Consider the following 64095-nt stretch of genomic DNA (forward strand, 5'->3'; position numbering starts at 1 on the left):
AGAGTCACTTACTGCAGTGAAAGACACTTTTATATGTGAATCATTAAAATTAAGTCAGTTATATGTTAAGTTCCTTGAGTCATTCAATTTACAGATAATGTCCTATTAAAGCAATTTTTCTTGTATTTTTTTTAGTTTCTGGACAACAATAACAATACTTATAAATGTATTCATTTTAATAAATGCAACCCTCAAAGACAAGTCCACTTGAGTAACAGCTTCCAAAGAAAAGTATTATTAAAAAAAAACTCAAAACATTGTCATTGTCTTGATCGTTACTGTGATGATGATGGACTTGTTGATTTACGTTACATAGAACTGTAAGCTCTGTATCATGCTTATAAGGCTACGACTGAGACTCACATTTTCGCTAATCATTAGAAATGCATTATTAAAACATTGTAAGCAATAAGATGATAAAAATAAAATTTGACTTAAATAATGAGCAGGCCCCTTTAAATAATTTTTAGCAAAATCAAGGTGAAGAAATGGCAATCAGAACTTAGTCATTTGAATTTTTTTTTTCATCATTTTGACTTGAAATCTAAAACTGTTGCCCTTTCCTAAAGAGGTACTATAATGTATCTACTTTATTGTATACATGTATATCATTCTGTAATGATTCTGTTAGGATTCACAAGATTTTGAATATATATACAGGGTCATATATATCAAAATATAAGATAAGTTTTACTTTAATTTCGGTTTAACCTTTTTTACGATATAAAACTGAATTTCTTGCACAGGCCACGCTATGAAACAAATTAATGAATGACAGTATGATTGCATGCTTTTTGCTTAACATCTGCGTTTCTGTTTGATTTTATTGTTGTTTTTGTAAGTTGTAAAAGTATTTATAATACGACTGCATTTTTATCTTCTTGTATGTATTATAGTTTGTAGTAATGTTCTTTGTTTTCAATCAATGCACGTTTAGTATTTTAGAAACGTTCGATTTGCTGCCATTTCGTTTTTAATAAAAAAAGATATCCATCTTTCTATGATGAAATGAAGTAATAATAACCACTTTTATATGTTTTCAATACATTATCTCTTAATTATCTTGCACTTCATTCTAATGTATCTTGAAGTATTTAAAGAAATATTTCGATTTACATACTACACAGCTTATTATTACGCAGTATACAATATCATTTGTTTACCTAGGTTATGTATCATGAGTTTGTGGTCAAATTATTCGGAAACTGTAAACAACCCTTGTCGTAGTAGAAAAATGTACTTTAAAGGGGTATTTTCGTTCGGTTACTGTATTTCATTTACAGCTTAAACTACGCCTTGGTTTTTTTAACTGCATAAAATCAAAAGTTGTTATCCGATTTCATCTAAAATTTCATAAACACTAAATACATCTAAAAAAAAATTAGACAACATTGAGATGTTGACCATCTCAAAAGGCCAATTTAAATAATGGACAATAGGAAGAAAAACATTTCAGAGAGGTTTGGTTTGACTTTGACTTTTTGCTTAAAACTTTTTCAACTGGCATTTAACTTTTCTACCAATCTCATTATCCCTTACATACAAGCATTTTGTTCATGTATATGTCAAGATTGAGCAAATGAAAAATAATCTATTGTCTAAAACTAATAATAAAGGGATCTGCTATTACCTTCACATTGACTTGGTTCAATGTCGCTGAACACTATTTACCTATAAGCTCTGTTTAAATAAAGAAAAAAAAACAAATGTTGAAAGTATATATGCTCTCACGATATAATTTTGTATGATACGATATGATCCTGACGCTTGACCTACAAATTTCATTCAAGGTTTTTGCATACCCTTTGATCAAAGGCACCATATGGGTGAAGTATGAACAAGATTTGAACAAAGGAAGACGATATACGCTCCGACAAGGATTTTTTATTTAATTCTGCCATGACCTTCAATTTGACCGTGAAAATTGTTTCAAAGTTAATACATCCTTTACTCAAAAGCTCTGTTTATGTGAAGTTTGAGCCAAATATTGCTAAATGGAGAGTTTCAATGCTCTGAAAAATATTTTGTGTGGTCAGATATGACCTTGACTCTTGACCTACAAACTTCATTCAGGGTCACTACACGTCCCTTAAGCATAGAAACTCTGTGAATGAAGTATGATTGGACCAAGGGAGAGAAGAAATGACCGGAACAAGGATTTTTCATATAATAATGACTTTAACCTTTGATCAAGAAACGTGGTTTAATGTCACTGCACATCCTTTACCCAAAGCACTCAGTGGGTGAAGTATGAGCCTGATCGGGCCAAGGGGAGAAAAGATATGCTCCGGACAAACGGTCGGACAGACGGACGGATGAACAGGAGGACGGATAGACGGAAGGACGAATGGTTAGACTGATCTATATTCTAGCTTTCTGATAAATAAATTACTATTTACAAGCACCATTTGGGATTTAAAGGAAAGCATTACATAAATTTAAGAAACATTCTACGAAAAACTGATTTAAATTATTAATGAACTTATCTTTCATACAACCATCAGTTCTCTATTTTTCTTATTTTTTAAAATAAAGTTCGATTCCTAATGATACTTGTGCAAGACATACCATTTACTAAAAAATAAGCATCTGGTAATCATTTATTATAAACATTATCAAAAATAAATTTTACAAAACAGATCACAAATCCATTAAAAACAAAACTACCTTTGATGTGTATGGCGTCACTAGCGAGTGCATTCATGCCTTTTCAACTGCCGAATAATATTTTTATTAATGATATTGATATAATAATTTCTAATAGCCAAATATAAGTATTTTCCCCTTCCTTCAGGTGTGGAAGGTATATACCGCATATTTTTTTTCTACCAACATGGAATCATTATTTGTTATTCCTTGACTCGAAGTTCTCGAAAATGATTATGGTCGACACATGATGTCATCGTTTTAAATTTTTTAAAAAAGTGCCATGTACTAAGTAAAGTATGATGGTACATTTAAAGGTTGCCAATATTTGTCAAATTGTCAAAGAAAGAAGCAAACAAAGACGTTTGAGTCGTCATTTTTGTTACTAAAAACTCTGCTGCGATGTCATTCCTTGGTTCCAGCAGTCTAACATGTTACCTGTGACCGTCCGATATTAGTGAGCTTCTAATATCAGACCATTACTAGTGGTTACAGTAATGATATCTTTAAACGTCATGTGAATGTTTTAGGTAAATCAACAATGAAATTCAATGGCAGTGTTTTAAGAACGATATATGCCTAAAACAGCTCTATATGAAAAAAATTAAGGCAATTGTTTGAGGCACATATCCATTACCGAGGCACGCATTTAACACTGATATTATTACATTTGAGATGAATCAACTGATTTTCAAGTTTCTAAAAAAAAAAAAATAACTATCTATCCTAAAGTTCGAGTAAGCCATCCCCAAAAAGTTCTGTTTCAAGGACCTATTGATCAATTCTGTTTGATAACCTACAACCTTTCAAAAAGAATGGAATGCACAATCGGTTCAAGTTAGTTCAGTATTTTAAATTAAGAAGTCAATTTGTGGCACACTTCATGTATATGAATATTCCTTAGAAGCAGAGCTTTGTATTAAGATAAAAGAAAATATTCAAATTTTAAAACTTGAATAAATATTGGGAATTTTTGCTATAAATTTTATTATTGATTCCTTTATAATTATGATCAATTATTAAAAATTTATGCTTATATATGTTAATTGTCAAAAGGGAACATCATAATTAAAGTTTTAATGTAAATGTGATAAATAATCTAGCCTCCTTCAAGTAGAATATCCTTCTGTCGGGTTAACTATATATTGTATAATTTACCCTTCATCATCCGTATGACAATGATTAACTTCAGAGTTAAATATTAAAAAGTTTCCTATTTAGTTGTCAAAGTCAAATAATACTGAATCATGTGAGTCGTGCGTATTATTTTACAACTCTAAAACAAATAAGGTTAATTAGTTATTAATCAATGCCCGAAGAGTACCTAGTATTATTCATATGTTTGTCACAAAATACTGATTTTCGACGTCTGACGTTTTGTCTACTGGCCGATACTGAAAAACTATACACATATTCCAAAACGTAAACACCATTACAAGGTCAAAATTCAGGGTTCTTCTGTTAAATGTCTCCTTTAGTTGATTATAATGCACCATCCAACAACTTTATTGTAGTCATCTATTTTCCCTGTAAAGTGTTCATTTATATCTTTTATCAAATGACATGTTTGTTTAAGAACTCATCATACATGTACATGATGTGTGTATTAAAAAAACTGCTGAAAACATTTTAGAACTAAACAGTCGAGTGAATGCAGGGTAAACGCCTGAAATTTGATTTTTTTGTTTTAACTGCACTTCTAACAAAATCCATCCACTGCATTTATAAACAAACTATCCTTATGTCTCTGGTTTATCATTATCTAAACGTTTCAAAAAGGTATATCCTGAGAAAGTTTATCAAGTGCAAGCAGGTCATAGTTTGTATTGATTTGTAGACTGATTAATGATACCTAAATCTGAGACTTAAATGAGTACGGCTTGATCTAGCTTTGACAAAAGACGTTAAACAGACACAATTCTATGAGGTAAAATATAATCAGTGTATAAACAATGCTGCATTAAGTTGCACCCACTTTAGAAAAAAAGATGAACTTCAGTCACCGCATGTTGCAATTGTTACAATTGTTTACAGGATCTATACGCAATTTTTAAGTGCAAATTGCAATTAGGAAGATAATTTGAATGTAATCTTACATGTATCTGTGCGTTATATTCTTATGCTTGTTCCGTTGATGGGCTCTGTTTTAAGTACTCGTTAAATCCGGTGTAATGAAGAATAATGACCCCCGTAGAATAATGACCGGGGGTCATTTTTCTACGTAGAATAATGACCCCCCTAGCTGAAGAATAATTGGATTTTTCTGAAGAAAAAAGACCCAGGGGTTATTTTTCTTCATGTTAAACATGAAGAAAAATGACCCACATAAAAAAATGCCCCCCCCCACCCCACCCCGTAAACATGAATAGAAATTGGTTACCCCGTATCCAAGAAATGACTCTGAAATTACTTAATTTTTTACTCTGTTCAACTTTTTTGAAGTTATAAACACCGAACTTGTAAATAATTCGCTGTATACAGTTTTTCATATCCGTAGCAAGCACAGGCAAAACACTCTTACATTGCCACAAATTGATTGTTAACAGTTACGTTACTTCTCTCGTCGACATACGGCGAGAAATGACGCATATAAAGAAAAATTCATACACAATGAGGATATTGTGTGATAATTAATGAACAATAATCATGAAAGAATAATTGTTGTAATGATATAAGTAATATTCATTGGTGATTGAATTGTCAATGGAAGAATGATACATGTATATATCTTTATGGAAAAAGACTAAGGGCAGGTAACGTTCGTAGGAATATGAATACTTCTTATTTACATTTCTTGGGGAAAGTGATTTTTAAAAAAAATCATTCTTTGTTAGTTTTGTTTTCTTCTACGTAATACATGAACATCAATATTCTAAACATTTGTTGAAATGTTGTTTTGTGATCATGAATAGACTTTATTCTTTTGGGGCAAATTTGTGAAGAGCACCTGACTATAGTAAAGCTAAATAGATAATAAACACTGATCGATTATAATAAGGAAAGATTGTTTCTAAAAGCGTTCATAAGAGGTTAGGACCCATGTTAGGGGTTTATATCCCGCTTGATTTTGATCACATGATCGTTATTGTATCCAAAATTACCAATGCTCATACAAACTATTGAAACATTATTCATCTTGATATTAACTAAACTAAAGTATGCCGAGGATAAAGTAAAATATATTTTTTGTACGAGTACTCTCAGTACTTTGACGATTTTCCTTATTGGCCGTTAACCTCTACTGGCCTAATGGCTGCTGTCAGTGCCTACTAACTTCAGCTTGATTATAATGCCTAACAGTGGAGTAAACTTTTCATAATTTTGGTTTGATAATTAATTCTGGGTGATGAACTTGTATACCCAGAGGTTTATTGTATTGTGGAAATCCTCAATGCAAGTAGAATTCATGCACAATATGAAAAATATAGTAGATGCGACGGCGAAGCGCGAAGATGCGAAGATGAATATGCTAAGTTGCGAAGGCAAAAAAGTGATACCCCGGTACTACTATTGCTTCTTCACCTTTGCAACTTCGCGCTTTCGCCTTTTTAGCTCACCGAGATTAAGTCAATGGGAGCATATGCTATACCCCCGGCGTCGGCGTCCGGAGCTGGTTAAAGTTTTACATGTAGTTGCAGCTCCTGTATCTAAGCTATTACTTGTCCTCTCTTCACCAAAATTACATGAATGATGCATCTGGACCTACTGAATCTGGTTCCTAACTTTCAGATGCTGGAGGAGGTTTAGGTTTTTGGAGCAGGTTAAAGTTTTTTTTTATGCAGGTGTCCTTTAATAACAATATCTAAGTTACTGCTGGTCCGTACCTTACCAAACTTGCATGGATGGTGTGTTTTATGATACTGATGCACCAGACAGGCTTGAGTGCTGAATCTGAGCTATAGGTTTCGGATCATGGAGGAGGTTAAGGTTTTTGGAGCTGGTTAAAGTTTTTGTTGCAGGTGCCCTCTAATGATTATATCTTAGTTACTACTGGTCCTAACTTCATTAAACTTGTATGGATGGTGCGTCTTATATTATCAAAACCGATTTGGTTTGACTTTTCCTATAGCGTCACGATCATTTCTGTCAGGTACGTCATGCATAAATTATACACGCCGCCGGTGTGAAAACTATATGATTGGTTAACTCCTATTTTTAGGCCGAGTTATCAGTATACGCTTATGCAATGCCAGAGCTGAAGGATTTCTCAGAACAGTTTATTTCCCCCCAATATTATTCATTCAAAATCGACTATCCCGTATGTTTGTATGTTTAAATTCTGTGCTAAACTCTCTCTCTCTCTCTCTCTCTCTCTCTCTCTCTCTCTCTCTCTCTCTCTCTCTCTCTCTCTGTGTGTAAACGGGCGTTAAACCATAGCCTCAAGCTACGGTCCAGAGTACGGAGTTATAAAAAATATAATATTTAAAAGTTGCATGTGCTAAGCGTTCATTTCATGTAAATACCGTAAATGTATAATGCACATGTATTACCTACTAACTTGCCAGTCAAAGTGATAGGTATGAATTCCTCGATTTCTACACCTTTCGATCGGCAATCGAATTGAACGATGGTGTGAAAGAATGAGACGGAAGTGGAGAGTGCAAGGAGGTTTGTACATGTGCGTCTTCATTAGGCAAGTGTCCGATTCGTTTCTCTTCTGTTGCCCTATCACTTTCGGTGTAAATATATATACTAAAATATCCACAAACCATTTACTGCAGATTTCTTTATTTTACCTGTCTCTGAACCCCCGATCACCCGCTCCATACATGAACACTGGTTTGTTTACATACATAAAAAATACAGTTCTTGATCCGCTTTCCGAGTACGGTTAAAGGTTGTTTAATAGGAGAAAGTTTGGGGCGGGTAAAGCTACAATTATTAACAGTAGTAAACTAAATGAAGAATTATTTAAATGGATTATTTGCACAAAATGTGGTATGGTATGATGTAAATATTTTTAAATAATAGTGTTATTTTTACACGCGGCAAATTGCCGTAAAGTTTTTTGTACATGTAAGTATTGTATGCACTGTAGCTTTATATTTACTTACCCAAAATTTATACACAGAGCTACAGCTATATATGTTATGTACCGTATGTATTGTTTTATCACAAGTGTACACTTTCGAAAAATAGCCCAATTTCGACAGTCACGAGTACCCATGTGAATTTTTCATTCTCTGATATGTTGTTGTTCTGTCCGTGCATAATTTAGTCTTAGTTAACCAGCAGCCAATCAGCGGTAAGCTGAATCCACCAATAAAAAAAACTGTGGTTAAGGTGCGGGTATTGTTTATGTATGACGTAGCTGAAAAAGTTGAACGCGACGCGATCGGAAAAGTCAAACCAAATCGGTTTTAGTAATAATACTGATGCACCTGACAGGCTTGAATGCTGAAGCCTGAATCTTGATGAGGTTTAGTTTTTTGGAACAGGTCACATGTTTTATGGATGATAGCTTGCATAGTTGATTTAACTATATTATAAATGAAACGTAAAGGATGCAGAGCCTGATCTCCATTATTAAGGATGCTAGAGAAATCTCCTACCTCACTCAAACCTGCTTGATAGAAAGATGAGGTTGCTGTTAATGATATAACATGATTCCTACGATAAAATATTGTATGATATGAAACATTATTGTTAAATAGGATATAATATAATACCGTATGTTATATTGAAAAAAGTTAAATGATACGATAAAATATTGTATCATTTTTTTAATTTTATGATATGATTTTGTATCGTGATATTGTTATGTATAGTATTGATTTTTATGATACAATATTATAAACTATTGTATCATACGATATTGTATAACATGATATTGGTTAATATGATATATTATCATATCACATGAAATTGTATTTTATGATATTTTAATATATATTATTGTATCATATGATACAATGTGTATGATATTATTGTATTATATAGTATTTTACTTTATCCCATGATATTGTATCATTTCATATGATACAATGTTGTATCAAATTATATTGTAATACTTAATACAATATCATATTGTGTATCAAATATGATACAGTATCATACAATACAATATCATACTATAATATTTACATTTACTTTCTTTCCCTCTATTAAATTGCATTGGTTGATTTGAGTGATATTTACGCACAACACAGAAGACCAAATCACCAATCTGGTGCGTATGAATACATTAAGTATTCCTTCAGTATTTCTCGAAGAACAGGAACTTACTCTTCTCGCGACTTCAAACCGGATAACGACCTGTTATTATACTTACGCTGATAAATATTTCATTGATGTAAATATATTTTGACAGTTAAATGAATTCAATTGATTAATTTCTTAGCTTACCAAGAGCAAATTCATTAAATTACAGAAAGAAAAATAAAATTGTGTTATTAGAATTTAAAGATTTTTGTCAGCATATTACGGCTGTTCCAGTGGCGCATAACTCGTTGAATAAGACAGAGCTTTTTAAAAACAAATCATATTTGCGGGAAGGAAATACATGTTTAAAAAAAAACGTAAATGTAAGCATTTAATCATTTTTTTTTTGAAAGATGAGGTCTTACAACTGCAACGATGAGTGCAAACAAATTTTCATGACGCGTTAGCGCGCGTTATACAATTTGTATGCACACACTGTTGCAGTTATGAGACCACATCTTTCAAAAAATAATGATTCAATGCTTAATTATACAATATAATATCATTTGTTTCAGTGTTATGATGTATTATTGCAATATGATATTGTTTCATATAATACTATATTGTATTATGTTTTATGATATTCTATTATTTGATCAAATACAATTATTATGTATAACACAACACAGTGTCATATACGTTACAATATCATATCTCACAATTTTTTACGGTATTTTATGGTTTTGTATGATATATATTGTAAGTATGATAGGATGCAATTTTAATTTTATATTATTGTATTGATTAACATATGAACATATGATTAGCATACAATTTTTTAACAGATGATATACGATATTGTGTCAAAACAGAATCCATGAATATCCAAGATCATAAAGGATGGTTTTCATATAATATGATAAATGTGGTCTCATAAAGGCGATGCCTCATAAAGAGGATGCCTCGTCTCGGTGAGCTTTGTAATCTGTGATGACCTATGTTTTATAATTGCGGAGCTCTCCATCGTTTAAAGGGTTCCGAGGCATATTTTGGATTTTTTTTTATATAAAATTAATAAAATTAAATTATCCAGGGGGATAGGGTCCGGACTCCCTCTCCCGTTTTACTGCGTAAAATTATTAATATTGAATTTTCCGGGGGGCGGACCCCCTCTCCCCCTCTAGATCCATGCATGAGCAAGGAGTGTCGCATAATGAAATTAGAATGTTACTGTGTTTGGTCCACATTTAACAGACGGCTGGTAAGTGACAGGAGTCTGGAAGTGCATATGTACACATTATGGCGGACATTAAATTTTGTGTGGAGTAGATAATGATTAGGCATAGCCAGCACTGGTGAACATATATGTTACATGTACGCAGTAATTAAATTTATTTATACACATTCATAGTAAGCGCGATGGTCTAGAGCATGCGTACCAATAATAGCATTGATTAATCGGAAAACCTTGGCGAGTACGGTGCCTGTATTAAGTTCTATGTAATCGACCGAGACTTGCTGAATGCAATCAAAAAAGGCGAAGGCGAAAGTGCGAAGATGCGAAGGCCGGAGTGCAAAGTTGGGAAGGAGCGATAGTAATATCGCTCCTTCGCCTTCGCACCCTCGCACTTTAGGCATCACATCTTCGCGCTTCGTCGTCGCATCTTCGCATTTTTGCTCCTTCGCCTTCGCACTATCGCCCTTGCAACTTAGGTCGAAGTGGCCCTATCGGAACACCATAGATATATGTAAATGTAATTGTTAAGATGACAACCATACCTCGATGCAATACCTCAATATCTTGTTATAACGGAAGGATTTTTATTTTGTAAGATATACCCCTTCTTTCACTTTAAGTTTATTTGAATATGAATTATATATTCTGTTACTTTCTGTAAACTGCAGCAGTAAAAATTACAATAGTGTAAAGACTATTTCACAAATAATAAAAAAATATACTGAAAAACTTTAATCAACAAGGGGGTCATTATTCTACAGGGGTCACTTTTCTTCATGTGGAGTGTGTCATTTTTATGAAAATGACACTTATTCTTCAGGCAAAGGGGTCATTTTTCTACGTAGAATAATGATCCCCGGTCATTATTCTACGGGGGTCATTATTCTTCATTACACCGGCACCAATTCAAATTCAACAATTAGATTGAAACTAAGATTAAACTTAAAATGATTTATAGAAAATCCAAGTGATCGACGTCAAACAGGCGCAACTTTAACAGACTAAACATTGATCATGCTGTTTCGGTTGCTTTTTTATGTTTTGGTTTTAAATTTCCATTTTCACATCAATCCACATTATACCTTCAAGGAAAAAAATGAAGATATCTTAAGTGTAAAAGTAAATAATCCATTTATCCATAAATCTCCAATTTTAACTGCAACAAATTTAAGATTTATTGATAGTTGGATTATTTACATTTACACGACTAGAATACTTTAACTATTACTTCTAAATAAAAGTACCCTAGTCATCCATATACGGTAAAAAATCAAAAGGTTTGTATTCAAATAAAAACCAGGAAGAAAAATAACAAACGTGATTAGAGTCACTTAAACATTTACATGTATTTTTAAAAAAATACCATGGTCATCCTATACGTTTAAAAAAGGTTGTAAATCAAATAAATAACCGGGAAGAAGAATTAACTAACGTGATTGTAATCATTTAACCGCAATGCATGAGACATTTCATTGTATTTAGAATACCCTAAAAGGCTAGGAAACTTCAGCTGACGAATAAAATGTCACGTTTTCTCGTATAAGAATTATCAGAAAAAATAGAAACTACAAACTTAGTTAGTGGTTAAAAAAAGAAAACAAGGGACTTTTTTCTCCTTCTTTTCGAGTGTAGGAAGTATATGCCGCATTCGTTTTATTAGTCTACCAACATGGAATCATAATTCGTTATTCATTCTCTTGAAGTTCTTGAAACTGGTGAATATGGTCAGCACACGATCGAGATCATCGTTTTATAGATTAAAAAAACACAAGTACACGTACCACGTACAGTATGATTGCCAGATTGTCAAAACAAAACAAAATCAAATAAGGGCGTTTGCCTCGTAATTCTTATTACTGAAGAAATTAACACTGATATCATTGCATTTGAGATGAATCAACCATGTTAAAGATTCTAAAAATAATCTTTCATTGTCATTTAGTTCGCATAAACCAACCCCAAAAATGTCCGTTTAATCAGTATTCCTTTCATGAGCTTCGGAGACTTGTTCATGCACAAACAGTTACAGTTTCCAAAGAAAAGATAGATAATCCGTCGACTCTATTGAGTATTAGAATGGAATGCATGCAGAATGAATAAACAGGACCGATGCCAATGCAGCAACAACGCTAACTAGATAACCGACATGGTTTTCAGGGACTGTATATCAACAATAATTGAGTATTATAAGTACAGATCGAGTAAACTTGCCCTCTAGCTTTATAATGAGACTGAACTGCAAATGAATTTGGAGATAAATGTATGTTAAACATGTTCGATAGATGATGAAGAGAATTGATTTAAAAACACTCGATCCTCATAAATCTTGACAAGCAAAAAAAAAAAAAACACATAGTCTTTTAAACACCATCACCAGTCTCGTAAATTCATGTGGTGCACTTCGTTTACATGTAAAAATGGCGACTCTCGATCTCGATGTAAATTCAACATACTTGATTTTCCGAGGTCAGTAGCGTGTCTCGGAGAAAGTCTGAGGCAAATAAAGAGGCGATATCAGTAGTAAATTGCATGAAGAATTTAATGGTACTAATTGTTTTCACAGAATTTGCGTATAAATAAGGTAAATTAGTCGAAAACTAGCGCACGTTTTTCTGCGCAATAAATATACAATTTTTTCAATGGGTGGCCCTGTAGCTCTCCGGTCTGTTCTGCAGCTAGAAAATGTGGGGAGTGGGTGGGGGTTAAAGAACCGGAGGAATCTCGGAATAACTATAAATAAGCTTCGTGGGCAGAAAATTGTAAACTTTTTGTAATAAGACCTGCATATGCCTTTAATAGTCAATATTCTATAATATTAGTTATAACTTGGCAGTGAATTTCACAAGTTAGCATTAGAACATTATGAATAAAATAACAATGTACGACTTTATCTCTGATGACTGTAATTGGACAGAATTGGCTCATGGGACATGAATTTAAGAATTTAGGTAGAGGATTTTATTGACATCATACTTCATAACCATGCATTTTTTTCACACATGCATTTTATATGTATTGGAGTAGAGATGGGTTTTTTTTAATTCCACTTGTAATTGATTTTCGCTATATGGCTAAACCCCCACCCTAGGACTTTAAACCCTGTCCTTAGGGTCATAAATTTAACAATTTCCTGGGCATCATAACTATGCCTTTAGGTGGGTTTTTTTTCAAATAGATATGGGAGTAAAGAAGGAGAATTTTGAAAATTTGGACTTTTTTTAAATTTACATATTTGGCCCCGTCTGAGGGCCCAAGGGAGTAAAGCTATGAACCTAACAACTACAATATAGATAAATAACTATAATTGCTTCACACCAAAAATTGTAACAATTAATTCGTCCTGTAGAATTCATGAAGTTAAAAATGTAAAATAGTATAGCACGATCGAAGGACGACGCACGGCGCACGACGACGGACGTACACCAATTGCAATAGGTCACCTGTGTGACTCGGGTGACCAAAAATGTAGATAATCCATTGATAAGCTTTTTATTCTTCGTGTCCACCCACCAAATCTCTATCCATTTTCAAGCGCCAACTGATGCACTTGATAACATTGATCTGCTGTTTAAAAAACTGGTTCGAAATTTGATAGATATTGATTCACTTTGTTTTCTTCATATAACCAAATAGATATTTATTTATTTATATCTACCAAAAAAAAAAAGATTTCAATATATATTTCTGTAGAAATTATGAAAAGGTACATTGTTTCAAATCAAAATGTAACCTGTCAGCGAATTGTATTTATCTAAGTGTTGTTTTTATAGCGGATATATTATACTAAGGCGGATTCCACCTTATATTTAGGTGGATTCCATCTTATTTTAGGGCGGAATCTTGCGTATTCCACCTCATATTAAGGCGGATTTCAATTTATCAAAAGGTGGATTCCACCTAAGATTAAGGCGGATTCCCGTTTGTTTTAAGGCGGATTTTTATTACCCGGAATACGCTTAATCTCATTTGAATATTTCGAGCCATATACCGCCCGGACTCCACCCGGACTCCACCCTGAATCTGTGATATTAGTTATACATTCAGAGGAATGAAAGACGGAATCCGCTTTTCAAATTTTGCCTACATTCCGCCTTAAGTCAGGGTGGAATTTTTCGTACGGGGGTCATTCCTCTCAATTAATACTGAAGCAATTACCATTTGGTGTGTATAAGTTACCTTTTTCTTTAACATCTTTTTTGAACAAGAATTTTTCGGTCCAATTTAACTCCCTTCCAATTTAGTCAAACATACTTTGTAATAATAAATAAAAAGAACTGCTGGTGGGAGTGAAGCGTCGGTGTCCATAAACCATAAATTCCAAAACACCTACTTTCATGTCTGGAAGGTAATATAAACTGACTGGTAACAGAAATGAGTAAATGGATTGATATTCAAGAGACGGAGAACCAATGTAAGATGTTTTTCTTGCTAAATTTTTCAATTTGATTTTACAAAATAATAATCAATATTTACGAAATTAAAGGATTTCGATTCGCGTTTATACAGCAATTAAATGAAAATTCCTTCTCTAAAAATAGATTTTAAAAACCTCCGTACTATGATTTTGAAAAGTGAGTCATCACTACAGCAAATATATATGCGAAAAATTGTGCATGTAATTCTTCTAGAGCTTATTGCGATTTTAGGTTCTGATTCGTAAATAACAGCCCAAAATTTCATTAGAAGCAAAACATAATATACGTGTGCTGATCAAGACGTATAAATTAGTCATTATTTTAGAAAGCATTACGTATATATAATTTACATGTAAATAAATCAGCTTTGTCAAAAATTAAAACAACGGATGTTTACTGCTAGAACATTACAACTATACGACATGTGTTTAGCTATTGATGTACATGTAAAATAGATGTAACTCGCTTATATTTATTTCCCTGTGTCAGCAATTTAATCATCATTTTGCACGTAATCCTTTATCAAATTTTAGAAAACCACAGAAACTGAAAGCACCATATCACTACATGCAAAATAAATTGACCATATTTTTGGAAATTGGTATCAACCTCGTGATTTTCGTTATCGCTGGTTACTTTCAAAAAAAGGTTGCGAACCCCTGGCTTACGTTTATCTCTCGCATGCCAGTCCTTTATTTATTTTGTGATTGTAAGAGTTTTCAAATAAACACTAACCACAGTACTTATATATGTTAGTCTTCCGTGGTGACTAGTACATACATGTACGTCCTTAATTAATTTTAAATTGTTCTCCAATTATTTATCAATATTAAATATAAAGAAGTCGATAAACTTTATGTATCTCTTGTGAGACGTACTATAATACACTCCCCCTCTTTTGAAATGTGTCACTGGTTCATCTAAGTGTACAGTATCTCATGATGATGAATGAATTATATCAGGTCAGCTCTACTCGACTACTATAAAACAATGGATTTCCTGTCTATGAATGAGACTTAAGAAGGCTTTTGACGACTATACACGTGCATTATATAGGCGGAACACCTGCAACATGTGAGTATATGTTCCTGACATTGTCATTCACAAAACACGGAGTTTGAAATCTTTTTTTGGGTGGGTGGGGGTGGGGATGGGGAGGGGGTGGGCAGATCGACCTACTCTAGTCGAAAATTTCACAATACAAAACCAAATTATTACTTTTAGTTACTAATTTTATAGCTGTTTGAGTTTCGTATTAAAAATGAGCGACAATTTGAATTACATTTCGAGCTTTCTTTTTTTTTGGACAAATATTTTTTATCATCAATTAAACGATACGTATGTACGTTCCTTCATCAGATTTTTGGTCAGACGGCATGCATGATTTTTTAAAATCATTATTAACAGTGATTTGTGTTCATTCTCATTATCCGTACATTTCTTTTACTTTGTAATTCGGTGCGATCCATTCTCACAAAGTGAGGGTTCACGTAAGTTCATTGACCAGTGACCGTGACCCAAGACCCCTCAAGTTGTAAGGATAAAAATCCTCATTGATAATAAATCATGCGAGAATCGAGAATGTTTTTCAAGGAGGGGGGGGGGGGGGGGTCCGACTGTAATTTGAGTTTGCCGGAGGTGGAGGTAGAATCAGGAGAAACCATCATATACTCTGGACATGAGGACCAGGATCATGCACACACTCAAGGGGTTGCCCTTATGTTGTCACCAGAAGCAACAAAAGCGATGATAGCATGGGAACCAGTGTCGCCAAGACTCATGTCAGCCAGGTTCAACTCAAAGGGAAGGAAGATCACAATCATTCAGTGTTATGCCCCAATAAATGCAGCAGAGGAGCAGGAGAAGGACGAATTTTATGCTGCACTACAGTCAATGATAGACCGTGCACCTCGCAGAGATATAAAAGTTGTGATGGGAGATATGAATGCCAAAGTTGGAGAGGACAACACCAACAAAGAACTTATCATGGGAAAGCACGGCATTGGTAACATTAATGAAAATGGAGAACTTTTTACAGACTTCTGCAATTTCAATGACCTAGTCATAGGAGGCACCATCTTTCCACATAAGAAGATACATAAAACAACCTGGTCTTCTCCAGATGGAAAGACAGAAAATCAAATAGACCATATTACCATCATGCGAAAATGGAGAAGAAGTTTGCTTGATGTAAGGACAAGACGAGGAGCAGATGCAGCCTCAGATCACCAACTTGTTACAGCTACGCTCAGAATGAAACTCAGAGCATTTAAAGATAAATCAAAAACACCTCACTACAAATTTAATGTCCGCCTTATTAAAAACAAAGAAAAAAATGATGAGTTTAACATCGCAATAAGCAACAAGTTCGATGCACTAGAGGGATTGACAGTAACAACTATTGAAGACCATTGGGTTAAGCTCCAAGACGTCTGGAAAACTGCATGCAGTGAAGTTTTAGGAAAGAGAAAGAGGGAGCACAAAGATTGGATAACAGCCGAAACATGGGAAATAGTTAAAATAAGGAAAGAGTTGAAGCAGAAAATTAACCAGTGTAAGGATGCTCAACAAAAAGAGGAACTGAAAAAAGAATATAGGGAAGCCAACATACAAGTAAAAAAGAATGCTAGAAAAGACAAGAGACAGTTTGTCCATGACATGACTGAAGAGGCAGAGACAGCAGCCAGACAGAACAACATGAAAAAGCTGTATGAAATAAGCAGAACTCTGTCAGGTAAGAATGTGAACACTAACACCCCAGTAAGAGACAAGCAGGGAAGGATTATCAGCAGTGATATAGGACAAAGAGCCAGATGGGTAGAGCACTTCAAGGAAGTTCTAAACCGGCCACCACCACCCAGTACTGCAAACATACCAACAATAATGAATGAACTTCAAATCATAACTGGACCCCCATCTAGAGTAGAAATTACCAAGGCAATTAAAACACTGAAAAACGGAAAAGCAGCTGGTCCAGATGGCATTCCCCCAGAGGCTCTTAAAGCTACCCCAACAAAGTCTGCAGAGATGTTACAACCTCTACTACAAAAGATATGGGAAGAAGAAAAAGTTCCAGATGCTTGGAAAATAGGATACCTAGTAAAACTACCAAAGAAAGGTGACCTGTCGCAATGTGGAAATTGGCGAGGTATCATGCTTTTATCCATTGCCAGCAAAGTTCTAACAAGAGTAATCTTGGAAAGAATGAAAGAAGCATTGGACAAGGAACTAAGACCAGAGCAAGCAGGGTTTCGCCAGAACAGATCATGCACAGACCAAATCGCCACCCTTCGAATCATCATAGAGCAGTCTATTGAGTGGCAGTCCCCACTATATTCAACATTTGTGGACTTTGAAAAAGCTTTTGACAGTGTGGATAGGTCAACCATCTGGACACTAATGGAACATTATGGAATACCACCGAAGTTCATTAGCATCATTAGAAACCTGTACGACGACGCCACATGTCACATAATCCACAATGGAAAACTAACACATCCATTTAAAGTAGAAACAGGAGTAAGGCAGGGCTGCATTCTTTCACCAACAATATTTTTAATTGTTATTGATTGGATCATGAAGGAAACAACGCAAGGCAACAAGACTGGAATCCAATGGACCTTCACCAAACACCTCGAGGACCTGGATTTTGCAGATGACATTGACCTGCTATCCCACAAACAACAACATGCGCAGGAGAAATTGTCACGCCTCGCAGCAGAAGCAGAAAAGACTGGCCTAAAAATAAACATTAAAAAGACAGAGGTGATGAGAATAAACAACAAACAGAATACACCAATCCAGTTAAATGGAGAGAACATCAGAGAGACCGACAAATTCACCTATCTTGGGAGCATTGTCAGTAAGGACGGGGGCGCTGACAACGACGTTAAAAGTCGTACCAACAAGGCAAGACATGCATTCAACACCCTACGTCAAATTTGGAATTCAAAAGCACTCTCCATCAACACCAAAACAAGAATCTTTAATACAAACGTCAAATCAGTCCTGTTGTATGGCTCGGAGACCTGGAAGGTAACAAAAACGATAAACAACAAACTCCAGTCTTTTGTCAACAAATGTCTCCGCCATATTCTTAACATCAGATGGCCAGACACCATATCAAACACAAGCCTATGGGAAAAGACCAAACAAGATCCCATCAACATTGAAATAAAGAGGAGAAAATGGGGATGGATAGGCCACACTCTACGTAAATCCCCAGAAAACATCACAAGACAGGCACTGGATTGGAACCCACAGGGAAAGAGAAAGGTGGGGAGACCTAGGCAAACCTGGAGAAGATCAGTAGAGTCAGAGGCAAAAGAGGCAGGCTTCACCTGGGCCCAGTTAAAGAAAGTAGCCCAAAACAGAGTCCGCTGGCGAGGAGTGGTTGCGGCCCTATGCTCCCCAAGGAGCGAACAGGAATAAGTCAAGGAGGTGGAGGGGGATCCGAGGAATAATTTTGGTGTTTTATGATATATTTTAAAGAAATTTGAATTTTGCATGGGGCGAACCCACCTGACCCCCTCCCCTTCTAGATCCGCGCATGAAAATTAATGCAGCTGCATGAGTTTGTGATGTCGATTTCGTTTGAAGTGAAGGGAATACTTGGTTTGGGGTGGGAAGGGAGGTCGGTCCTGTCTTCAAGGACCTATGGATGAAACAGGCACAATTAATTTTATAGTTTAGAAAGGGTACCTTTGGGTATAAATAAGCTTGTATTTGACCTTGACCTTCTGCATTTGATGCATGTTTTGTTTACATACTGCAAGTGCGTAGTTTTGTTTTGTGTTTTGGTTTTTAATTTTTAATATTATTTGATATCGTAAACATGTTGTTTAAAGAACACCTTGTTTTACAATTCTTATTGTATATTATTGTTCCTTAACAGGTAATATTTTTTGCTACTTAAATTCAGATTTATAAAATATCAAAGTAAACAGATGTTCTAGAATGAAAAGAAAATAGATGCTGTTAATGAACATGTGCTCTTCTAGAAAGAACGTTATTACGCAGTTTATCATTTTTTTATTATGTGAATTGCATACATGTTACAATCCTTTTTGACGTCGTAGTCCGCTGTTTTGCACATTGATTTATAGGGATGTGTTCATTTAATTATTGTGACATCAATAGTTAGTTCTACATCATGTTTTTTTTTTTCAGCGCGTGTGTGTACATAGATTCAATTTGTAATTTAAAATACACGTGAATTGATAATTAGAATACCGGTATAACATGAACATTAGAGCATGCCTTTAAACATATCTTAGAGCTATGTGTGAAAGTTTTTGAGTTCTATGAAAATCAAAGAAAATATTTTAGACATTGGGGTAGAATGTTAAAATTAAATTATACCATGGAGTTATAGTCTGTTTACAAGTACAGCTGATTTTTTAATATATTTTCCCCTCTTAAATGATAATTTCTTAGATTATGTAAGAAAGAAGTGCCATGCGCTTCAATGATAGGTAATGAATTCTTTATAAATGTGTGGAATGTTAAATGCATGGATAAGGTCAAATCACCATTTTATTTTTTTTCATTATTATTATATATATATATATTTTTTTTTAAATTTCGCTCAAATAATATTTGTTGGTATGAATGAACGGGGAAAAGCGCGTAGAAAGGTTTTATCAATTAAATGTCATTGCGTTGTTGTTGTCTATATTTGAAGTGTTTAAATAACAGAACATTTCCCTTGCGTAAGAAAAACACTCACTCCAGCTGCGATAGACACTTTGAGACTTAATGCATTCAAACTAAGTCATCAATAGGTCCAGTCGTTTGTGTCAGTCAATGCACAGATGATGTCCTAATAAAGCAATTCTTTTGGTAAAGAATGTTTTTTTTTAGTTTTTGGACAACAATAATAATACATATGAGTGAATTTATTTCAATTATAAAAGACTAAAAACTGCATGGATCTGCATACATGTACAATAGATACAGCTTCACAAGAAATAGATATAATAATTCTTCGGCTATTAAGCACCCTTTGTGAGTATTATCAAAATAAATTTACAAACATCGACATTGTCATCATCATCATCATCACCATCATCATCATCGTCGTTATTATCGCCACTCTTCCACAAGAAGCTAGTGAGAATTCAAAGCATATTTTTTCTGTTGAATCAATTATAACACTGATCGCAGACATTAAACTCCATCTATAGGATTATACAATCATATATAAAAGTCCAATATGAAAACAATGACATAGTGTCAACATACGACGCTGTACCTTTTGTTTCGTACCCGATCAAAATGAATACAAATGGTACAGGTATTACTTTTACTTTTAAACATATTCAATTAAATACCACATTACAACACTCTTTACATGTTTAAGGTTCAACGATCGAGGTCGATATGCACGTGGATGAGTCATCGTCTGCTGTATATTTAAACTTTGGTGATTCATTTGAGATATGATGGTAACATTGCAGAAAAAATAAAGCGAAAACCAATATTGGTAAGAAAGCTAAAACTTGTGTGGAATCATCCTCAGGTAGTGTGTTCAAATCATGATCCACACGGGTAGAGTGGGGCCACAATGGGGTTCAAATTTTATCAAGGAATATATATATAGACACAGCTGCAGGTCTGTATAGCCCCCGGTCTAAAAAAAATCAGATTTATTCAAAGTATGAACCGCAGGGGTAGGGTGGGACCATAATGGTGGGGGGGGGGGGGTCAAGTTATTACATAGGAATATATAGAAAAAACCAATAAGCCAAAAAATGTCACTTGTCCGAAATATCCTCGGGTTGGATAGATTCAGGTTTGTCCAAATTATGATTTCAATGGGTAGGTTGGGCCACAACATAAAAGCGGGTGGCGTCGAATATTTAGATGGGAATATAATTTATATACAGAAAAATCTTTAAGATATCTTTTTAAAAATCGATCGCCTAGAAAAGCAAGTATCCACATATTGTGTAGATTCAAGTTTATCAAAAGTGTGACCTTCGGGAAAGGATGGGACCACATTAGGGGAAAAATCCAAGTTTTACTTAGGAAAAAAAAATATTCTCAAAAACTCAAAGTTTGATGTAGGTTTATAGATATATTAACAGTTGTTTTCTTCTAATATATGTTTATTTGTGTTTAATTTGGAGGGTGGGGAGAGGAGGAAGAAAGGGCTTTAGACGCATTATATAATCGCGTATATTCCCCTCCATAATTCTATACCATGCATGTAGTAATGCATACTTGAAATTGCGTCACTAATTTTGGCAAACCGAAAACGGTATTGCGCAATTTTTATTGTATATATTTAAAAGGATTTGGAATTTATACCAAACTCACTACATGTGTGGATTACCCATTTAAAAATCAGGTACCAATCTATGTGTATACTTGTATGTTTTAACCAATTAATTTGTTCAGTGGCCTTAAATGGATCAATAGTTGGCCAAACATCTATTGGAACGAGGAGTGACACGTGTTTAAAATTCGCAATGTGAAATACAAGTCTTCCGTTTAAATAAAAATATTACTGTCGTTCGAATGCACGTGTAAGAACTTGATGTGAATGCATACAATGCATACCAGATATATAAAACCTTATTTTACTTTACAAATAAGCTACGATTAGTTATGCCATATCGGAAACACATTTCTCTAGCGACTTTATATTCAAATGATTGGAATCCCCTTGTGTTATTTTTAAAATCGAAACTGGAAAAGTGTACGCCTATGAATAATAATAAGCATAAATCAGAGTGAAATACTGGGGTAAACTAAATTATCAAAAAAGAGAAATATAAGTCAGTAATTGAAAGATGGAAGTGGTCATATTATTCCTAACTCTCATATACATGTATGGGACTCTATTTTCGTCTGTCCAGCAAAATCTAAAGGTACGATGAATATGTCTTATTAACAATATTGGTTTCTTCTTTCTTAAATCAGATTGTATATTTTAATAAACTATATAAGGGGACATTCTTAAAAAATGAGTTTATCTATAATTCAATATACAATGTTAATCTAGTCTCACGACACTGTCATAATTCGCAACCAAATAACGATATTAATCGTACAAATGTATGTAGCATGATTATTCACTATGATTTTTTTTTACACACGATAGGCCGTCTGAATATTTTAGTTTATTACCGCCGTATAATTAAGTTATGCTGGAATTGGAATTTACATATTCTAATATTCATATTTATTTTAGAGGAGGTAAGACACCCCTTCCCCCGCACTTCCACCTAGAAAATCTCAAACTTATGAAATCCACACAGTAATTAAAGTCTCTGATATATTGCTCATAGAAAGTTATCCCAAGGACCATATTAACCTCCTCCTACTTTAACCCTCTAGGTAAAGAGTTTTTGATCCTCACATGAAAAAGTACTCAAATGTAATTTCTTTTCTTCAATTTTCATATTTTAGCTTAACCAATCAATGGCGGAGTCACGTGTTGTCAATGTAATGGGAAGAAGTGTATCTTTAGCCGAAACAGCTAATCAATATTCAAAAAGCAGATTTCCCGACTTTATGCGCCATTTAATCGGTAATTTTTATAATAAGTATCAATTAAGTGTTTGATGACTTGTGCAATTTTTAATCTCGTGCACCATGTATCAAACCCTGAGTACTATTTAGGCATAGCCTAAACACAACACAAAACACAACACTAATCTATTATATAAACATGATAAATAGTGTATCATATCATAGTGATACAATACTGTATCATAGGAATCATGTTATATAATGTTTTATCATTTAACAACAAACACATCTATCAATCGATTTGAGTGAGGAAGGAGATTTTTTTTAGCATCCTTGATAAATCAGTAGTAAATGATAATTGGCAGTAAAGTTACTCGTGCACGGATCGTCAGTCTATAAATGAAGTACGTATACTACATGTGTTTGCATCGTCGGAAACCCACGGTCGGTCTCGCTTCTCTTACCTTGAGGTAATTCATGGTTTATTCCGTTTGATCATACGAAATACTTTTGAAAAATAATGATTTCCTAAATGGAAATTGATATTTCTGCGATTAATAACATGATTTAAGAAAAACCGGGTCATTAAAACCGGATCCGATCACCCGGGACAAACTAAAAAATTCCGGTATACAGTACACTAGATCAAAGAGGGACAGTATTTAATCCGTAAGTACGTAGTATTCACTATTTTAGGTTAATTTAACATCTTGACCAAAAAACATGATACGTACAAACAGATGTCAATGCCCATTGGTTAAGTACTTTCTCGAGTCATCCGGAATATTCCCAATCTATTTTTAGACCAAAGATTTTATATATATATATAGGTCATGTGTATAAACAGTTGAAAAGGAACTTGCACGGGTGAACCAAGCTTTTTGTAAACAATTATGAATATATTGTAAACTTAACGAGTAAATTAAAATCATGTGCTATTATCGATCAGTAATCTAGCTATCGTTTATAATAAATTAAGATGTTGAAAATATTTTGTAAATAAGCGTTATATAACACATTTTACTGATTAAAATCCTATCAAAATTTATTTCAGAACACAACAGAATGGCAGTACCTCAAAAAAGTTCCCGTGTAAAGAGAAGCTTAAGTTGGCCAGTTCAAGATTTAGGCATACACAAAAATGGAGTGACTATTTATACTACAGAAGGGTGTACCTCCGTATGTCGGAAGACCATTTTTTCAAAGCTGCAAGAGATGGACAATAAACTAGGACACTTATTATTAGAAGTTCAAAAAATGAAATCTAAACATCCTGTCAAGAAAAGATCAGCCGTGTCTAGAAGGAAAAAAATTGTAAGGAGTAAGAAATCTTTGAACAGGGGATTAACATGTGACGAAAGGGAATCACACATGCGATGTCAGCAGCAGAAAACACTAACCATGGGAAAAGAAGGCATCAGATATTTTGAAGAACATTTCTTAGAAAAAATGTTGGCAAGCTTATTGACAGACTATAGAACAAAAGAAATGAAGAGGAGAAAGTCAACCACAGTAAAAGAAGTTAACTCAGTGGACACAAAAATTGAAATGTTACTGGACAGTTTTATGTACAGGGATTATTTTAATGGTCGCTCAGATGGGAGAAAAAATGTAGCTTTGCATCCACTCATAGCAACCTCCAGAAACCTCGACGAGTTTGTGGCAAAAGAATTATCCAGCGGTACTCGGCAATCAACCAATCATCCATCCGAGGAAGCTTCTAGGTCGAGCTCAAACGAATCATTATCATCGTCCGAAGGGCCACACTCCATGAATCTAGAACTGGTTCGTCTGGGGACATTTAAAAATTTCCCCCTCTCAAGGTCTGTTTCCGCCTTCAAGCTTGCAAAAGAAGGCTTCTATTACATAGGCCAGGGAGAGGATGATCTAGTCATTTGCTTTGCATGTAAATCGGAGAAAAGGGGATGGAGAGATGGAGACATACCCAGAGAAATTCACCAGCAAATGTCTCCACAATGTCCCTTACTGAATGAGCAAAGTGTGAATGTCCCAGTAGGAGGGAGTCTGAACAGTCTTAATGGAAACCACCAACAACATTCAAACACAGAACAAGTGAGTGAAACCTCGGATAATGAAAGAAACAATCAGCATTCAAACTCAGAGCAAGTTAATGAACCTTCACAAAGGACTATACCACAAAATCTATCTGATCCACAAACTACAGAAATTGGAAGACGATCGGAAGAAACTGGAACAGAATCAACTGTTGAACAAGGCTCTGGAAGTATATCTGGGTCACCAACACTTGACCGTGACCACTTAGTCCCAGCATCCAATAGAAACACAGAGAGGAGTGAAACATTGTCCTCCCAGAATAATCAAAGTACTGAGAGTCAGTCAAACCCAAATCACAAAAAGTCAAGAGCCATTCAAGAACAGATCAATGCATTTTTAAGAAATTTAGATCCCCTAGGAATCAATTTTGACCGTGCAAAATATCCTGCATATGCTGTTCTGGCAACAAGGGTCAGCTCATTTCAAGATTGGCCGACTAGCTTGACGCAAACACCGCAAGTTTTGGCCCTGGCAGGATTTTTCTATGCAGGTTATGGGGATTACACACGCTGTTTCTTCTGCGGGGGAGGATTACGTAATTGGGAGCCCGGAGATGATCCTTGGACAGAACATGCCCGATGGTTTCCAAAATGCGCCTTTGTTAGACAAAACAGAGGAGACGAGTTTGTTGCATTGGTACAAATTAGGCACCAAGAGCTTGTAAGTTGATTTTTTTTCTTTTTATATTTTTAATTTCAAAATTAAAGACCTTGAGAATCATATTGTTCTTGATGATTTATTTGTTGATTTCTTTATTCTTAGAAATTTTACAAGGAGTTAAACCTTTTATATTAAGTGATGCTTTAAGATTATTGGGCATTGATGGCTATTTTTATATTGTTTTTTACAGGAAGCTCTAGAGGCGATGGGAGAGGAATCCACTGCTGCATCATCTGTTGAGCAGAGCAGTTCAGTTGAGCAGAATGGAGGATTATCGAGTGGATCAAGACAAACCGATATCACAGCATTTCCATCTTTTCAAAGTGTCCTGGAAATGGGTTACCCTGAGAGTGAAATTAGAGAAGCATTTAATCAGTTGAGAGGGACAAAAGGTAATTAATAAGAGGACCATTCACTCTTAGATTAATTAAAATATTAAAAGCTGTAAATTGTTATATGATAACTTAATGGAAATAAAAAAAAGAATAAAGAAGTGAGAGAGAGATGAGCAGGTGCTCAGAGAGAGAGAGAGAAAGAGAGAGAGAGAGAGAGAGAGAGAAGAGAGAGAGCTAGAGTGATAAATAGCAATTAAAATTTATTTTGAAAAAAAATTGTGAAAAATATAGCAGCATAAATGTACCATGATGTTAACATTTACTGGTTTCTTTTAGATCCAGAAGACATCACTGGGATGGATCTTATGGAGGTCATTTTAAGAAAAGAAGATAGAACAAATGGACTGGACATCCCCCCTCCAATTCACAGCCCGAGACCAGCCAATGAAAGTCAATCTAGAAATCCAAGTGTTGATCACAATACACCTGACATATCTCAGGGAGGTCAATTGAAGGCAGCAATTGGGCCCACCCCACAGGAAACTTCAGAATCTGGGGCCCATGAGAAAACACAAAAAAATCAGGACAAAGGTAATTTTTATGTTAATATTCTATTATTCATTTTAATATTCAGTTTAAAAAAAACTGAATTGAATCATTTGATTTTTTAGAAAAGTCCTAAAATTTTGTAACTTTTGTATTTTAGATGCTGCTACATCAAACACAGAAGAAAAGTTTGATTCTCTGAATGATGCGCTGGCACCTGCAATGTCTCTTGAAGGTATGTATTTTACATAACTGGTGCCTTATAATGAAAAATTCTATGCATAAAATATACATATATGGTTTTTGTTGATAATTTGAAAAAAAAAATGTTTAAATTGTTTCAAAAGCATTTTTTTTTCACTTAGATTTTATGTTCTGACATAAAAAGCATATATTTATACACTCATATTTTGTATTTTATAGATACTCGTTCACTAATGGAGGAGAACAAAAAACTGAGGGACCTAAGGATGTGTAAGATCTGTATGGAGAATGACGCCTCCATCGCCATGTTGCCGTGCGGACATCTTTGTTGTTGTGCAGATTGTGCCCCCGCCATGAGGAAGTGTCCAATATGTCGGCAGTTTGTGAAGGGGACTGTCCGTACTTGGCTTGCGTAAAGGTCAAGGTAAAAGGTAACAATTTAACCCTTTTTTGTTGTTGATTGGTGTAAAATTTTCAACCCTATCAATGAATTAAAGGGTTAAGATCAAAGGTTATATCCGTTTTCCTAATCTTAATAGATGGAAAACAAAAGAAAAATGATGTGGTGGGTGAGAGTCGCAACTCCGATTCTTTATTCATGTCGCGTGTCGTCGCTTACGTTTCTTGTGATATTGATATTGGTGCTGCCTTTGAAACTGCATAAACATGAACATGGAAGAAATGATTTGCCATCTCAGGATCCAGATTTAGCTCCTGCGCGCATCTTGATTTTGTACGAAACAGTATCGCCTAACTTCTGGTGGAACTATTCCCTCTACAATGTGTGTGCACCTCCCAGTGGTCAGTGAGAGAGATTTTTTATAGGAAATACCTGGTAATCTGAAGCTTCAATAGATGGATATTTTATTCATGTCAACAATGATTTTTTGCAAAGAATCTGCAACACTGATATTTACTGTTATATTTTATTGAATTTAGAACTATAAAAATAGTAAATAGTAAAATGGTATTGACCAGTGTATTAGAAGAATATTGGAAATATCAAAACTGTTAATCTTAATCATGATGGACAAAAAGAAACTGAAGCCCATTTTATATATTATATATACCAGACTCAGCATATATTTATTTAAACCTAAAGGTAACTGCATGGTGCTTTACAATTTTTCAACATGGAGCATTGTGAAGTTATATAATCTTATAAGTCTTTCAAAAAAGGTTGTTGTTAATTATTGTTATATATTTTAAATTGTTACTTGTTGTTAATTAATACCTTTGGTTGGTATATATATTAATGGGCATTTTTTTGTTGACTGTATGAACATTACCTTCTTGTATTCATATATTGTACATTTATTCATAAGGTTGTTAATACATGTATTTAGTGGATATACTAGCTGTAATTTGTTAAATGCTAGATATTTTTTATTAGTTTGTTATTTGTGTGTAAAAGTCTTATATGAAATTGTTGAAGTCTTTCATGGAATTGTTGATGTCTTTTATAAAGTGCCATTTATTTATTATTTACATCTGTTACAGATTTGTTTAAGACAAATTAATGAATTATAGAGTTCTATTTTTACAAATTACTTTATCTTGTTTTCACAATGATCCATTTGGATGGATTTAGATTTTTGTATTCCATATATTGTATTATTTCTAATCATGCTAAAAATCAGATTATTATATATTTTTGATATTTTTATCTAAACTTACTTTATGTTTTTAAGTAAGTCAGCGGTATATAGTTATTATCAAGATGTCAGCAGGTAGGACAGTTGAATTTTTTAATTGTTTTGTTTTTTGTTGATATATTTCACGCTATTAAGTTTATTTTTTTTTTAAATATCAAAATAAATTGTTCTTCTATCCATTTATAATATATCTTTTCCTTTTATTTTTCTTTTGTTTTCACATGAAGTGAAAGATTTATCTAAGTACAATGCATGTAGCTGGAGTGCTAGAATATTCAATTTTTAATTTGTATAACTACAATGTATAATTAAGTATAATTATTGGTGGTACTATCATGACTATGCATTCAATTTTGGAGTGAGAATCCAGTTAGTTATTAAACTTTAATTTTTGAAGTTATTCATCTTTAGGGTAATGATATATCAAAATCAGAATTAGTTTAAAGGAAAAAAGAATGGTGGGTCATAATTTAGAATGATGTTGAAATTGGAACAAAGTGGAGTATTCTAAATTCTGACTTTTCCTATTATAATATAACGACCATAGAATAAACTGGAACTCCGGGGTTGTTATTCGTGACAAGCAGTCTAAATATGGTTATTATTATATAATTATTATGCCTTCTGTCAGTTTGTCACTATATACATTCAATACTCATCTATTTTCGCATAGTATGAAAGGATTTATATAGCGTAAGCATACTATGCCGAAATAGAGCACGGCAAATATTTACAACGAAAATCTTGAATGCGCCGACAGCGGGATTCGAACTCACGACGCTAAATTCATTCCAGCCTTAAGCCCAACGCGTTACCGCTACGCTAGATTAGCCGTTTTCATATCAAACGGTATTATATAAATAGTGCCTGTTTGGGAGGGTAACAGTTGAAATTGACACCCCGAGAAAACCATTGTCAACCGACGCGAAGCGGAGGTTGACAATGGTTTTCGAGGGGTGTCAATTTCAACTGTTATCCTCCCAAACAGGCACTATTTATTTTGTTATACTGAATGTCTTTTTTTAAAATTTTAAGAAAATTTTACTGCTTTTATATAGGAATAACGTGAATTCTACAGCGAACCGTACGCGCATAATTTTCGCGCATGTAACATTTTTTAATGTTACCCGTTGCCAAGTGCGTTGCTAACGCTGAGGGTAATAGTAAATATTATTAACTGCGTCTTAACCAATCAGATTTCAGTATTTAACATGAAAGTATAACAATTATATATATAAAACGTAGATATATTCCACTGACATCAAGCAATTAGAATTATTCATTTTTCCAAAAATACTTCATAATATAATTATTGACGGTAATTTTAAAGTTTAAGTTTCCTATAAACTTTTGAACAAATTGATTGAACAATTTTCAAAGAAATTCTACATGAGAATCACGAAAACGCTTTTTTAAATGACGCTTGATAAAGAATGTTCAAGAAAAAAAATTCAATGAGATTTCGTCTGCTAAACATTTCGAGTTTTCTCGGTAAGGCCAAACGTCTCATTTCTTGAAAAGAACATAAACCTTTGTTGACTTTTTATTGTACAACAACTTGTTGATTAAATAAACAATCAAATCAATTAATCAACTGATCAATCAACTGATTAATTTGAAAAAAAAACAACAAACGCTTGCTTTTCCAGTGATTATTGTAAGGGAATTTCAATTGATCAATCAACTGATTAATTTGAAAAAAAACAACAAACGCTTGCTTTTCCAGTGATTATTGTAAGGGAATTGTCAACATTCGAACGTCACAGCTACTGATAGCAAAGTACGTCAGTATATTCAACAGTCGGCATAATAATAACAATAGTGTTGTGTTGTGCATGTACTATGCCTAAATAGTAGTCAGGGTTTGATACATAGTGCACTCGCCTCCGGCTCGTGCACTATGTATCAAACCCTGACTACTATTTAAGCATAGTACATGCACAACACAACACTATTATATAATTAAAGTTGCGTTTACACCAGATTCCCTTTAGGGCGCCGTCCCTGTAATTCAATAACCCTCTTGCAAAGCAAGAAATGCGTAAATATGACTTGCATTCGGAAATACATGTATATATTGCGTAATGATGACCCCTATATTTTATATCAATTTTTAAAAGACATTCTTTTGCCGTTATTTATTCTCGTTTTTGCATGTGTATCTTCAATTTTTCAGTTAAAAGAGTACCCTTTCCTTTAAAATTTGACTTGATTTCGCCCACTTAATTATGTTCTTGAAGAACCTGCGTATGTTTGTATTTGATTTTGTAATTTACGAATTACGTGAAATAGCGCAAGAAATACACGGTACATGTTTGTGTATACTTATTATGTAATGTGAATATTATATAAATGATATATTGTGTAGGTTAATACTCTGCATGTTAAAGTTTAGTTCTGTTTTGTATATTTGTTAACCAATATGTTAATGTGCAATAACAGTTTTTGATAAGATGTGTTGAAATAGTACTACACTCTTTCACGTGAATTGCACGATTCGGGGTAGAAGTACAAAAGATGTATGTATATATAGGTCAAGTCGGTTTATCGTGACTATATCATTAAAGCTAAATATGTACGAGATTATTATCTCTTTCAATCAAGTTATAATGTTTTGTTGTGGTGTTGTGGAATAATCATATGACCTGGCGTGAGATTGTTTGCAATGACGTGTCGGAACTTTATGAATGAGTTTAGATTTCAAGTTATGACGTAGATAAAGGGAAACACCCTGTGTATATATACAACAGATATAAATATTTTGGATTCCCCTGGTGAACTGTCGTCAATGCAGAGTTGAAAGCACTGAACATGAAAATTTTGCCATAGTGATTGTAATTAAAAATGTACAAAATCAATAAGAAGTTATTTTTCCAAAACAAATACATTCACCCCCGCATTTAATAACATTGCAAGTAACTATGTACTATTCGATGTATATTAATTTTTCAAAGATTGTTTTGGGGCGTTTTCTTCGATACTTTTGTTTCATGAACACCCCCCCCCCCCAAAGGACGCACATTTTGACAATTTTAAATAATTATTCAAATGAAACCAAAAAAAAATATAATAAATAAATGAAATCAAAATAAAAAACACAATTAAACAAACACATGCAAGTGATAATTTTGAATTTCTTTTGAGAGTGTGCTATAAAATTTGTTTTCTGCAATAAGATAAGACATTCAAATTGAGAGTAAATGATCGCAATATAACATCTCTGATCATTTATTCTGTTCTTTACAGTGTACAAAGTGAGGGGAGATCCTAGGTCATCAACACGCCTCCTCTCGAACTCCATTACCAGTGATGCTTTTATCACATATCTGTATATCATAACTCGATATGTATGAAGGTGGATCTGGTATTAAATATACGCTGCTGGCTACCTGAGATCGTGGGACCGTCAATAGTATGGTAACAGGTGCTCTCAGAGTTAAGTGGGATTTTTTTTTTCATTTTAAAGTTACAGTATAAATTAACAAAAAAGTTCAGCCCATGTACATTGTATCATGGAAAATATACCATATAAATATAAGTTTAATTTTTTTTTCAATTTATGTTTTTATACCGAACCTTAAAAAAATAGTGTAGAGAAACATAGTTTTACGATAAAATATCACACCTAGAAAAAGGCAAAGATGTAACTTTTGTGTTTTGTGGTGTATCAAATGCATTTGATAGGGTTTGGCATAGGGGTTTATTATCCAACTCAAAAATTTTATTGGTCTTGATGTTAATATTCTGGGATGGTTGAAAAATTATATTACAAATAGAAAACAGGCAATTCTGATAATTGTTCATTTGATATGATTTTATTTAAAAATTGTGGAGTTGTACTTTGGTTTCCGTTTTCGTTCCTTATAATTCCTCAGTATTCGACTGTATTACAAACGTGCGAATCAAATTTACTAAAAAAAAGCCAAGCATGTAGAAAATTGTAGGTAAATCACCTTAATTGGTCCTGCATGTATGCCAATGAAAATAAAATAAAATTTGACACGCACTTAGGTTTAGAAAATGCATGGTTATCTAGAAATCAGATTAGAATTAGACCTAACCGTTGTGATGGGATAAAAGGCATGACGTTCAAAGTGTTTACTATACTTCAATTAATGTACGTCATGCTTAGAGTCCCTTTAACTTTTGATTTCGATTCAGACGTCATCAACCAATTATTATTTTTTTATTTTTAGCCGCCTGTGATTTTAATGCCGCTGCAAAATCGTGACTCCTCGGTCATTTCCCAATCCACTTTGTTACCCGAATGGCGCTAATGACCTGACTAATCAGATTGGCACTTGGAATCCCCCCTCCCCTTGTGACTCACGCGTCGACTAGGATTTGGGGGATAATACTGAGTAAAATTGTTTACCAAAAAAAGTATGCGTAAACACTAATAATGCATACACTAAATTACCGTACCAAATGTTTACATGTGCCAAGAATACACCATTATTTGTAACTTTTACCCCGCTTGCTCTCGCTTATCCTACGAGCATAATGTTAGTTTTAATGTAGGTGCCTACATGTTTCTCTTAACTTTTTTTACATATATGTTATCCTATGAAAATGATCGTACCTTAACAATGAAATGAAATCAATGAAATTGAAATAGCTAAAGGAAGGAAAATCCTTTGTCAAATCACGCGCGGATCCAAAAAAAATTCCCATGGGGGGGGGGGGGGGGTCAGGCTAAATATATATGAGTAGAAATGAATGACTTTTCCATAAAAACATTAGCATTACAGAAATATGAATGTTTGATTTAGTATTTTTTTTTAAAGAAAATGCAGTGCAGATAAGAAACTGTCTTTAATCGTGTCATGCAATACCTTACTAGTTTTTTCCAACACCAAGCCACTGATTGGATTGGGAATGTGTTGTCATTTATCTAGTTTCGGTAACGACTTTTCTTTGATTCACGTCCGTATACGAGTCTACTCGGAATAATTGTTTTCTAAAAAAATATGATTTGTAAAAAATTCTCCAATAGAAAAAATGTCGAAATTCCAATTTTAGACGATTTATCATTTTCTCTCTCTCACTTCCTCCATCCGCGCGTGATTTCAGTTGTATTCTTTTAGTCAATCGGACCCTCTGCGTTTTCTTTTCATTCTATATCTCTGTCTGCATTTACAATTCCCCGTTCTTAACGTTTTCTAAGTATTTAATTAGAACATCGACCCGCTAATTTATTATGATAAAGGTCAAGGTTTACACTCATGCGTGAAGTTAAAAGCGATATTTATTGTAACAGTTAATTATGAATTGTATTCAAAGAAGCCACACTTAATGGTGTGGGGTAGAGAATATACTATAAGTGTATCACACTGCGGATCAGGGAATTACAAAAAATAACCATCGTCTTTAAATTCCATTATTTTCAATTTTGCTGGTGCTATATCAACCCATGTCAATATATGAACAGTTTTCAAAAAGGGAGCTACAAAATATCAATATCATTCCTACTAACCTATAAAGTGGCATGAGAAGTCAAAATATTACATGACTGTAAAACAAGCATTCGAGCGGAAGTAAAGCAAATACACAGATTGCAGAGGGTCAGCGGCGGGACAGAAGAGTATGGTGTATCCCAGTGGAAGTTGAATGCCGTGGATTTGTGCGGCAATATGTGTGGATCGTTGAGTAAGGGACAGATCATGGAACATCAGAGAGAGAGAGAAAGAGAGAGAGAAAGAGAGAGAGGAGAGAGAGAGAGGAGAGAGAGAGAGAGGGGGGCGTAAAGATCAGTGGAAAGTGCAACATTCAGACTTTTTGCGTGAATGTATAGACATGCAGTGCGTTGCCGCAAAAGTAAAGAGATGAATGGTTTGGGCCAAGACTTGCATGGCCATCCCAATCGAAGCATCTCTGCATTGTGGATGTACAACGCCAAAGCAACCATCTATTAAGGAGGATTCATTGAATGACGGGACCATTTACAGAACCATCACACGTCATAGATATATGTAAACATATTGTTATTAACTATTTGAAGAAACAATGAAATGAACAAGAAAAACTTATGATTTATGGTTTTTTTAATCAAATTATTCTGGTATGATGTCCATCTTTCATGCGCCCGATATCAAAGCAAAATGATATTGACCAAAGAGAGATAACTCAATATTTAAACAGAACTTTCAACGTTTATTTGTCAGTTGATACAGTACTGTAACATGAAAACATCTATACCCGCAACCAAGTCGGATTATAAGAGTAAGATGGTCCGATACTTCTAATTCATATTGAATACATCCAGAAGTATGGATAGTAATTAAGTGAAAGTGTTAATGACATGATTTATGTGCAACCTGTGCCAGATTATAATCATTTATGACTTTATCAACATTTGTGGCCAAATTATTAGCAACATCCATGAAAGTACATGTACCAGCGCCAATGACTGTACGTGTTTATACCAACTTAAAAACATCCATGACTATACCTGTCCTATATACACAATGTGAATATATTACATGTACCTGCGCTTTATTAACAACGTACATGACTGTTAATGTGCTTGATAAACAACATTGTGTTTGATTAATGACATAATCTTTGATTATATATATACCTTAATTTTCATATTCTATAATAATTACTGTACATGTGCCTGATTTAGAAAGAAATATACTTTTCAAAAGTCGAAAAAGTACAAAGTTAATATGTTTTCCAACGTTAATGTCCTACTTAAAAACTTAATTACTATGATATTGAAATTAAACTGTTTACTACTGAAAACTTAAAAAAAAAGATGGTCACCAAGGAGTTGTCTTTTTCTTGTATAAATATTCAATCTACACAATAATGACATTGGTTGTTATTTTTTTTCTTTTTCTTGAGAATATTTGTACTGTGCGTATCTATATACATGTATGCACATGTAGGTGTATATCAATACGTGTTATTATACTTTCATGTCAAATACTGAAATCTGATTGGTTTAGACGCAGTTGATAATCCGTTCTATTACCCTCAGCGTTAGCAACACACTTAGCAACGGGTAGCACAACGAATTGTTACGTGCGCGTAAACTATGCGCGTACGGTTCGCCACAGAATTCGAATCACGTCATTCCTATATAAAAGCATTAAAGTTTACATTCAGTATAGTAAAATAAATAGTGCCTGTTTTGGAGGGTAAGAGTTGAAATTAACACCCCTCGAAAATTATTGTCAACCTCCGCTTTGGCGTCAGTTGACAATGGTTTTCTCGGGGTGTCAATTTCAACTCTTACCCTCCAAAACAGGCACTGAGTATATAATACCAACCTGCTGTGTGTGAGAGTCTGTGAGAAGGTGTTGTATCTGTCTGTTGTCTATATACCATGAACAATGTGGGGAAACCCATCTATGGCTATACCTGTAGCTGATTAACAACATACGTGATTGTACCTATGCAGTTTAAGCACCATTAATGACAAAAATAGCATACATGACTGTACCTGAAAAATGGTCATGTAATATCAAGCAGTATACGTTACCGGTCACTGTTAGATGGATTGTATTAATATACATGTACCTCTAAAAAAATAATATTAATCTGTAATTTCTAGGGTCTTTTTTTTGTAGATAAACCGGAGAATATTTAGTTTGATTAATAAGTTTACAGTTTGATCACATGTAGTATGTGTATTATTTATTGAAAAAAAATACACAGTAACTCAACCTAATGTCATTTGCCTGTATCAAACTACGGACTAGTATTTAATATGTCATAACAGAAAGTAACTTAGCTTATAACCTTTTTGACATACAGTAGGTATACTTAGGAAAATCCATGTTTTAATATTAAAATGAAATATATTTTTGGCAAAATAAAATTAATATTTACTAATTTTCTTGTAATTTCCCCTTACATTGTATCTTGTTGAATTTGTGTCCAGAAAATTGGTTTGGTTAATCGATCAAGTTCGTATAGAAGGATAAACCGTGGAACATATTCTTCCACTTTTTAAAGGATGCATTGTTCCACACATTGAACAAAAAATCATTATAACTGTAACTTCTTTAGATTTACAACCCATACTTATCTCTTGAATCCTCACTTGGCGCAAGCGCTGGTTTAATTTTATAACACTGTAACGGGATGGAAGAAAAACCGAAAGACGGACCAGACCGAGATTCGAACCTTGAATCTTGAAAATTGTTATTACACCCGTCCACGTTTGCACCTTTATTACAAAATATTTAAAAGAAATCAATGTGGATGATAGTTTATCTATTGTGATCCTCATTATATTCTACTAAGATATTTTATCATGAGTAAATAAAATCAGCTTTCTCTCACCAGAGGTCGTGCTGCTACGCAAATCCGACCTCACTCATCTTTATGTTGAAGATGCTTTTTTGTACATTTCTTGTAGTGACACTGAATCAATGGTAATACGTTATAGAAGGTGACTATAAAATCAAGTACTGGACCTTAAATTTTCACACTTTGAAACCATCTTTCTAAAACTTTAATATATATAGAAATATAGAGGCGTCCGAGCGATGACCATCTGTCATTGTTCATTGTGCATGGAGTTTTAGAGCCTCAGAACACTGAAAGACCTCTGTGTGGTTCCGTTTGCAAGTGGCATGTTTAAAAAGATGCATTGATAGATTAAAATAAATACGTGCATGTTAAAAGTGGATCCTATTTAACAGTGAGAATTAACCAATTCGGAGGTTCGTACCTTTTTACAAATTTGAAGTAAGTAAGCAAATCCATGGACATGACGCAAGTTATATTGTCAGCAATTTGGTTGATTCATATTTAATAATTTTTCTTTCTTTTTATTTTTTGGGACCAAACGATATTCACGCCATGACTGTTGCCGTATAGGCAGCTACGCCCTTGCTTGGTGAGTACTTAAAGTCTACAATATCTTTGTTCGCAATGCCCTCTGATTATACTATTTCTTAATCAGTTAGCTTTAATGCAGTTTCTTATTTGGTAATAAATCATATATATGTTAACATACATGTATATTCTAGAATTGCATGCATATGAAATGACTCCTGAAGAATTACATGCATAGGTCTTTCCAGTTCAATGTGTTTAAAACATTTTTTTTTTCGATAATATTGATGAAATGCTCAAATTTCCTTTAAGTTACCTCAAGAAAACGGTTTGACCTTGAGCTTTAACCTCTATGTCATTTTGATTGTCAATGTCATCTTTTCAATTTGAAGTGGCCCGATGGTTCTGCGATGTATCGTTCAAAAGTTGTACAATGGGGAAAATTGAACAAAACAAAAAATGTTTGTGACACACTTATACCCCCTTTCCTTTGAAGACTCGGCGAAGAAAATAAAAGGAAAGTGCAAAAAATTGGGATCTCTCTGAGTTAAGGGAGTTTAGGGGGAGGAATAATTCTGTTAAAAAAATCCTCGATCGTACCCCAAATCGAACTTCATATTCTTCTGATGAATCTGCATACCAAATTTCATTTCAGTAAAAAAAAAACGCCCGCATTTGTTTCCATTCCGCAATCATAATCTTTTAACTCAATAAATGTGGGAAATTAATTGATAAGCTTTTTATTCTTCGTGTCCACCTACCTAATCTCCACCCAATATCAAGCGCCCGCTGCTGCATTTGAGTATTGATAATATTGATATGTAGGGGAAGGAAAGTCAAAAACATAATTTATTTATTTCAATAAAGTGGTGTAAATTATCACATGTGGTCATGCTGTTTTGAAAATAAAATACGTAGTTAAGCTTTAATGAACGTTTGAAGTTGGAGAAATCGTATTTACTGGAGGCTGACATGATGTAGAACTCTTTTATATTAAAAACCAAAAAAAATTATTATTTTGACGTCACACCATCTATTCCGGTTTGGTTTACATATACTTAAAAAATTAACAACGTTATTTAGTGAGCATGGCGTTATGAATAGCAATTGCTCTGTTGGCATGGAAAATATGCCAGCAGAGCAGTTGCTATTCATAACGCCATGTTCACTAAATAATCGTTGTTTATTACTTATATTTGCATTTTACCACTCGCAAATACCCTGTATTAGCCTAGACCTTGACATTTAGCTATTACATCAAAAGTAAACATTCAGACTGTAATGTATCTTTTTAATTCACATTTTGTTAACAGAATCAATGATATGTTATAACAGTAATTCCTTTAAAAACATGTTTTAATATTACATGTAAATACGTCAATTTTAATGGAGTTGGAGAAAAACACATGATGTATCGTATAGTGGTTTAAATTTATAACATCATGGAAAAGTATATATAACGTTACACCTTTATGACGTCATAGTATACTGACAGAGCAATTGCGATTATAGAGAAATGATTGCAGCTCCTCCGTATGGGCTTACAGTGGGAAAGAACAATGGAAATGCAAATATAAATGAATGTACACAGTGCTCTGAATATAATTAACGCTGGTTTATGCCTTTCTGTTACTCAAATAATCGACTAAACAAAATTGATGATGTTTGAGCACACGTCAATCTAAAGAATAAATACATGTATCATTGTATGCATAAAAATATGCATTTTCATAAGTAAATGACAGCTGTTATAATCTGCTATCATTCGTCGTTGAAAACGACCTCGATTAAATTTTGTATTCCAAGTCAAGTTCTTCGCTAACTGAATAAAGGTTATAATTGTAATCGGGATGTTTAAAATTCATTCTTTAAAGTCGGAATTACCATGATTACCATGTCGAAATAACGACGGCAGACATTTTCTATGATACTTGGCATCTGTTGACAATTTCCACATTTACGCGGAGATTTCTCCGACACTAACCTCCGCTTTTAGATTTCAACGAACATGCTCCATTTGACGTTAGTTTGTAGTTTGCAAAGGTAAAAGAACGGTCTCAAATCAATATTATTTCAAATTTTCCAGAACTTGTCATTTAGAGCGAATATCATGATGCTATGTTGATAAGACAAACCGGAATAGATGGTATGACGTCATAGATTAAAGTTCAATGGCAGCCCCCATGGCGGCGGGAAATTTAAATCAAGCGATCGATTTTCTTGATTTATTCATTGTTCCGGGGTTTTTAATGAAAATAAATATGATTTACAATTATAGTAGATGACAATTGATTGATTTATTGTACAACATATTTTTAGTTTCCTTCCCCTTTGATAAAAACTGTTCGAAATTTGATAGACATTTATTCATTGCTTTTCATGATCAGTATGATATTAAGGATGACGTTTACTCGGAATAAAAAAAATCAACTGATAATAATAAAAAAAACCCGATCTATTGTATGTTATAGACATTTGGTTAGAGTTTTATTTTTCACTTTCAAAAAGTAGGTCAATGGTCCACGTTTTGTGTTAATGGAAATGAATCCCTCAAAATTTTACACTATGATTTAGATGTTCTTAGTCTTAATTCCATTCTCAAGATATAGGCCTATTTCTCTTGAAATCATCAAACGTGTATTGTCTCCGTTCAAAATGCAACTTCTATAAATATTTCATCTATCATTCAGTTGTGTCTGTACAGTCATTCGTTTTATTAATAGCGATCGCCATTTGGTCTAGATCTGTTATCTTTTTATTTGACATTTTTTAAAGAAAACAAAAATTTACGGTCCTAACCTAAAATTCCGTTCTTTGTAATGAAAGAAACTGGTAGTAGGCAGGCGGGTGCGAATCAACCCACGTTTGACCTTTAAATGCATATGGGACTATAGATCTAATGGATTGGCAATATATATATAAACTGGCAGGCAACATGAAAGTCAGTAAATGGATTGACATTCAGAGGACAGATTTTTTTTCTTTATGAATTTTTCAATATGAAGAAATAAGTATATGTACAACATTAATGGATTTCGATTCTCATTTATGAAGGGAAATTCCTTCTCTAAAAATAGATTCTAAAATCTTCAGTACACGAATCAGCAAAATCAGCATTGAGAAATACAAGAGGCGTAAATATGTATTTGTAATTTCCGAGAGTTCTTGCGATATTAGGTTCCGATTCGTGAATTGTGAAATTTCCGACACTTCTTGCGATATTATATTAGGCACTGTCGTCGGAAGGAAATTGAAAGGGGAAGAGGAAGGGGGGGGGGGGGTAGGGGCTAGACTAATCATCAGAAATCTTGACAAGATAAAAAAAAAAGAAAACTAATCCCCAATATCAGGAAAATCCTAATCCGTGGGGGAGGGGGGGTGGGGGGGGGGGGGGGCTAGTATACTTTTGAAATACCACTTCTTATTTTTCAAGGTAGATTAGGAACAATTATGTTGCTGCAAAAAAATGTGTGTGTGCGGGGGGGGGGGGGGGGGGGGGGGGGGGGGCTGGCCCCTCTCTGCTGCTATGTGCCTAATGGTTCATCTACCTTTGCAAAACTAGCCCCCCCCCCCCCCCTCCCTCTGTTCCGACGCCTCTGTTAGGTTCCGAATCGTGAATAACAGTCTTCCGTTAATGAAACAAATTTATCAAAGTGTGCTGAAACATTCAAATTATTAATTGTTTTACAATTCAATAAGCTTAAATACATTACGTATATACATGTAAAATACGTGTAGAAAATCAGCTTTGTAAACCTTAAAGGAAACTTTAGCGTAAGTACATTACAACTATACGGCATGTCTGTTGATGTACATGTAAAATACATGCAACTAGGATTTACTTGCCTTTATCAGCATATTAATCAATAATTCTCATTTTCTACGCGACATTTATGAATTTTTAGAAAAGTAAAAACACTGAAAGCATTACGTACGAGTTACTGAATGCAAAACAAATTTATCATAATTTTAGAAACTGGTATCAACCTCGTAATTTTTGAAAATTGCTGGTTATACTTTCATTAAAAACTTACAAAACCCCAGCTTACATTTATCTATCGTATGCCAACTCTTTATTCATTTGAAAATATTAAAGTTAATTGAAATTGAAGTTATATACTACGCCAGCACCCCCCCCCCCCCCTCCCCCCGGATTGGGATTTTCAAAAAGTTAAAATTTCTTTTTTCTTTTTTTTTTTTTTTTTGCTTGTCAAGATTTTTTGAATGAGTCTGGCCCCCCACTTTCAAAAACGATGCTACGTGCCTGTCGGCCATATTCTTATATAATATAATAATAATATGGTGCCGGTGTCTTGGTCTGGTGGTGAGTGATACAGGGTAATACTATATGATAAATTAATACTATGTATTATCGTATGAGTGTATGAGGATAAACTTAATTAAGATAAGAGGTAAAAACCATATATTGTCAAGCTAGTCGTCTTGCAACGAAAGTCGACCCCCCCCCAACACACACACACACACGAACCAATAAAACATGCACTTCGTATTTTATGAAACGACAACGTCTATGTCTAGAACATATACTCACAGGTTACAGATGTTACGCCTAATGTATAGTTGTCAAAAGTCTTTTTAAGAGTCCAATTCACAGATGTGTAAACCATAATGTTATAGCTGTCGATTAGATTTATCCATAAGCATGCAGTTAGGACCTGATACAATCTAATAATTAAAATATAAGACCTTTCATCTCGCTGTGTGTTACGTATGGTTATCACTCGTGAAAGGATCTTGACAAAGCAAAAAAAAAAAAAAAAAAAAAAAAAAAATTTAACTTTTTCAAAATCCTAATCCGTGGGGGGGAGGGGGGGCGCTGGCGTAGTATATGACTTCAATTTCACTCCTCATTTCCTTATTTTCATATCAATTTTTTACAGACTCCCAAACAAGTGGGGGGGGGGGGGGGGCAACTCCATGATAATTCAATTTTTTATACGTAAATTTTTAAAGATGTGTTGCTGCGAGAAAAGGTGTGGGGGGAGGGGGGGCAGCCCCCCCCCCCCCCCCCCCTGGCCACCCCTGATGCTACGTGCCTGGCCGATACTCACTCAGGTGGTCATTTGTTCCAGTCTGTCGTAATTTACGCTGATACAGCTAGGTTTAAAGAAAGCTATCAGGTAATCTTTCAAAATGTTGCGTAGTTCTTGTGCAATCATTGAGGGTATATATATACTTTTACACAAACCATATAATATATACATTCCAAAATACATAGAACCGAAAACATGTTGGTCTTCTGTGTGGATCTGATTAACACTCCTTTCAAGTCAGGTATTTCTTTATCGTATCATACAATATACGTGTAGCTAGGACAACATCGTATATTATATATGAGTCATTGAAAGCATGTGACGATTTGTTTGTAAACAAAAAATCAATCGTAACTCCTCTCGCACGTTCAGCAATCAAGCTGGAAGGCACGCGAGGAGGTCCGATGTATACCGTATATTTAAAGGACAGGTGACACAAAATCATTTTCTTCTAAAAACATTTTCTTTGATAAATACAAATCAGTTTATAACAATTTTTCCATTTGACTAGCATCAGATAAGAACACACAGCTAAATTAAGTGTGCTGAAAATCCCAGCTGCAACAGATCTCCGAGTTTTGCCGATCTTTAATGAGATAAGAAACCCCTGTGCGTTATTCGTCAAAGATGACATAGTCAGCTATCGGCTACATAGTAAACAGAGCAATGGACGAGATTTATTTACACGTACAGGATAGTGTATTTGTGTTGCAAATGATGATTTTGAAATAAAGCATTATTAGAATAAAGTGAATTTATTAGAAGCATATTTTATTGAAAAGTTTAGTGTATGAACCCTCTCCTGAAAACAAAGTAGTAAGATAATAGAATGTACAAGATTACATTTTGTATTATTGGTTAATGGAGTTTTTGAGAAATTTTGTGTACATAAGATAGTGGTAATAGAAATTGAAAAAAAGGTAATTAAATTAGAATGAATCTGAAGATTCTGTGATTGATAATCATTTATAGCAGATTATCATCCTGTCAACCAGACAGGTAACCACTTGTTCAGATTGTCAGTATTCAGTAAAGTTTGAAATATATTGTTTGAATATGCATAATCCAATATTGCAGATCCAAAACATTGATTTGAATAAGTTGATATTAATCTATAGATATTTATTTTCTTTAAAAAAAACTCAACTGGGAGCACGATGAGTTAGATTTTTATTATATCACATATAAATCCTTTTTTGTGTACTATTTGTAACAATTGGTGTTGCTGTAAAAAAAATAATTCATTGTCCATCTGAATCTAATGTCAGTATATAAGAAGTCATCAGTGTGCATAACAGCTCGTTTGGGGCTTTTTTTTTTTTTTAGGTTTGATCAGTAAGAATAAATTATTCACAACTCAGAAGTACTACCAAAAAATGATCTTCATATTCAAATTACATTTGGATAAAATTCAAGGAGTCTGAGATTAATACGTTTTTAAAACCTGAATACTATGTTAAAAAACTACTGTTTCAGTCTTTACTGATAATGAAAATTGGTAGTTCTTTTAATTAAATTTCAATAAACGAACGTGATCAAATACCATACTAAAAAATGAAATTAAAAGATGTTTCGGTTATTAGTATTGAGATTAAGGTAGACCCCTGATTTTGTGGAACTAAAGAAATTTACAAACATATTTGCTTACAGGTACCAGGATTTCTGGTAATACTTCTTAAATAAAAAAATCCTTTATTAAGTCCAATTAACTTAATTGGGGTTTATTTAGGGTTTAAGATCCACCAGTGAAATTCCTGGTTACGAAAAGTCTCTATACATTATCACTTACTATGTGTTGAAAAAACAAAATCCTTTCTTTGGAAACAATGATTCCATGTTTTTGATGATTTTTATCTTTTAAAAATCCAACATCTGACATATTTTTTCCAGCATGAAGTATATAGATCAATGAAAAGTTAACAGTACAGGTCACAATTTTTACTCCCATTCATAATTGCTGAGGAAACAGAAATGGGGTTTCTAAGTTTAGAATAACTCTGTTTATGTACTGGGTTCTTAAACTTTTAATAGCAATGAGCAAAAGTTAATGACTTCAGATTTTAGATAAGAGCAATTTAGAAATCCCTATGGTTGAAAGATACAGCGAATGGGCAGTGTGTCGGCTATTACGTTGCACCGAATGTTTCCGATCTCAGAGGCTTCAGATATGCATATTGAGGTCACGCGTCTTATCAGCTCAGTAATTCAGCAATAGCTGTGAAACAGATGGGAGTAGTAAGGAAAATTTTGCAGAATTTGTATCCCACTCACAATTCAACTTGTTGGTCAATGTTTTTGTGATTGTGTCACCTGTCCTTTAATCACTATTACAAAATCGTTTGATAAGTCCATATATTCACACTTGATATATAACGACTGGCTTATTATTTAGGAAATACACTATTGAAGGTATGTTTATTATATATTGGTATATTCCCTTGTTCTATTTTTAACTGTTTACATATAAACACGTTAAAACCGAAACTGAAATATATAGATCTACGTCTATTAACAATTTTGTGAGAATATGGGGTTTTCAAAATTTCAAAGGTCTTAGGAGGGATATATATTATCGGCTCAACATGGCCAAATTCATCAATATTTTCATTTGTGCAGCTGTGGAATTATTTTTGTCGGGTCAGCAAAGCCATAAGGTAATAATAATCCTTTGCACGGTGTCTTAATTTCCCCATACACAGTTAATTGTTACAGTTGGTATAAATAGTTAGATAGACCAATCGGTTCTTCACCCCCCCCCCCCCCCATTTCTGCGATAAAGGTACCCAATACAGTAGCTTTATAATACAGTATTGCATGTGGTAGTAAATAAAAACGTACTGTTGGGTATAATTTACCGCAGAAACACGTGGGTATTTTAAATATTTTCCCAGTCAACCAATGAATGACAATCCATTGATAAATGTATATGTCAATGGATATTGAGTTGACTAATCCGATGTCCTTTTACATGTACATGTATATATAAGGAAATGTTGTTGAAGAGTAGACACAAACTGCTCGTGACTCACGGTTGTTGTCCATAGTCAGGTAGTAAATACGAGATATTATATATATAAAGAAAATAATGTACTATAATAGCCTATGGCTTGTTTATTTGCCCTGACATAATTATCTGAAAGGTTAACTTATGAGGGTCATTGAATTAATTACATGTAGCTTGTGCCATGTTTTTATTTAAATTACACTATTAGGTTGCATGCATACCTATCCGCATGTACTGGCAAAGGCTTTTATAAATACGTACGATTTCATTTAGATCTTGCTATTTGCAAGGTTTTTTTTTATGAAAATGAATTGAACATTTCTGTATTTATCCTATAGATGTAAACGAAACATGATACGAGTATTGTTTACATATACTTGTACGAAAAAATTGAGATTTTTATAAAATACTAAATTGAAAAATATAAATTTTGAAAGAAAATTTGTTACCGTGTCCCAGTACTTATACAAATTAAAGAAGACCACATTTGGTTAGTCTCTCTCTCTCTCTCTCTCTCTCTCTCTCTCTCTCTCTCTCTCTCTTAGCAGACTCCCGCCGTCGATTCCCGTAAATTCACATGTGTTTGTTCTGTAGGTCTGTACATGTAGCACCTAATCCGAGATTCCTCTGATTCTAACCACCGCTCGATGATCCCCCGCATGTCACAAGTGGGGGTTAGAATAAGAGGAATCTCGGATTACGTACAACCCAACCTAAAACAATTCGGATGGACCACGTGCTGCTATTTTTCCCCAACGTACTCTATTTTCTATGATCATATTCTAGTTTCTTCCGGTATATTCCAGATATGCTTTATATATATATATATATATATATATATATATATATATATATATATATATATATATATATATATATACACACACCAATTCGGATGGACCACGTGCATGCTGCTTTCCTAACGTACTATTTTCTATTATAATATTCTAGTTTCTTCTGGTATATTTCAGATATGTTATGTATATATATATGTGTGTGTGTGTGTGTGTGTGTGTGTATGTGCATGTAGTTTACACGACATCAGTCGCCAGTTCAGTTGAGGTAATGTATGAAATAATTTAACAATATATATATTAATTCATCTATTAGTGCATTTTATTTGCTAGATAAAATGGGCACAGCTTATTTCGATCATCTTACTCTTTGACAACTACATGTATTTAATTTTTATAGTGTATATATAATAATTATTGATATAAACTTATATATGCGTACTGTTTAGGGTGGTCAAAAAGTAAGGAGACACAAGTATCATGGCAAGCCCAATGGGCATGTGACCTGTAAAAAGGAGAACAAACTTATGTTTCAATCCCAAATTATTTTTGTAAAGTGGATAGTATAACTTTAAGGTTGTATGTGACACCTTCATATTATGACGTTCATGTACTTCCTATCGAAATAAACAATAAAACCAAGTATAATTTTATACATTTCTTTAAAAAATATAAGTTGTGGCCTAACAGTGTGTATGTAGTGTATATGTTATAGAAAGTTAAAAACAAATCTGAAAGTCATGAGTTTGAATCCCGGCTTTTCTATGATGTTCAATTTCCCAAAAATTAAAAAAAATAATTGTCAAATGTACATTTATTTATAAACTGGTGACAGTATTTTGATTATGATGTACTTTAATATTGACAGGTGTCACATATCATTGTTAAGGGGAGACAATTAAGTACTATGAATAATAATAAATTTAATTCTTAAATTTATAGAATACAATGAATACAGTGAACAAATCTGGTTTGGAAAGAAGCCTCAGCTGGCCTGAAGCTGAAAAAGAAAAACAAAGGGCATTTCGTCAGTTGTTTGAAAATCATGGATCCGATATCTCAAAGATGGGAATCGTGCCAGAAAAAATCAACCTGATCATGATGATGGAATATCTGCAAAGCATAGTCAAACAACTTGCACAGATATCAAATGATGTGAAGGAGGTTCGAAAAATTTGTTCACAAAGTAAAAGTTATAAAACATCTTGTACAGGACGAAAACATACCACATTGAAAAGAGGAAAGAAAAATGTAAGCAGAAGAACTAGTACAAATGGAGTATCATGTCACCATAGTAAACCTCGAAAAACCCAGGCTATGGAGAAAAAATTCATCAAATTTTCACTAGAAATGAGTGCAAATATTGTTTTATATTTCGTACAAATAATGACAGTTTTGAGCCAAGCTAAGTTATCTAAAGGTCCAAACAAAGTGGAAATCAAGAGGAGAAAATCAACAACAGATTTTTGTGGCTTATTAAGAGCTTTTGTGAAAAATGACATGTCAGAAAGAACCTTGGAAAAAGGTAGAACAAAGGTTGCAAAAAGTGAAATGTTACTGGACAGTTTTATGTACAGGGATTATTTTATTCGTGAAAATGAGAGAACAAATGTTGCACTGCATCCACTCATAGCAACCTCCAGAAATCTTGACGATTTTGTAGCAAAAGAATTGTCCAGTGGTACTCAGCAATCAACCAATCATCCATCCGAGGAAGCTTCTAGGTCAAGGTCAAATGAATCATTATCATTATCCAAAGGGCCCCACTCCATGAATGTAGAACTGGTTCGTCTGGAGACATTCAAAAATTTCCCTCCCTCAAGGTCTGTTTCGGCAATCAAGCTTGCCAAAGAGGGGTTCTATTATATAGGCCAGGGAGAGGATGATCTAGTCATTTGCTTTGCATGTAAATCACAGAAAAGGGGATGGAGAGATGGAGACATACCCAGAGAAATTCACCAGCAAATGTCTCCACAATGTCCCTTACTGAATGAGCATAGTGTGAATGTCCCAGTAGGAGGGAGTCTAAACAGTCATAGTGGAAACCCCCAACATTCAAACACAGAACAAGTCAGTGAAACCTCGGAAACTGAAAGAAACAATCAGCATTCAAACTCAGAGCAAGTTAATGAACCTTCACAAAGGACCATACCACAAAATCTATCTGATCCACAAACTACAGAAATTGAAAGACAATCAGAAGAAACTGGAGCAGAATCAACTGTTGAACAAGGCTCTGGAAATGTATCTGGGTCACCAACACTTGACCGTGACCACTTAGTCCCAGCATCCAATAGAAACACAGAGAGGAGTGAAACATTGTCCTCACAGAATAATCAAAGTACTGAGAGTCAGTCAAAGCCAAATCACAAAAAGTCAAGAGCCATTCAAGAACAGATCAATGCATTTTTAAGAAATTTAGATCCCCTAGGAATCAATTTTGACCGTGCGAAATATCCTGCTTACGCTGTTTTGGCAACAAGGGTCAGCTCATTTCAAGATTGGCCCACTAGCTTGACACAAACACCGCAAGTTTTGGCCCTGGCAGGATTTTTCTATGCAGGTTACGGGGATTACACGCGCTGTTTCTTCTGCGGTGGAGGATTACGTAATTGGGAGCCAGGAGATGATCCTTGGACAGAACATGCCCGATGGTTTCCAAAATGCGCCTTTGTAAGACAAAACAGAGGAGACGAGTTTGTTGCATTGGTACAAATTAGGCACCAAGAGCTTGTAAGTTTATTTTTTTTCTTTATATTTTTAATTTCAAAATTAAAGACCTTGAAAATCGTATTGTTCTTGATGATTTATTTGTTGATTTCTATATTCTTAGAAATTTTACAAGGAGTTAAACCTTTTATTTTAAGTGATGCACTAAGATTATTGTGTATTGATGGCTATTTTTATATTGTTTTTTACAGGAAGCTCTAGAGGCAATGGGAGAGGGAGCCACTGCTGCATCATCTGTTGAGCAGAGCAGTTCAGTCGAGCAGAACGGAGTATTATCTAGTGGATCAAGACAATCCGATATCACATCATTTCTATCTTTTCAAAGTGTCCTGGAAATGGGTTACTCTGAAAGTGAAATTAGAGAAGCATTTAACCAGTTGAGAGGGACAAAAGGTAATTAATAAGAGGACCACTTACTCTTAGATTAATCAAGATATTAAAAGCTGTAAATTGTTATGATAACTTGATGGAAAAACTAAAAAAGGATAAAGAAGTGAGAGAGAGAGATGAGCAGGTGCTCTGTGAGAGAGAGAGAGAGAGAGAGAGAGAGAGAGAGAGAGAGAGAGAGAGAGAGAGAGATGAGCAGGTGCTCTGAGAGAGAGAGAGAGAGAGAGAGATGAGCAGGTGCTCTGAGAGAACACAAATGTACCATGATGTTAACATTTACTGGTTTCTTTTAGATCCAGAAGACATCACTGGGATGGATCTTATGGAGGTCATTTTGAGTAAAGAAGATAGAAATAATGGACTGGACATCCCCCCTCCAATTCACAGCTCGCGACCAACCAATGAAAATCAATCTAGAAATCCAAATGTTGATCCCAATACACCTGACAAATCTCAGGGAGGTCAATTTGAGGCAGCAAGTGGGCCCTCCCCACAGGAAACTTCAGAATCTGAGGCCAAGGAGAAAACACAAAAAAATCAGGACAAAGGTAATTTTAATGTCAATATTCTATTATTTATTTTGATATTAAGTTTTAAAAACTGAATTGAATCATTTGATTTTTTTTAAAAAAGTCCTAAAATTTTGTAATTTTTGTATTTTAGATGCTGCTACATCAAACACAGAAGAAAAGTTTGACTCTCTGAATGATGCACTGGCACCTGCAATGTCTCTTGAAGGTATGTATTTTACATAACCGGTGCCTTATAATGTAAAATTCTATGCATACAATATACATATATGGTTTTTGTTGATAATTAGAAAAAAAAATGTGTAAATTGTTTCAAAAGCATTTTTTTTCACTTAGATTTTATGTTCTGACATAAAAAGCAAATATTCATACACCCTTATTTTTTATTTTATAGATACTCGTTCACTAATGGAGGAGAACAGAAAACTGAGGGACCTAAGGATGTGCAAGATCTGTATGGAGAAGGACGCCTCCATCGCCATGTTGCCGTGCGGACATCTTTGTTGTTGTGCAGACTGTGTCCCCGCCATGAGGAAGTGTCCAATATGTCGGCAGTTTGTGAAGGGCACAGTCCGTACTTGGCTTGCGTGAAAGGAATAGGTCAAGGTAACACTTTAACCCTTTTCCTTTTTTTGGTTGATGTAAAATTATAAAATATGATCATGAAATAAGAGGGTTATGAAAAATATCAAGGGTTATGATTGGTTAACCTTATAGGGAATATTCGCGCAAAAAAAACATCCAAAGATACAGATATTTGCGAAAAAAAATGACCGTGTGCGTGAAATCAATTTTGATTCAATATTCGGTGTTATCGCTCATTTTTTTTTGTGAGATGGTGTCTGAGTTGGCATCGTAACATTTTAGATGGATAATCAACCATATCAATGGATTGAGCAATTTACCACCTGAATCCGGATGCGACTCATCAATTTCATCTGGAACTTGTGCGAGACGGGATCCATGGTAACGGGCATTACCTTCTGATGGCTAGCTGTGTGTGAGCTTTCTAGTGATAGAGACTTATATAAGAAATAGTGCTGGCCTCATTTAGTCCGGACTGATTCAGCAGATGGACATTTTACTCTAACTATTGACAAAGAATTTCAGACAGGAACATGTAACTATTCTGTGATTTGTTAGTGTTCATTCTTCATTGGATGTGTTCATGCTGCACTGGAATTTTAGAAATGTCAAATGAATACAACTAATAATGTTGACATGAAAAACTCATGCCCAATGATAACATATATATGCATGCATATGCTGTTCACAAAAGCCATTCAAGGTTGTATCAATTGTATTTTATTTTTGATGAGTTAAGGAACTGGTGCTTACAGCTCATTGTTAAGTGTTTTGTTAAAAAAAAATCTTAGTAAGTCTTTCAGAATAATATCATATTTTGTTATTGTTTTAGGTTCTGTTTTATTTGTTAGATTTTGTTATATTTATTATATGTTATTATCTGTGATATAAATCATAGGGCATTTGTGTGAACAGTTATCATGTATGCAACAGTTATAGCTACAATGAAATATATTATGGTTTTCAAAAATCAGTTATACTTGTATATTTTATATATTTGTTAAACTTGTTATTTTTATATATTGCATTAGATTTTATTTACTTTTCATTAGTGTTATATTTTTCAAATATAATGTAATTGTTTTATTTATGAGATAGAGTTTTATTTTTACATTAATTTTACTGCATGAACATTGTACATCCTCACTGTCATTTTTATATTATAAGGATTTATTGACCTGTACTAAAAATGCAATATTTCTAACTCTTATTGACCCTCATCTCTAAATGGCATACATACATATACTTTTTTTTATATTATCAGGTTTTACATAGGCTAATTTTCATATGTTCAATAGAATGTTTTCCCATATCAAATAAATTCATTTTATTTATTTGAGTTATGTATAAGAAATATAATTGTGTTAAAAATGTATATATGTCATCATCATGGTTGTTTATCATGATTGTTTATTTGTGAAAAATAAAAAAAAAAGAATTACCCCTATTGATGGATGTTTTATTTTTACTTTAATTTTGAAGTTACAAATTATGGGTTTTTTTTTCTATACAGTATTAATTACCATTTTCCTTGTATTTTTGTTGATTTAAAATGTGTTTTGTTTTGATATATTTGGTATCCAAAGGTTCTACTGTTCAACTTAATTTTGTTAAAGTCAAATATGTGTATCACTTTAGTTTTGGAAATAACGTATCATTCATATTTAGTTAAAGATATGTTGAAATTAAAACATTTTAGATATTGTACTTTTATTGAAGAAATATTCTAAATTCTGATTTTTATTTAAGTACCGAGCTTATTGCGTAAGATAGGACACGTGCCTACTGGCTAATTGTCATTTATTCTCCACGTGTTCCTTTCAAAAGAGTAGAATTGTGCAATTATTTTGAGGAATTGCATCGTTTGACGCTTGCCAATATTGCCTGACTCAGCTATTTACAAATTTAGGCCAATTATTCGAAAGTCATACGATCGTTACTAACATATGCTATTTACAAAAGCACGTGTATGACGGTCATGAATATATATATGCTACTCTGCGAATCATGTCTTTAATTTCAATCGCGTTGCTATAGAACTTACATGCAATACGAAAATATGGCTTGATGTATTTTGATGAATGATATCGTGAATTTTATGAATGGGTTGTTATTATCAATAGCAAGGTTGTGACGTACTTGTCGGGAAGGAAAACACCCTTTAAAATTTAAATGTTTATTTTGAAGTCTCCCTATAGAACAGTTTCCTAAGCAGGAAAACACGAAAACATTGCCACCCCCATAGTAATTATACAAAAAAGGATTTTTTTTTTGTATTTTTCCAAAATAAAACACAAAACATAAAAAACTGTAGATGACAACAAAGTAAAGGTAATTGAACTCCCCCGCATTACATCGAATTGCGCAATATGTGTATATGATTTCTTACCGTGACTGCAATTTGTAAAAGACCCCCCCCCCCCCCCCCCCACACACACACACACAAGGAAAATGTTTAAAACGTAATTAAATTAATGTTTAAAACGTAATTAAAAAGCATAACTCCATATCCGCTCCCGGTTTTCGATATTTCGGTATCGAAAAACGGATTATCAAATAAAAATACAAAGAGGAGTGCAGTGTCACAATCTAACAATTCAATCACTTTTATATTTTTTTACAGTTCACCGTCAATTAAAAGATAAACCCTAGGATTATATCACATGCATGACGCTACATGTATCACCGACCCATCTTACTCACCAGTGATGTTTTCATTGCATACCTGTATAGATCATAAATCGGTGTGTGTGAAGGCCGATCTGGTGTACAGTAATTGTACATGTATTCGATACAAGACAAGAACGGTGCCCGATTTATGGTGACAGGTGACTTCAGAGGCAGGTACACTCTTTTTTTCATTTTCTTTATTTTTAAATTTTATTTTTGAACACGGCCGGATAACTGTATATGTAATTCTTTGTTTATAGATATATGTTATTTCTTTAATATACAAAATTAGTCCGAATTATCTTACGTTTCCCGGCGTTTTTTGATGATTTTGATATGTTTTACTTGTCAGGAAAATATCGAAATCGTTGAAAAGGCCAGGGGAACGTCAGATAATTCGGAATAATCCAGCATATGTATATGTTTTTGACAGAGAAACGTCGTGTAAATTATAGAATGGCATCATTTTTATTTGAAACATGCATATGTAACTACATGCATATGTAAATACATTCGCGAGCTATAGGTACGTTTAGCGGGAATGGGGATATATAATAATAATAATTAATAGACCAGGATCAACAGCGGTTCATACCGGGGTATTACACACGTATTATTTTTTTTTTCACGTGTGTGTTTACTGAAGTCATGAATTTATTCATATGAACAAAAAAATTGTGGTACGAATAACATGTAAAATACAAATTAATTAATTTTTTTAACACACAATTTTGTCATAATTGTCCATATTGTATGTTCTCAAATTACTTAGACATGGTTAAAGCCGATTGAAAAAATTAAAATTGGTAAGTACAAACGAAATTTGATTTATGCATTTATGTTTTGGATTTTAGCCTATAGATTTTTTTTCCGATTTGCATAGCATTCGATCATATGATTAGTTAGAATCTATTAAGTACTAAGGAACGAAGAAAAAAAGATATTTATTCATGCGGGGGTTTGATAAATTTTTTGGTGTGTTGAAACTATAATACTGTAAACATGTGACGTGGAACAGTGATTCAACCCACGAGTATTAAGCAAGATGACGTCAATGGCTACTATATTTACATAGGGCGAGTTCGATCATTAACTAGAGTTAAACCAAGGTAGTAAGGAAAACTTATGGTGCGCATGTCTGTGATGGAACGCACATTGGTCGATGTCTGGTTAAAAAAAATGAGAAAGATGTTAATTGCTACTCATAATATTACTGTTCATGAAAAAGACGATCAATACCTTGCAAACACATTAAATCATATGTGTGCGCGCTAAAATTTAATACATTGTATGTTGTGCTGATTAAAAAAAGCAATTTTTGGAGGTTTCGCTTTCCGTCGCCGTTTTTAAACTACCTGACCAGAGACAGACCAGAGACTCTCCGTTGGTTGAACCACGGTTTCATTTTAGTCGGACTACGGTGACCGTGGTTTGTGATCGAACTCGCTCATATTTACCTTAGAAATCCTTGGTTCTACGTCACTGGTTCGTAATTTCATCCAGTGAATTTAATTTCTATTTTTAGCCCCCATTACGTGGGAATTGGATTGGCGTCGCTCCAATGTATAAATTACCCTCTTCCCCCTCCCTCACCCAGTGACTCACAATCTCTATTGGACAGGTTGGAGAGGGATGTAATTACTGATAAGTACTATGGGGAAGCTAGATTACCGGTACATGTATGCGTAAGCAACACACAAACAGCAAAGTTGTACCAAAAATACCCTAACAAGTTCACATGTACTTAAAAAGTAAACATACTAAAACTCAATTCATTGAATCAAATGCAGATCATATTAACACGGGTTTGATCGACGATATTTGGTTGTATTTGGTGGAACTAAGGAAAGAATCGGCCACAAAACTTAGTTCGCTGTATTTTGATACATGTAGCTATAATAGATAAACGGCACACATTCGATCAAGTGTACACATAAATAAATACTAGTCTGTTGATCATAACAACGCTATTTTTCATGTTATAGTTAAGTATATTACATTGATCTTAAAATTTTAAGATTTTCATTACTTGCCTTAGATTTTCTAAGTTTTATATGGTTTGTACGTTTAAACAATTTTACATTCATATTTGCTTTAATCAATAGAATTAAAATACATGTACTTTTGAATAGAAGCATGGGAGTACGAAAGACAACTCTTATGAAAATAAGATATTTTTCCATCCTCGATAAAAATATGGTTTTTCATTGAAAAAGAAACCCATGAAATTTTAGTGCGGAAACGATATCATCCTATTACTTCAACATATGAATATACGTAGTTTAATTTGCGGTTTACAGTTATTTTCAATTTCCCTTCCGAGGTACGGTCCTCTTTGAGTGCACTTATGTTTAATGTCATTAGTTTTTTTTTATTTCTGTATATAAAAATTTGATTTTTTCCAAATATTAACAAAAGAAAGATATATCTCCAAACCTTTTCCCCCTCCCTAACATGAGTGAGGAGGGGGGCTGTTCTCCAGCACCCATGAGCGGGCTATGGTTTTTCCCCCGCAATGCTTTAGGTACATTCGATCATAACTGTTAAAATCTCTAAAGAAATCATTAAATTATTATTGTTTGAGTTATTAGCGTTAGCGGGTTATGAAGATCTTTTCAGCAACGATCGCTATCTTCAATACCTGCATGATTCATAAAAAGGCGTTTTATTGTTGATATTTACATCTTTTAAATTTCTTTTCTTTTTCAAATTATTGAACTTTATGTAAAAAGCAAGTAAAAGTTAACGACGGTTATGTATTTTATCTGCATGGCTTAACGTTCATATCCTGTATGAATCACCAAAGCATTTTATGTTTTTTTAAAAATGCTTTACTTCCCTTGTACATGTATTGATTTTATAAAGATATTAGAAATAAATTTAATATTTTATTAGCTATACCATTGCATTTCAAAATAATTTTTAAAATTCTTAATCAACTCGGGCAGATCGTTTTTCAACTGGTAAGACCTTAGTCGTTTTGATTTAAGTCTTGTCAGTTTCACAATGAAAAAAAAAAAATTGAATTTCTCATGAAATAGATGTACATGTAAAAATACTTATTGGTTTATGTAAAAATTAATATGAATCAGTGTAGCCCTACCCAGGGAGGGGGGGGGGGTTGTTGAAGTAGGTGATATGCTACATGTACTTGTAGCACTTATCATAAAAAGAAAATAACAGAGACGGATGCGTCAAAAAAAAATCTGTCGCCAGTCCATGCGGTCTTTTCATTATTTTTTGAACCTACATTTATATAGTCCATCTCAAAAAGTTAACGTTGATAATAATTTAAGGTAAAGAATTTTTTTAGTATTAACACTGCTTTTTAATGCTTGTAGTGTCTTGATGGGACGCAATAAAATAAGCCACGGGTTAGGGTTGAATGATCGCGGATGGTCAGCAAGGAGAATGGATGATAGGGTGTCCTCTTGTAGAAGTAGTGTGCCGTCGATTTGCAGCACAGGATGGATCTCCACCATTCAGTCAACTGTATGTTAACTGAATGATCAGGAAATCTGACTGAATAGCAGAGCTATGCTATTCTAGATGTCACATTTTAGTTATAATCTTTCAGTTTTCAGTCATCCTTTATTTGACTGAATGGCGGGGCCTTTGAACATCATGTAGAGGGCATTGCGAGTTGTTTGGAAACTTTACTTCTGGAACATCAGAACAAAGAAGAGGAGTCTTAAAAGCTTATGTGTGGTATTAGAGGGAGCGTGAGATTCGCTTAAAAGTGCAACACTGAGACCATTTATGTGTAGTACTACGTGTACAGTACATGTACATGACTGTATAGACATTGTGTAACATATACATGACTGTATAGACATTGTGTAACATATACATGCCTGTATAGACATTGTGTAACATATACATGCCTGTATAGACATTGTGTAACATATACATGCCTGTATAGACGTTGTGTAACATATACATGCCTGTATAGACATTGTGTAACATATACATGCCTGTATAGACGTTGTGTAACATATACATGCCTGTATAGACATTGTGTAACATATACGTGCCTGTTTAGACATTGTGTAACATATACGTGTCTGTATAGACATTGTGTAACATATACATGACTGTTAGGACATTGTGTAACATATACATGCCTGTATAGACATTGTGTAACATATACATGCCTGTATAGACATTGTGTAACATATACATGCCTGTATAGACATTGTGTAACATAGTCATGTCTGTATAGACATTATGTGACATATACATGACTGTTAGGACATTGTGTAACATACACATGCCTGTATAGACATTGTGTAACATATACATGCCTGTATAGACATTGTGTAACATATACGTGCCTGTATAGACATTGTGTAACATATACGTGTCTGTATAGACATTGTGTAACATATACGTGTCTGTATAGACATTGTGTAACATATACATGACTGTTAGGACATTGTGTAACATATACATGACTGTATAGACATTGTGTAACATATACATGCCTGTATAGACATTGTGTAACATATACATGCCTGTATAGACATTGTGTAACATATACATGACTGTTAGGACATTGTGTAACATATACGTGTCTGTATAGACATTGTGTAACATATACGTGTCTGTATAGACATTGTGTAACATATACATGACTGTTAGGACATTGTGTAACATATACATGCCTGTATAGACATTGTGTAACATATACATGCCTGTATAGACATTGTGTAACATATACATGCCTGTATAGACATTGTGTAACATATACATGCCTGTATAGACATTGTGTAACATATACATGCCTGTATAGACATTGTGTAACATATACATGCCTGTATAGACATTGTGTAACATATACGTGTCTGTATAGACATTGTGTAACATATACGTGTCTGTATAGACATTGTGTAACATATACATGACTGTTAGGACATTGTGTAACATATACATGCCTGTATAGACATTGTGTAACATATACATGCCTGTATAGACATTGTGTAACATATACATGCCTGTATAGACATTGTGTAACATATACATGACTGTTAGGACATTGTGTAACATACACATGCCTGTATAGACATTGTGTAACATATACATGACTGTATAGACATTGTGTAACATATACGTGCCTGTATAGACATTGTGTAACATATACATGACTGTTAGGACATTGTGTAACATATACATGCCTGTATAGACATTGTGTAACATATACATGACTGTTAGGACATTGTGTAACATATACGTGACTGTTAGGACATTGTGTAACATATACATGCCTGTATAGACATTGTGTAACATATACGTGCCTGTATAGACATTGTGTAACATACACATGACTGTATAGACATTGTGTGACATATACATGACTGTATAGACATTGTATAACATGTACATGACTGTATAGACATTGTGTTGCAGCGTAGTTTCCAAGACAAAGACTGAGAGCTGACTGTTTAACATTGAAGGCGGATCCACCTGATGTCGGGTCGACTCGACCATCACATGTTATCTGGATGCGTATAGAGGTTTTGACCTATTTGATGAAACAAAGTATAATTTTACCATCTTTCACGTACATTGACTCAAAAAAAAATTGACCAAAGAGAGATAACCTAATTTTTTATTCGTGACAAAATTTTGGAAAATGGATTTTTGCTGGTTTATTAATAAGCACGTCTTTCTGAGTATTTTGATGCCAAATGTTTAATCAAATACTCAGTTTAAGACTAGATAAAATGCATTTGAAATGCACTTACTAATGCAACGTCATAAAAACGTTGCATAACGTCATAGAATATCAATGTCATAAGAACGTCATCAAAAATAAAACAACGGCATTTCTTGTCCTGAAGAAATATATTTCACTAAACTAATTGACATTTTCAAATGTTTAAAATGTTAGTATTCAATAAAACAAAATTCAAACGTGTTGGAAAACGAAAATAAATACACTTTCAATGTCATTAAATGAATCCTAACAATACATTATGTTTGCATTTAAAACCGTTCATTTTATCATCATCTTCATCACTCTTCAGCCTCTGGACAGGTAGTGTCCTTAAAAGGATCTCGTACAAAAGGGCGAACAACACGGAACAGATAACGTTGCCTCTCTGAGGTCATCCCGCCGGGAGGTAAAATGTCGGGCATCACTGACCCTGTTGTTATGTCTTCCGGACTGATACTGGATTTCAGAAGCGTGATTTCTCGTTCACTGTCATCGGCGTGACTTTTGACGAACAGTTTTCCTGTATAAAAAAGAATAAATTTATTTCAGTACATGTACCTCTCACAGTGAATATACAGACATTATACATGTATTTTTTTTTACAATTTAATTGACTGTATTGATATTGATTAAAAAGAAATATATATAAACTTCAAGATACATAAATAGTCTGTCAATCCGATGGAATTATATGTTTTACATACATGTAACTAAATACATACCCGGTGATAATGATGAAAATCTAAAATGTCGCATTTTCCGGATGCCTTTCACATTTGTGAAGAACGTGCTGGTAAACGACTTCCAATCATACCACTCCCCAATCGCAACTTCTCGGGCCTTTCCGGCAAGATCGGAAAAACACCTCGAATGTATTAACATCACCGGATGTTAGAATTTTATACAAAATGGAGTCGCTTCCTATTAAAATAAGTATCGGCTAGACAGTCTTGTATGTCGCTTCTGTGTTATATTTTAGTGTATATCGTTTACTTTAATGAAGTATAGCTCACATCTCAACAGATCGTAAAATGTGTTCTATTTATTTCAAGTTTTACAAAAAGGGGGGTTGTCATGGACGCCTAGGTAATACATTCGAGGTGTTTTTCCGAGCTTGCCGGAAAGGCCCGAGAAGTTGCGATTGACCACTCCCAGCTGTGTTCTCCAGCGTCGTTGATGTAGGTAACGGGAGAGTTTGATCTGGCGCTTTTCCTAACCACCTCAACAAGACCGGAAAGGCTATCTACATCCGTCCTGTGGTACAGCCGCTTTATGTTAGCAAATCCGGCATCAACAAGACATCGGCCATGGTATGGAACCTGCATTGACAGCTGAATATCGTGATGCAAGCCCATGAGAGTTCGCCATTTCAGATATCCCAGAACATATCTGTTTTTGTTTTCACCTAAAAAAAAAAAAGAAAATATTAATGTTTGATACCAAACGACAAATAATACCGTATATCAGGTTTTTTTCCGCGTGTATCCAATTTCCGCTTTGTTCGCGACGATTTCTGAATCGCGGAAATTATATCAGCGTAAATTTGAAACAAAGTTTTGTTTTTATAATAAAGTTTTTTCTTTCCTTATGAGGTAAACAGGTATGTAAGAGTACAATGAACTGTTTTCATTAAGTTTATAGTAGAAATTGAGGGATCGGAGGACAAGCGGCAGATAACAGGTTTGTAAGCCTCGTAGTTTATTTAATAATTTGACAAGATAATTAAAAAGGTCTCTTTTCTTGCGTAAACTGATGTCTAATTATGCTTGAGCTACTGGTATATGTAACGGTACATGATCTATTTCTCTATGACTGCGTACGTCTCTGAAAATAATTATCGATAATTATTTAACATTAAGAAAATCGTGTAAATGGTTTAATAGTCTGAATTTTTCATTATAAAGAGCGGTAATTTAGATACTTTTACCCTCTTATTTCACAGGTTTAAACAATCTTGAATTATAGTTTCTCTATGACTTTGAAATAGTGAAAATTTGATTCGCGTAAATTTTATATACCGTTCTAGGTTCTATATCGCGGAAAAAAACATGTACATGACGCGGAAAAAACCTGATATACGGTAGTTCATGTCATCCTGTTTATTGTCGGTGCGTGCTTTACCTGCACAATTGCCACAGTGTATCACACATGACTTTTCTCCGGAACCGTATCTTATCTTATTATAATAAATATATTCATAAGTATGGATAATAATTAAATGAAAGATAGGTACCATGTGTAAATAAATTTATTTCTGAACGACTATATCCTTCACTGTATATAGATACATGCCAGATAAGCTACATACATGAATCTACTAGTGTTAGAATGACAACATCCATGACTGCATTTGTGCCTGATTGACAACATACACAATTGCACCTGTGCCTGATTGACAACATACACAATTGCACCTGTGCCTGATTGACAACATACACAATTGCACCTGTGCCTGATTGACAACATACACAATTGCACCTGTGCCTGATTTACAACATACACAATTGTACATGTACCTGATTAAAAACATACACAACTTCACCTGTACCTGATTAACAACATACACAACTGCACATGTATCTGATTTACAACATACACAATTTTACCTGTGCCTGATTTACAACATAAACGATTGCACGTGTGCCTGATTTACAATATACGCAATTTAAAATGTGCCTGATTTACAACATACACAACTGTATCTGTGCCTGATTTACAACTTACACAATTAAACCTGTGCTTGATTTACAACATAAACAATTGTATCTGTGCCTGATGACTGTATCTGAGTTGGATTAACATCATACATGACTGTACCAGTCCTATAATCACATTGTAATTCACAACAATATAAAGAACATAAGTTCTGGATACACATGTTGTTTTACTCTAACTATTATGTTACATTAAATATCATATTTGTATGCACAGTATTGTTGTACTAAGTATAAAACCTGTATGTTTACAGATATATATATAGATAGATAGATAGATAGATAGATATATATATATATATATATATATATATATATATATAGACTTACTAAACAACATAATGTTTCAATATTAATATTAAGTATCTTTAGTCGTTTAGTATAGATTATTTTATATTGTTTTGTTACAATTGTCTCAATGTCTCCATACTTAATTTCTGCTATTCTTTTCTCGCCTTTTATTTTCTTTTTCCTTTCCACTACATTTCTCTTTATCAATGTTAAGGATGTATGATTTATTGACCTCTCATTTTTAAAGTAGCGAAAGCGAGATTGACATAAGTCTTTTGGTTTATTTCTCAATCTGTTTTGTACTGTTGCTGTAACATGTATGATGTTTTAAATTACTAAAATACTATTGTTTAGAAAAAGAAGAGATTGTGTAATAATTAATAATTAATTATCATTTGTTGTATTCTTGTATTCGCTGATCATGAATTTAAAAAAGCAATTGAATGAGAATTATTCTTCGGTACAATATGTCAGTATCTTAAAAATTGTTTTAACGGAAGGATCTTTTATTTCTAAAATATACTCCTTCTTTCACTTTTAGTTCATTGAATATAAATTATAATTTCTGTTACTTTCTTTTAACTGATTTACAAAACAATGAGCACACTCTACATGAAGAAAATTGTCCCATGTAGAATAATGACCCCTTGTAAATTTAATGTTTCAGTATCATTAGGGTCTTCCGTTTCCGACGGAAGACCCTCTTGTTATTCTATTGTTTCTTTTCCTTATTATTATTTTATTTTTTATTTTTTTTCTGACTTTTTTCGAACGCTATTTCTCGTGAACTACATGACCGATTTGCACAAAATTTACAGGACACATTGAGCATCAAATATACTTGATATTATAAAATTTCTGGTTGATGACGTCACTTCCTGTTCGAGATTTGGAGGATTTAGTGAATTTTTAAGGACCATTTTGTCCACGTAACTTCTCAAAAACTAATTGCGATAGAAACGTGAAACTTTCAGGGATAGTAGATGAATGTCTGTAGATGATCCTATTTATTTGATATTTTGAAAAATGCGCAAGGCCGCGAAGCTCGCCCGAGCTCAAAAATAGGCACCAATTTTTTTCACGAAATTTTCGCACATTTTCGGCCCTAGCTTTTAATGTGTAAATATTTTGTTAAGACATGTAAAGCAAAAGTTGTTAAGATTAACTAGGACTTGCGTTTGATTTCAAGAAAAAGGGGCTGGCCCCTCAAAAAAGGGGCAAAGAGGGCTCTAAAGTCTTTTTATAATAACTCTGTACTGAAAAATAATTTGTTATCAATTATAGAACCAAAAATGTTCATTGTATATCCTTTTATTTATACAGTACCATGCCAAAGTCATATGTAACGTTATTAGGGGCTTCAAGGGGCCAGAAGTTCAAAACTTTGATCTTTAGTATCTAGAAAAGGAGAAATATTTTGATAAGCATTATAGAACAAAAAATGCTTAGAATAATGTTCTTAACAATATGCTACCTTAATAATTTTTGTTGGTAGCCCCAGTAAGGATTTTAAGGGTCGGCCCCTAAAACACAATTGTTCAGATATCTTTAGAACGGTCAACAATTTCTGAACACTTGGTGAGCAAAATGTGTTTATATTTACAAGACCTTTTATTTGATATCAAGGAATAAGGGCTGGCCCCTCAAAAAAGGGGCAAAGAGGGCTCTAAAGTCTTTTTATAATAACTCTGTACTGAAAAATAATTTGTTATCAATTATAGAACCAAAAATGTTCATTGTACATCTGTTTATCCATAAGGTACCATACCTTAGACATATGATACGTAATTAGGGGTTTCAAGGGGCCAGATGTCTTAAAATTTGGTCATTAATATCTAGAAAAGGAGAAATATTTTGAAAAGCCTTGTAGAAGAAAAGTTGCTCAAAATATTGTTCTTAACGATATGGGATCTAAAAATATTTTTTTGGTGGCCCTGGTAAGGAGTTTAAGGGTCGGCCCCTAAAACACAGTTGTTCGAATATCTCTAGAACGGTTAACAATTCGTGAATACTTGTGTAACAGAATATGTTTATATTTACAAGACCTTTCATTTGATATCAAGAAAAAGGGGCCAGTCCCTCAAATAAGGGGTCAAAAGTGCTACAAAGTCTTTTCATAATAACTTATTTTTTAGCGATAATTAGTTATTAATCATAAAACAGAAAATAAGAGCTTATTATTCACAATTCAAAACTGAAATCCGTTCTAAAATCGACCGATGCAATACAAAGATAAAGGGGTTTAAAATTTGATTTTTCCGGAAATTTTGATTCCACATTCTTGGTTAAGAAAATAGTTTTATGTTCAGAGTTAAATTAACTCGTACCCAAAATTATTCGATAATTGTTAAATCGTACTTTAACAGATTCGGATTTGTATTTCGCGGCTATGTTAAGGCTGTCCGAAGCTAAATATATATCGAAAAATTATACT

At 33.8% G+C, this 64095-nt stretch overlaps 3 protein-coding genes across 9 annotated transcripts; 2 read left to right on the plus strand and 1 right to left on the minus strand.

Annotated features, from left to right (window-relative positions):
* The first annotated feature begins 15426 nt into the window (after positions 1-15426).
* On the plus strand, positions 15427-28913 carry LOC128184754 (baculoviral IAP repeat-containing protein 3-like). 4 transcript variants are annotated; one of them, XM_052854341.1, is made up of 8 exons: positions 21736-22313; positions 22855-22975; positions 23972-25653; positions 25844-26045; positions 26325-26579; positions 26695-26769; positions 26958-27169; positions 27278-28913. In XM_052854341.1, exons 1-7 carry the CDS (start codon positions 22236-22238, stop codon positions 27152-27154), a joined length of 2610 nt encoding a protein of 869 aa, XP_052710301.1. In that variant the 5' UTR covers positions 21736-22235; the 3' UTR covers positions 27155-27169; positions 27278-28913. The 4 variants fall into 4 exon arrangements, with proteins under 4 accessions (XP_052710303.1, XP_052710299.1, XP_052710301.1 ...); XM_052854339.1 differs by having other exon boundaries at positions 21735-22313; positions 26958-28913; XM_052854343.1 differs by lacking the exons at positions 21736-22313; positions 22855-22975 and adding an exon at positions 15427-15513 and having other exon boundaries at positions 26958-28913.
* Positions 28914-42414: 13501 nt separating this feature from the next.
* On the plus strand, positions 42415-51617 carry LOC128185860 (baculoviral IAP repeat-containing protein 2-like). Of its 4 annotated transcripts, none has more exons than XM_052855535.1 (7): positions 42415-42481; positions 46981-48771; positions 48960-49161; positions 49449-49703; positions 49819-49893; positions 50080-50291; positions 50553-51617. In XM_052855535.1, exons 2-6 carry the CDS (start codon positions 46987-46989, stop codon positions 50274-50276), a joined length of 2514 nt encoding a protein of 837 aa, XP_052711495.1. In that variant the 5' UTR covers positions 42415-42481; positions 46981-46986; the 3' UTR covers positions 50277-50291; positions 50553-51617. The 4 variants fall into 4 exon arrangements, with proteins under 4 accessions (XP_052711495.1, XP_052711494.1, XP_052711493.1 ...); XM_052855534.1 differs by lacking the exon at positions 42415-42481 and adding an exon at positions 44572-44649; XM_052855533.1 differs by lacking the exon at positions 42415-42481 and adding an exon at positions 44680-44894.
* A 6655-nt stretch (positions 51618-58272) lies between these two features.
* LOC128182835 (uncharacterized) lies at positions 58273-59737 on the minus strand. The gene is made up of 2 exons (XM_052851590.1): positions 59379-59737; positions 58273-59176 (listed from the first exon to the last, which is right to left on the minus strand). Exons 1-2 carry the CDS (start codon positions 59536-59538, stop codon positions 58956-58958), a joined length of 381 nt encoding a protein of 126 aa, XP_052707550.1. The 5' UTR covers positions 59539-59737; the 3' UTR covers positions 58273-58955.
* Between the last annotated feature and the right edge of the window lie 4358 nt (positions 59738-64095).

This window comes from Crassostrea angulata, chromosome 5 (genome assembly GCF_025612915.1).
Source record: "Crassostrea angulata isolate pt1a10 chromosome 5, ASM2561291v2, whole genome shotgun sequence".
Lineage (NCBI taxonomy): Eukaryota > Metazoa > Mollusca > Bivalvia > Ostreida > Ostreidae > Magallana > Magallana angulata.

Bases quoted from the DNA above. Each gene is read 5' to 3' on its own strand.
- LOC128182835 (XM_052851590.1), bottom strand. From the start codon at position 59,538: ATGTTAATACATTCGAGGTGTTTTTCCGATCTTGCCGGAAAGGCCCGA. The intron at 59,177-59,378 runs GTATGTATTTAG...TTTTTTATACAG, and splicing joins ATTTTCATCATTATCACCGG to GAAAACTGTTCGTCAAAAGT.
- LOC128185860 (XM_052855532.1), top strand. From the start codon at position 46,223: ATGTATATATATATGTGTGTGTGTGTGTGTGTGTGTGTGTATGTGCAT. The intron at 46,307-46,980 runs GTAATGTATGAA...TTAAATTTATAG, and splicing joins CAGTCGCCAGTTCAGTTGAG to AATACAATGAATACAGTGAA. The intron at 49,894-50,079 runs GTATGTATTTTA...TTTATTTTATAG, and splicing joins ACCTGCAATGTCTCTTGAAG to ATACTCGTTCACTAATGGAG.
- LOC128184754 (XM_052854339.1), top strand. From the start codon at position 22,236: ATGGAAGTGGTCATATTATTCCTAACTCTCATATACATGTATGGGACT. The intron at 22,976-23,971 runs GTAATTTTTATA...AATTTATTTCAG, and splicing joins CTTTATGCGCCATTTAATCG to AACACAACAGAATGGCAGTA. The intron at 26,770-26,957 runs GTATGTATTTTA...TGTATTTTATAG, and splicing joins ACCTGCAATGTCTCTTGAAG to ATACTCGTTCACTAATGGAG.